At 43.0% G+C, this 70,881-nt stretch overlaps 2 protein-coding genes across 2 annotated transcripts; both read left to right on the forward strand.

Moving 5' to 3' along the window:
• Positions 1-2,254: 2,254 nt before the first annotated feature.
• Positions 2,255-20,353, forward strand: LOC138770426 (Fc receptor-like protein 6). The gene is made up of 7 exons (XM_069949530.1): positions 2,255-2,288; positions 14,855-15,133; positions 15,743-16,015; positions 17,715-17,993; positions 18,517-18,798; positions 19,835-20,113; positions 20,238-20,353. The coding sequence occupies exons 1-7, from the start codon at positions 2,255-2,257 to the stop codon at positions 20,351-20,353; spliced, it is 1,542 nt and encodes a 513-aa protein (XP_069805631.1).
• Positions 20,354-20,915: 562 nt separating this feature from the next.
• LOC138770427 (Fc receptor-like protein 2) lies at positions 20,916-45,019 on the forward strand. Its single transcript, XM_069949531.1, has 9 exons — positions 20,916-21,009; positions 21,550-21,831; positions 22,723-23,001; positions 24,683-24,961; positions 25,651-25,929; positions 32,778-33,056; positions 33,992-34,246; positions 35,477-35,755; positions 44,680-45,019. The coding sequence occupies exons 1-9, from the start codon at positions 20,916-20,918 to the stop codon at positions 44,694-44,696; spliced, it is 2,043 nt and encodes a 680-aa protein (XP_069805632.1). The 3' UTR covers positions 44,697-45,019.
• Positions 45,020-70,881: the final 25,862 nt, after the last annotated feature.

The raw sequence follows: 70,881 nt of genomic DNA on the forward strand, positions 1-70,881 counted from the left end.
TCTCTTGTGATACAGGATACTCTGGTAATAGACAACTTCTTTGGTACAGACTTGTGTTCACTGGATCTGTGCTGGGAGACACCCCAAGTGCTGAGGTACAAAAGTGCTGCCGATGCAGCTTACTTTTGAGCAGAGGAGAGGAGTTTGTCGTGAGAAGCCCAACTCAGGGTAGTAGTGTGCTCTGCCAGAACTTAAGAGAAAAATACTTGAGAGAAGAATACTTGTGCCTGTGTTTCACTTATCACCTTCTGCCCTGCCGTGTTGGGGTACCCGTCCTAACAGGGTGACACAAGCCCCAGTCTTGAGCTAGGTGTCTGAAATTATCTGGTCACCTGCGCTGCAAAATAGAGTACGTAGACCTTTGTATGGTTGCTTTGCTCTATCCAGGTCAGTTCCTCTGTCCAAGGACACTGCCGTGCACTGTTTTGAGAGATTCATGGCGTGGGCTGGGGTGATCTCTGACTTGTCCTCCCTTTTTGGGGTCTAACACTGCATGCTGTATCTGGGAATACTATCAGAAGTGAAAGTCTCTAGGTTTTTTTTTATACACGTGTGTCTCTGACCAACTCACTTACATAACTCAACTCGACCCAGGCCCTAGCTAAGTTCAGCAGGGATTCCTGTTCGGTGTGTGTGTCCTACTCACCAGAGAATCAGAGGGAAACTGATGCTACACTTCCTCTCCCCAAGTGACTACTTCCTACAAGGGTATGTAAGAGCCCCTGTGAGTGGTGGAGAAGAGAGTGCACAAAGAAAGAGGTACAGAGATAGATAGGTAAAAAGAAAAAGAAGTATCTTTATTGGACTACAGGATCACAGAATACAAAAAAGGTAACCCTTTAGTAGCTACAGCTGTGCAACACATACATACATATATATATATATATATATATATATATATATAGTGTATATATATATATATAGAAGCTCATACATAAAATACTGACATACTGTACTTGATAAATTCCTTCCATTCATCCTTATAGCTTCTCTTTGGCTTTTGAAACTTTTTATTTGAAACAGGTGATTTTTTTTTTTTATATATATATCTAATTTCCGCACAATAACAAACCTATTATATCTATATATGCAAATATCTGGAGGTTGATAGAACATTAATGTTACTGGTGGTGCCTTGATCTACATTGTTGATATGGTCAGTGTGGACAGTTAAGAACCATTTCATAGACATTACACCAGAAACAGCTGCTCAGTGAGTTCTAGGTTGCAGTGCAATGACAGGTTCTTTGCGGTCGCTTTTCAATGAATAGTGGCCGCACAAAACTGACATGTCAGTTTTTGCGGGGCCGCTAGCGATCCTGGGCGGAGTGCATTCTATGTGTATACACTCCGGCCAGGATTCCATACACGGGAGCACTACGTAAGTTCCGTAGTAATCACGGCCGTTGTTGCAAATCATCAACAATGGCCATGACTAGTACGAAACACACGTAGTGTGAACATAGCCTAACAATAGATACTAGGTCACCAGAACAATGGAGATCTCTTTATAAGTTTCATAGTGCCTGGGGCCATGGTATTTTAATATGTTATGATATATTACATACACTATTTGGTCATAATCTTCATTATTCATTACTTATTAGATCACAAAGAATGTTGTCACAAAACTAATGGAAACACCTTAACATTTTTGTCTGATAAGATAAGTTTCTTTTGCTCACTATAGTTTGTTTGAAATTACAGGAGAAGAAGCATTTTTCTGTGATAATATATATCACAAAGTTACTTATATTTACTTGTACTATTGACCTAGGCAATAGTACATTATCTATATTGTTGTGTAACTGAAGCATGTAGGGTGTAAAGTCCTGATCTACAGCGTGATTGGAGCAGCCAGACATAACACAGACTGGCAAGGAAAAGGATGAGTGGTGAAGGCATCTGTCCATCACCCCTCAGACTAACTATAAGCAGCCCAGGACAAGGCTAGCTGGAACCCAGATGGTTGTGGTGGAACACAGAAAGTGCTGAAATAAGACTAAGTTCAGACTTTTATTCCAGACTTTGTGATCCTGCAGGTCCCCCCATTTGTTTATGAAGGAGACTCAATTCATCTTAGATGTCCTACATATCCTGGAAATGCTTAAAACATCCGAGTTGTCACATTGTACAAGGACGACCAGGTCATACAATCATCCCTTAAAGATTCAGTGTTACATCTTGATAGAGTTTTTAACAATGACACTGGCCTATACAGGTGTGAAAAAAATTCTATAATAATCCTACAGAAATGTATTTGGATGATGCCGTGATCTCTGTGAAAGGTAAACCACATAGTGTTGTTATACGTTATCATATTAGATCAGGTTTAGAGAGCTGTTTCCAACCTTACATTTTTATTAGTTAAAGAAGAAGTCCGGGTAGGGAGATTTTTTCAAAAGGGCCAGGGAGGGGAGGATGAAAAAAAATAACATGCACTTACCTCCCTGGCTCCAGCACTGATGGCCACATACCGCCTTTCTGGTCCCTCTGTCCTAGGTTCTGATCCCCACTTCCTGGTTAGAGAGGGGACCTGAGACGTAACGTTTCATACCTGCTCATCCAGTCAGTGGCTGTAACAGGGTATTGCCTCTGACTAGCGGAGCGGGCCGGACACGTAACGTCCCAAGTCTCCTCTCTAACCAGGAAATGGTCAGAAACGGGAGCGGTAGTATGCAGCAGTAGTAAGTGCAGGAAGAAAAAGCACTTTATAAGCATTTCCCATAATAAGTGTATATTGGTGATTTGTATAACTTTTGGGGGGCAATACAATACTTCAATAAAAATTTTCGCCGGTCTTCTCCTTTAAGCACAGTAGTGATAGTGTACCTATAGGACATGGCCCCATGAGAGATACAACCCCTGGACAAATTGATGGAATCACCACAATTACAATATATTATTATTAATACCAAAAGCATAATTATTTTTTATTAATGTCATAGATTTTTCCCCACGTTCAATTACTTAGTAACATAGTTAATAAAGCTGGAAAAAAAAGACAAGAGTCCATCAAGTTTAACCTACAGTAGCCCTACTGTGTTGATCCAGAGGAAGGCAAATACCCTTATGAGGCAGATGCTTCATAAATAGATAAATACATTTTGTAAACAGCAAAAATTATTATTATTTTTTTTTGCTTGTGCAAATTTGTCCTTCGCTGTGCCCGTTGTGTAATATTGCCATTCGGTGTTTTTTTTTGCTGTGTTGCCACATTTGCTATCTACACATTTTTTACCCTCATACCCCTTTTTATTTTAAGGAGTCTTATGTAGAGAAGGCCGACGGCCCGACAGACTACTAGCCATTTTTTCATTTGTGCAGGCAAAGCAGTGGGCTTATCTTCTCCCTCCCATTACATGGGCACACTGATACATTTCTGAATTTGCATTGGGAAATCGGTAGTTTATTACAGTGCCAGTGACGTGAATGAGATTTCTAGAAATCTTCAACCACTAACCAGGGCAAAAGCATCCTATACTCCAATCCAATACTAATTCTCTTACTGGGGATTTTTTGTAGCTATGTACCCTTTCTAATACAAAAAATGCCTGGTTTTCTGCTTTCTTACATCCTTTTTTTTTGCTTTGTCAACATTTGTTACTTAAGAGGAATTTAAAGAGACCCTGTCAGCAGGTTTATGCTGTCGCTGCATAAACTAGTGACAGAGAAGCTGAACAGAATGATGTATCACTTACATTGTTCTGTGCAGCTGATCCAGAGATATCCACCTGAATAACATGGATAATAAATAGTCATCTCCATTATGTGCATGAGCTCTGTATTCCTGGATATTCATGAAAGCAGAAAACTCCGCCCATTGGCTGATTGGCAGTTACCTATCCATGCTGAATATAGACAGTCACCTGTCAATCTGCAGCTGGAGGGTGGGGGAAGAAGCATCCATAAAGAAACAGAACCAAGCCTTGAGCATTCATACAGAAACAGAACCAAACCTCAAGCATCTATACAGAAACAGAACCAGGCCTAGCGCATTCATACAGTAAAAAAAATTAAAATCGTACAGCATATAGACCATACTTAACTTGGTTTAGAGGATAAATACAGAACAAAACCAAATCTAGAGGATAAATATGGCAATAGAACCAAACTTTCACAACCAGAGGTGTCCAAGCAAAACCTAAACCAGATTCCCCTCCCTACAACGTGCGGTCGAGCTAACAGTAGATAAACTGGCTCAGTGCCTTCCTATTGGCATTTACACTACATTTCAGCTATCTAATAATTAGGACTTTTTGTTGAACCCACAAAAATATCTTCTTAACCAACTTTTTTCACATACCCATATGACTTTCTCTAGTTGATGCACATGGCCTCCCATTACACATGGCCTCCCATCATAACTTAGGACAATAACAGAATTTAAACATTCCTTGGATAAACATATATCTATCCTAATATAATAAGAAAGGAAATACTCAAAGGGCAGACTGGATGGACACAGTGGTCTTCTTCTGCAACAATCTTCTATGTTTCTATGACTTAGAGTGAACTTCCAAATTTGCTTTTAGGATATAATTGGCAGGTCTTTTGTTGGGGTTGTCAATTTGTTATTACTAATTATCGGCCATTTATGAAGGTGTCGGAGTCAGAGCCGAAGTTAAAGCTGGAGTTGAAGGCTGATAAAGTACAGAAGTCGGAGACAGAACTTTGGCTTACTGACTTCCAGCCCAGATCAGGGAATTGCCAGAATAGGACGATGTTCACACAGCGATTTTCAACTACCGTTATTTGATCCTCAAAATAACAGTCGTCACATAACACACTTTGGTGGCTGTAATTGCAATGATGGCGGTTGGTACATTATGTGAGTTCAGGGTGAATGATGGCCGTTTTCAACACCCTTTTGGGTGTGGCTATTATTGAAGGTCCCCTGAATATTGTTAAAAATATGCTTGCCGTATCCCCTGTGAGCAGGAGAGGGGGGGCAGCAAGGCGAGGAGGAGGTGTGGCCTCATCTCGCACCTGATTAATCATGATTTACACATGTGTCTCTTAGTAAATTGGGCTGGGAAAGAAGGGACATGGGGCTTTATTTAAAATCAGTATATGAGTACGCCGGTCTTTATAAATGTCCCCCTATGCATATTAGGGGGACTATCATTCCATTGAATTCAGGGCAGATATTTATAATCCAGTTATAGAGGACATTATTTTAGATTTATTTACCTCCGGCTTTTCTCTCTCTCTCTCTCTCTCTCTCTCTCTCTCCCTCTCTTTCTCTCTTTTTTATTTATTTTATTTTTTTACATAGTCTAGGACTAAGTCTAAGTCCAAGTCCATAAACTAGACTAAGTCTAGTCTAAGTCCATAAAATGTGTAAAATTGTCTTCCATTTTTTGCCTATCTCTGTATCAGCACTAGAAGCTGAATGCACATAGCCTATCACCGCCTACATCCTCCTAGAGGAAGTGAGAATCGCAGGGCAGTATATGTACAGTAGATGACTAAAAAAAATTCTCTTTACAACAAATTCTTAGAGATTTATAGCTTCTGCATTCAGACAAGGAAACCAATGCTGACTTACCCAAGTCCAAAGCCAACATGTCAGGCATCCCACTGCTGCTTATACTGTGTAAGTACCACATGTTCTTTAAAAAAAAAAAAATTTGTAGAATTGTTTTGTTCTTCCTAGGGGTGAACTGAGAGTCTTGTGTAGGTACTATATTGCACTTTTTTTTTTTACTATTAAGTACATAGTACTATTTTTTAGTACTTAACGGGGCATGTATCACCTAGATTTTATTTTACTGACTAAAGCCAGATCTTTTTTTCTAATCTGTTTCAATTTTTGACTGTAATTTTTTTTTATTTTAGTTCAGATTTGTATATTGTTATGGGGCCACCATCTCGCTATTTTTAACAGCATTTAGTGACACGCTTTATGGCAAGCCTTATGGACATGATCTGTCCCCTTGAGATGAATGTGAAAAACTACTGCTCATAGTCTGTGACCTTTACGCTATGTTCACTAAGGCTAAGTATAAACAACGGCCGTTGTTTGGCGTGTCAAACAATGGACGCTGTTTTACATGTATCTACCACAGATATTACCATATCTGTTGCAGGAACATAATTTTATTTTATTTGTGCGGGCACATTTGGATGAAGTCCATGCAGTCTACGGACGCCTGAACCGCCATACATTGTGTGGACAGAGCAGGAACAATGGCCGTTGTTATTGTCTGAAAAATAATTGACATGTCATATTTGTGCAGCCATAGGGAAAAAAACGGCCATTGTTCAATACAGTGCATGAACAATGGTCATTGTTCCCCATAGAATTCAATGCAGGAACCGCCGTTGTTTAATCTCGTACAACGGCCGTTCTTGTCTTTAAACAATACACTGTGTGAACATAGCCTAAGAGAGATCATTCCACAGGCTGCTGCTATTATCCTATATTGGTGCTATCTATGTACTGCTGTCACCTGTCGCTGTAATTCTGTACAGCTCACTTTACAGCAGCCTCCTCCTTATCATCACAGATAGAACAGGAAATCTAAGCTTGGTTTTAGACCTAGTTGTGAAAAGAAAAACTCCAAGATATCAGGATTATTTTATAATATAGATAGTTAAAAGAAATCACCAAAAAAAACGAAAATTCCTTTAAAAATATGTTTGACATAAAAACTTGATTTAAACAATAGGTCCTTCTCTGATGACACATTCCTATAATGCTAATATTCCTTAAAAATATGCACATGCTCATGTAGCAAAGAGAGAAAGTAGTCTTACAATTATCTTAAAGTGCTCATAGAAGTCTAAAGAAGTTAAAGGAAAAGTTCACAAAAAAAAAAATTCTTTTAAATCAAATGGTGCCAGAGATTTCTAATATACTTCTATTTAAAAAAAATCTCCAGTCTTTCAGTACTTATCAGCTTCTGTATGTCCTGCAGGAAGTTGTATTATTTCCAGTCTGGAGAGCAGGAGAAGTTTCTTTAATTTATCCTCCTATTTCCCTTTAAAACATCTGGTGTATATCTTCTGAGGAAGTCCAGTACATTTCTATTACTTTATGGGTGTCTTACTAGATAATTTTACATTTCTCCATTCTCCTTCATATAACTTCCTCTTTTTCCTATTACCAAAAGAGACCTAACTTTTTGGGTTGTGACTCATACGTAAATAATTCAAAGGAAGACTCCAATCCTACCCAGGGTGAACTCTGTATCATAAGTATTAACCTAGATGGCTACATAACCCCCTCTTTTTAATCAGTAAAATATCTTTATTGGATCTTCATACTAAAATTTATACACACGGTTTCAAATTTTTTGGTCACATGACATCCAGAAAAAAATTTGAATAAAAAGTAATCAAAAAGTGAGGTACCGATAAAAAGTACAGATCATGGTGCAAAAAATACAGCCCCCATAGAGCAAAAAAAACAAAACAGGGTTATAAGGATGGGAATAGAGCAATTTAAAAAAAGAAAAAAAAAGGTAATTTTTTTTAAAGCAGTGAAATGAAATAAAAGTTATATAAGTTGCCTATCGCTGTAATGTGTGGAACATAGATAACTTGTCGGTTTTACCACCGGTTGAACGATGTAAACATGAAACCCCCTGAAATGAAAAAAAAAAAAAAAGCATTTTTCAATTTCATCGCACAAATATACATACATATATATTTTTTTTGTAAGCGCTGTGGTCTTTCAAACACAAAGAGGAAAAAACAGAAGTGCAAAAATAAAAATTGGCCTGGTCATGAAAGGGTTAATTGACAGGCTGAATGTTGTTGGTTTTTTGTAGCCCAGGGCAGTGTCCCATGGACTGTATCTTCTAATTTGCTAATTCCTAAAGCTTATACATTATCTCAGCGCTGGATCAATGGACTGAAGTAAGAGTAGTATCCAGTGCTTCAGAGTTAGAAGCCAAAAAAATATACATTTCTTTAAAAAAATCAGGAGGATAAAATCCGGCACTAGTGCCCCCAGCAGCAACAAATATATGGAAGTTTAGCAATCTCCTTAATGGAGACAACGATTCAGCAAATGCCCACGATATAACCACACAGCTAGGGATACAGACTGATTAGAAAATAATGCAATATCTCAAAATATAGAAGAAAGAAGTAGGCACTCACCCAATTTGGATACGTTTCATGAAAACAATGGGGGAGGGAAAGGTGTGAAATATATATATTTTTTTCCATTTTCTGAACAATCTGTCTTTTTAATAATTAAAGGGTTTTATGGCATTTTCTGGGAGAGTAGAAAAATGAATGTCAATATCCCGCCAAGACCTGCCGTTTAGTCAATCACTGGCTGAGATGGAACAGAACTTTGGCCTGTGATTGGCTGAGCGGTTCAGCTCCAAGCTCTCGTCTCTGATCTAGGCAGAACACATGAGCAATGGAAGACTGGAAGCTGATGAAATAGGAGCTTTAGACCCAGCACTATATATGTTTTATATGCTGGTATACCCCTAATAACTTATCAGACCTAGATGTAAGCGCATTTTGTACAGGGAAAACCAATATCATATCTTATATTGAGCCTCATTATTATAGACTATTGTGTAATTGGGATTTGGTTTCTCTCTTTCACAGTACTGACTGCACACAAGGCTGGTGAGTTACTTACATTACTTTTTACTTTCTTTAGTCTCAGGTATTGTAGTGTTTGAAAAAACTATTATGTTCTCAGGACTGAATATTTGTGCTGCCAGTTTGCTGCTACCGATTAGGCGGGCATCCCGTAGCCACTTTTGGCTTGTCTGTGAACCTGTGTTTTCGGGCTTACAATCACAGAGGTGGGTCTGTGGCACGGTCTGACCCCAAACCATTCTTTAGCCCGCCCCCACCTTCTCTCAGAGTGATTGACAGCCGACTCTGCACTGGATTTCAATATGTTTCCTTTTAAATCTTGCTTCCGAGGGAAGGAGATAAGTTTCATGTACTCAAATCTTTAGGAACCACAAGACTTAGAACCATTTCAAGTCTAAACAAAATGTAGAACTGTTAGGCTGTAATGTTTTCAAATTAACAGGTGTCAGAAAATTACTCTCGTACAGCTGCTGTACGTCTATGTCAGGAATATTCCAGAGCAAGAAAGGTTTTCTATGGGGGTTTGCCACTGCTCTGGACACTTCCTGAGATGGACAGAGGTGGCAGCAGAGAGCAGTGTGTCACACTGGATAGAAACCACCACCTCCTGCAGGACATATGCCAGGGTAGCCTATGCAGTGTTGTGGCAGCTCTGTGGGTGTTGGGACACTTGGGCACTTGTCAAGGTAGCATGAAGTGGCATTGAAACCCATCCCCGGCCAGCCGGTTTGGCTAGCCCAAGTGTTAGTATCTGGTGTGTAGGTTCAGGTGCATAATGGCAGACCAGAGTCAAACACCTTAACTTCCGCTTACTTAGGATCTTCAGAGCAATACAAGATAACACACTTTGGGATGCAGGTGCAGGAAAGAGGTACTGGTAATAGACTTTGTAGTAAGAGTAGGGTAGAGGAGCGTCTTGAGGACCCTGTTCAATGTATCTGCAAGGATAGCGTAGTGGACGAAAGAAGAAGATACTTGTACTTACATATAAATCTCTATGTTCTAAATCCAGGTCCCTGTGCTAAGTTGAGCAGACTTTCCAAGTCTTCCCAGAATAGCTGTTAGTTGCAGTAGCATACGTAGACTTTAACTGCAGCTTTGTCCTACTGGGGTACGTACCTAGCCTCAGGTATACTGCCCTGTGTCATGTAGAAGGTATCCCTGGTGTGGAAAAGGTTCTCCTCAGAGGACATCTCTCCCTCCTGAGGGGTCAAGCACTGCATCCTAGCGGTAGTTACATAGAAGAAATACGTTTAAGTCTCTTGGTCCCTGAGCCAGACCCTGGCTTCACTTCAGCAGGAACTGCCCTCTGTGTGTCTGTCTCCAACTCTACTGACAAAAGTCCCTCCCACCAGGAACTAGCTCCTTTTTATAGGGTTTTATAGTATAGGATTGGTGGGGCTGTGTGTGCAGATGAGAGACTAGAGGCAAAAGGATGGAAAAAGAAGAACAACCTGTGACAGGATAAAAAAAACACAACATGTGACAAATACAGTTAACCCAATACCTCCCTCAGCTGTGCTCAATACAAGTCATACAAGAAATACAACAGTGACACATAGTGGGTAAAAACACATAATACACCTCTCCTTCATCTCACTGTCAGAACCTGAGTTACTTTACCCAGGTGCATAAGAAACTTTGTGGCACACCTGTAACTCTAACTGAGGCTCCACGGACTCTTGTTTTGCATATTTAAATTTTTGGGGGCATCAGTGGAGACTCTTGATTGAGTACTTCATTGGAATTTTTTTCGCTGTTCTCCTTGAGTTCAGTGATTACTGTGTTTTGTACACCTGTGCTGGGACACTACAATAAAGCAACTGATAAGTACTTGAGCTTAAAAAAAAAAAAAATTAGAATAGAAGTAATTTACAAATCTTCTGACACTAGTTTAATTTAAAAAAATGTATCCGGAGTTACCCTTTAACAATTGTTTAAAATCAGCTTTGCAACTGGATTTTCCACTTTATAGGACCTTATAGAAACCCTCTATATCTGTGCATATCATTTTCTACCCATCATGTTAATATGTAATGATTGCGGAGGTTAAGATCTCATTGATGACCATATACTAGTTATGAGCGAATAGTGAAATATTCGAATATTCGATATTCGTACGAATATTTCCCGAATATTCGATCGAATATTTGATCCCATTAAAGTTTATGGGAACAAGTATTCGATTATTGAAAAACATCTATTCAACCACTTGGAGGTAAAATCCGGAAGCTGGGGGATTGGAACGCTTATCAAATATTTATTGAATATTCGGCGAACTATTCGATAATATTTGATAAATCGAATACCTTACTATTTGATCGAATATCTATTAGATCGATCAGTATTCGCTCATCAAGTTCTACCCATATTTGCACATCAAGTTCTACCTATCATGTTGATACGGTGGTTGAGATCCATTTTTGAAACAATTGTAAAATTACCATTGTTACAAACTATGGAACTATACATCTATAATAGTATATCTGCACTAGGTTCTTCAATGTTATTAATCACATATTGTATGGGGCAGTGGAGTTTTTGGAGTCAAGGTCACCAGCGACCTATGCACGTTCTACAGATACATCCATATCTATTTATTAGCTTCTTGCCAACATACATATGTCTCTCTGTCTTCCCACTTTGAGTTCTAACAAACAATAACCTTGTACTGTGTATTTGTTCTTTGTGTTTTCCAGCACCCACTTCAAAGATTCGGCTGCTTAAAGGTGATTACTTACATCTGTTATGTGCCTATGTATCTTATGAAACCCCATTCATGCAGTTTGCTGTCTACAAATTTCCATTCAGTGTTTTAATTACATACACGATTCCCTCTGCCAGTCTGATGGTTGGTTGGCACAAACCGATTACATAGTGTGTGTGTGTGTGTGGGGGGGGGGATTCAAATGCGGTGATACCTATTGTTTCAAAACTTAAGATTACATTTTTTTATTGAGCCCTTTAACCAGCAGCTGAGAGTGTCTTCTTTTGCTGCTCTCCCTGTTTTACGTACTCCCACCTAGCCAGAATCCTGCTCCACACTGATGAGAGGCAACACCCCGAAACAGCTGTCTGTGGATGGATACCCGGCTTTGGTATTTCCCTGGTCATATCGCCAGACTCCTAATTGAGTTGGATACTGACTGAAAAAGCCACGTAATATGGTGGATTTGGTGTTCTCTGTACAGGAGCCATCCCTTTTCTAGGTCCTACCCTGGAGGGATATCTGGCTACTTCCATGTTTGGAGACACATAACTGAGGCGCAACAGACTTTTTTGCATATCAAGAAGTATGGACTACTTACCTGTCGGAGTTTTGAAAGCATGTCCAAGTGAAATGATAACTACCATTTAAGTTGGCTGGGATGATCCCCATTTGGTACAAGCATTCCTCATATACCCCACATTTTTATACGGCCTTTTATAATGTTTTTCAAATCCATTCTCTACCCTTGGTTGCATTGGACATGTGTTTTTTTTTTATTCCATACTAACCATGTACCTTGTTCGCCAATTCTATAAGAAAATTAGTTCTCTATGGTCATCAAAGCTCCTAATGGTCCTCTGGGCCGTGGATACAACTGCTAACTGGACCAGAAAGGGATTCATCTAACCTGCTGATTGTTCCCCTTTAAAAACATGTATTATAAAACGCAAGTAAAGGGAAGAGGGGTACCCTAGTGCAAGACCAACTGATAATGGGAGTATTGTGCCAAATCAAGTACTGTACACTAACCTTGGTTAGTTGTTGTGCTATTGGTATGCACAACTCTTCATAGCGTTTCATAGTAGAATGATCACTGTTCCTCTAGGGCAGGCATGTCCAAACTTTTTTCGAAGAGTGCCAAATTTGATAAAGTGAACATGTGCGAGGGCCGACCATTTTACATGCTACATGCTATATGCTTTATAACACAGGCAGATAATAGCAAGCTGGATACCGGGGGGGCCGTAAAAGTTCGGAACGCGGGCCGCAAATGGCCCTCCGGCCGGACTTTGGACATGCCTGCTCTAGGGGCTATCCATGATACTGTAACACCTGGACATATCATATAGTAGATGCTGCTCATCAGCCTCAACTTTCAGCTCAAATCACATTGGATCCATTGGTGATTCCAAATGTAGTAGACACCTAATTTAAGTTATATGCCAATCCGAACAATATGATTTCCAAAAACAGTTTTATTTGAAGAGGTATAACGGGTAAGGTTTTTTTTTTTTTACAATATGGCCAGGCATGGGCTGTTCTTACATAATAAAGTAATCTTACCTCCCCGACTCGAGTGTCGACGCCACAATCGCCACCATAATCCTGCCCCTCCATCCCCTGTTCATCTGCTTCCAGATGCTGGGGCCGTGATGTTACAGGCCTGTCCAGCCAATCAGCGACTGAGGCGGTACTTTGCTGCAGCCGATTATTGGCTGGGCGGGCCTGCAATGTGCCGTGATGTATAGGATGGAAAGGCAGGATTAAGGTGGTGATTGCGTCGGCAGCACTTGAGTCGGGGAGGTAAGATTACTTTATTATGTTAAAACGGCACATACATAAAATCATAAGAGCTGAGAGATAACAATATTGGTACTGTATGTTTAAACTGTTACTTTGCTTTTTATTTGACAGGTTGAGTAGACATGTCAAAAGTTACAGTTGCATTGGAATTCAGTCCTGAGACCTACTGAGCTATGGTCAAGTTAAGCACACTTAAGTACACCAAGCAGCGTACTTAAAGAAGTCCAACCTCTGTTTTTTTTTTGTTTGTTTTTTTTTTTAAAGGGCAGGGGCATGGGGGGAAAAAGGGTAATAACTAACATCACCTCGTACTTCTTCAGTGCCGGCTCGCCACTCCAGGACCCCTGCCAGATTGGCTTAGCGGGCTGTACATCAGCTGGGGCAGGCATTTTCCCCAAAGTCATGGCGTCACCACAACTCAGGGGAAAATGCCTTCCGGCAGGGGGTTCCAGGACTTATCACATGGCTCTTCGTGGGGAGAGGTAAGCAAGGCTTCAATTAGTTTCTCTCTCCTGCCTCTGCCACCTGTGAGAATATAGCTGAGGCCAGACTTCTTTAACTCCTTGGCTGGAACCTGACTAAAGTGATGTGTTTCCTAGATCATAATGCACTTCACCCAGCTAAGAATTATGATAAAACATATTCTCATGACTAAACTTTGGACATATCTGGGCAACTTTTCTTTTTTTTCTGCTCATGTAATGCGCACTTACCATCATTAGTTGATTATTGTCACCTGTTTTATTCTAGCACCATCCATGTGTGTCACTACTGTGACCAGGTAATGTGGTCATTAACGAATCTAACCTGGTGATATGTCCCTACTGCACAGGAGACGCAGAGGAGGAAGGTATGTCTTTTACTTTCCTCCTCTGCACCATTCTCTGCACTTAGTTGTTTGCTCCACAGTCTGTTGAGACTGTTAAGCACTGCCCGCCCCCATATTATGATTAGAAAGGGGCGGGTCGATCGGGGGCGGATCAGCGCTATGGAGAGGGGCATTGCTCTTAACGGGTGGCTCGGTGCCCTTAACGGTTTCACTAGACTATGGAGCAAACTATTAACTGCGCTGGAACAGTGCTGAGGAGGGAGATAAGACACATACCCTCCTTCTTGGCGCCTCCTGTGCAATAGGGACATATCACCAGGTCAGATTCGTCTCGCTGTCTCGCTGCAGCCACTGATTGTCTGAGCGGGGTGTCAGGATACTAGGAGCTACAGAAGCAGGCTGGAGCATGGGCCGGTAATGTATTCACCGGGCCGCAGGAGATCGAGGGGGGGGGGGGACGTTTACATACTCACAGTGGGATGAAATTCTGCTGTGACTATGCAAACCTACTAAAGCGCCGGGAATGACAGTCTACTTTACTATGTGTGAACCCACCTAAAAGGAAGTTTTCATTGTGCCAAACTAGTAAAAAAAAAATTGTTTGGAATTTTTTCGAGGAATTGCTGTAATCATACTAAAACAAAATTATTTTTTATTGTCTCCCTAAAAATTAATACATTTCAACCAGTAAGTTATATGAGCCCCATATAGTGCAATTAAAAAGTAGAACTTGGCCCGCTAAAAAACAAAATACTGATTAAAAAAAACAAAAAAACTATACATCTTAGAATGCAATTATGAAAAAGATTTTCTTTTAGGCAATGAGGGGTTAAACTTATTTTGAGATTTTTTTTTCTTACAACAGTAAATAATAGTAATAAGAAATGTTAATAAGAAAACAAAAGAGCGTCTTTAATGATTTTTTTTGTTTCCATTAGAGCTTTTCTCTACACCAGAATTGGTGGTGACTCCCCATCTGATAGAAGAAGGAGATTACATGACCCTGTCATGTGACACAAGTCTAAGCCGATACAGAAGGCATCTAGAATTGCAGTTCACCTTTTATAGAGATGGGAGAAGAATTCAAGGACCAGGATTTTTTGACACATATGAACTTGGAGTGGCTCGCCCGAGTGATTCTGGGACTTATATGTGTGAGGTTTCATTAAAAATTGGTGTGAGAAAGGCAAGTCAGGCGAAATACATCCAGATTGAGGGTAAGATCAAACACCAAATGAATAACATACTCTGTATTTCCTATCCAAGCTTTACTACAGTGTGGATGTATTCATTCACTTTCTCAAGAGTCCCTTGTTACTGCATCAGATTATTTCCATGTGCCATGTTAAAGGGGTATTCCTGCCAGGCATTACAGAGTGTAGAGACAGCCGGCCAGGGACAAGGTTTACATGAGCCATCATGGAAGAGAGGGGGAGATCAGAGCGGAGACAGAGAGAACAGCTTAAGCACAGATTTTTGTGTCTTCAGCAGAAAACAGCAGCTCAGAACTGGAGGAAGGAGACTGAATAGATAATAACATGTATGGAAGGAAATGCTAGGCTCCAGGAGAAGGGGTGGTTATGTTACCTAACCGGAATACCCCTTTAACTATCTGAAATCCTTAACTAATTCATGACTTCCTGGTGAGACCAGTGTTAACCTTACAATGCCCATAGCCACTGTCATGCTTCATGTCATCCTGCCTCTATTTGTCACCCCCTCTAATCTTCATTAACCTGCCTCTATTCCTATTGGTGTTATAAAAATAAAAATAAATTAAAAAAATGTAAAGAAGATTCTCTTATTTTTGTTTTTGTTTCCATTAGAGCTTATCTCTACATTGGAATTGAAGGTGACCCCATATCCGGTAGTAGAAGGAGATTATATGACCCTGTCATGTGACACAAGCCCATACAGAAGGGATACGGAATTACAGTTCACCTTCTATAGAAATGAGGGAAGGATTAAGGGACCAGGATTATCTGAGAAATATGAACGTGAAGTGGCTCATCTGAGTGATTCTGGGACTTATATGTGTGAGGTATCATTAATCAATGGTGTGAGGAAGTCCAGCCAGGAGAATTATATCCAGATTCAAGGTGAGAATAAACATAGAATGACCTACCTAATCTTCATACTTCCCACCCATGCCTAACTATAGTGCCCTGCACCTGTTCGCTTTGTACTTCTATAGTTTATCTCTATAGTACATGTGTGCCACAACATACCAAGCGCCTTGGGGGAGATTTATCAAACTGGTGTAAAGTAGAATTGTCTTGTTGCCTTTAGCAACCAATCAGATTCCACTTTTCATTCCTTACAGATTCTTTGAAAAATGAAAGTAGGAATCTGATCGGTTGCTAGGGGCAACTAAGACAATTCTACCTTACACCGGTTCGATATGTGCAAATTGGCATATTTTTCCCCCAATACTTTAATAGAAATCCTGGAATCACATGATGAAAAGTCACATGACTTGTAATGAAAAGGAAACGAGTAAGCCACGTAAAGGTTACCCCCCCAGCGTTGTCTCTATTTAATCTCATGAGGAAGGAATTAAAGCTTTATATGGCATACACTACACCACAATTTGGCCTTCTACAAACCAAGAACTTTCTGCTTCTACCGGGAGACTCCATAGCCATCGGCAGCTGGCAGCAAGGATAAAGTATCACTAGTTTACTACATGTGCACCATAAAGTACTTACCTTTATGAAAAATGCATAAAGCTGTATATTGTGCCATGTTAGGCATTACACGCATAACACAGGTGATGTTTGCTGACCTCCCAACTCTCTCTCTCTCTCTCTCTCTCTCTCTCTCTCTCTGTCTGACCCTTTTTTACCATAAAATTCTGATGTGTATGACCAGAATTGCTAACCCTGAATCTGAGATTCCACAACCCATGCCTGGACCATTATATCACCTATGCCTGATGCCTACATTATTTGCACTGGTGTCACCTGGTCCATTGGCTTGAACTGGTAGCAACTTGGTATTCTCTAGCAAATACATCAAGCTTCCCCATCCTGGAGTGGAATAAAGGGTTAAAAACTGGAAGATACTTAGGGGGGCATTTATTAAGTCCGGCGTTTTTTACGCCGGACTTAAAAATGCCCCCGCAGCTCCGGCGCTTATGAGATTTATGTAGAGGCCGACTGCCTCTACATAAATCCCGTGCGCGCCGGTGCGCATCGCCGAAAACCTACGCCAGCTGAGGACTGGAGTAGGTTTTCGGCGTATATTTGGGCGGAACGGATGGTAAATCGCGCGCCCTCTGTTCCGCCCACTACACGCCCCCTTTCCGCCCCCCTGGCGTACTCGTTGGAAAGTGCAGATTTGCGAATATTTTATTCGCAAATCGGCCATTTGCGTATAAAAAAAATACGCAAATCGGTACTTTCCGCCGAAAATCATCCGTTCGCAGGATGATACATGTGGCCCTTAGAGTCCACTTCCAAGCTTGGCCCACAGTCAATCTTGTTAGGTACAACAATGCATCCATACCTATTGCTGTTTTATACAGGATTTGTTTTTTTTCCAGATAATCCATACTCATGTCCCAACAGAGAAGACATTTTTGCTTTTATGTTGTTATATGCAATGTGGCCCTTTATACATCCCCACTGCTTAGACCATTAGGGTTGAATAGGTTCCATCATCATACATCATACTTGTCTCCATTAACCCATCAAGGTTTTCTAAATTCTAATATTCATTTCATATATCCACTATTTTATATTACTATTAATCTAATTTACCTCCCAAAGTTATTAAAAACTTTCTGGTTTCTTCCAGAGCGTTTTTCTACTCCAAAGATGGTGGTGACCCCATATCCAGTAGTGGACGGGGATCTTGTGACTTTGACATGTGACACGAGCCTTAGCCCGATCAGAGAGAGTATAGACCTGCAGTATACCTTCTACAGAGACGGAAGGAAGGTTAAGGGACCCAGTTCATCTAAGAAATATCAATTTTTTCTTAATCATTTGGGTGATTCAGAAAATTATAAGTGTGAGGTTTCCACAAGAAATGGTCTGAAGAAAATAAGTCAAGAAGAATATTTCCAGATTCAAGGTGAGTGTCTCCAACTTCCTGTTCTAGTGATTAAGATGTTGCCACAACTTGCAGTCACAGTATATAAATGATACTCTACTCACCAGTGCCGCTTTGACATCCATGGTGCCCCCTTATCAGTATTTTCTTGTCTCCAGCTCAACACAATCCAATCAATGGCTGAGAGGTGTCACTGCTCTAGATAGTAATTTTCCAAGCATGCTTTTCTTATGGGACGGGAACAGAAAATGCTGATCAGCAGGGGCCATCAAAAGAAAGAGAAGGGGGATCGGGCGAGTATCCCCCTTTTTTTCTATCATCTGATAAACCCTTTAAAGTCCACACATCCGGCTTCCTCTTCCTACCTACTTTTAGATAGGCACCGCCCATGTGATCGGCCCCGGGAAACTGGCAGCACAGATAATTTCCCTTTAAGAAAAATATCTCCTTCGCACCATCAAAGTTTTCCAATGTGTACTTACCCTGCCAAATTTTTTGTTGATTTAATTTTTTATGTTGTTAATAAATTTCTCGTTTCCTCCAGAGCTTTTCTCTACTCCAATAATGAGGGTGACCCCACATTCAGTACTGGAGGGGGACCGCATGATCTTGACATGTGACACAAGCCTTAGCCAGTCCAGAAGCACTACAGAACTGCAGTATACCTTCTATAAAGATGGGAAGAAGGTTCAGGGACCCAGTTCATCTAAGCAATATGAACTTCAGTTGGCTCATCTGAATGATTCTGCAACCTACAACTGTGAGGTTTCTGCAAGAGACAATACTAAGAAGAAATTAAGTCAAAAGGAGTATATACAAATCCAAGGTGAGTTTCCTTCATTTTTTTCTGATCCCCAATATCCTCCCCAATCCACTTAGGAGGAATCTAATCCAACTGCTTTACTGTTCTTGAGATTGACATACACCTTATAGATTGAGATACACCTTATAGTTTTGCCAGCCATACCTACTGCTTGCAGCCAGTTCGGGTGTTGGTATAAGGTCTATGGGGCTCTCCCGATTGTGGTGGAGATAGGGGTCAGGCATGATGGAAAATCAATGTTCAACCTCTTTGTTCTCGGAGGGATAGCTAACCACTTCCCATAGAGAACACAGGATTGCTTTGCTGTGCAAAACGTTCCTGTGTATGGGGAAGACCGAGGCCAGACGGAAGAGATAAGTGACGGACAAACAATCATTTGGCCGTTAGTAATTGAAAGTGTACAGAGACCTTTAGTCCCACATATCCTACTTTAATGTATATATGCCAATTTACCTCAATGAATATGCTTGTTTGTGTTTCTGTTGCCCCATATAATATATATCCTCATTTATTTTATGTGATAACTTCCCCACAATATCAAGTCAACTAGCTAAATGAGTTAAAGGAAAAGTCTAGCAATTTCTAAAATGTTGCAGCCAGCAGGGGAAAAAATTGATTTCAAGTAGAAACTTACCTCTTCCCGTGCCCATGGTGAGTGTTGGGACTTGCAGCATACTTTATGCAAAATTAAGTATGTCATTGCAAAGTACAATTAGTGGCACAAAAATAAGGGCTCATGTGGGTCTCAAGATGAAAAAGTACAACTACTATAACCTTTTCAGCACAAGGAGGAAAAAATAGAAAATTGGCCTGGTCCTTAAAGGGTTAAGTTAAGTGCATTTCAATCTGCCCTACCATGCCCTGGTAGGGAAGTAGTTAATTCTGTCATGTTCTGATGGACAATCGGGCCTATTGTACAGCCTGCAGTGCTTAGGTTAACATGATTGATGGTCTGAATCTTTCACTAATATGTACTCTATTACGCTTACACCTGGCCTCATTTTGCACACAGTGTTTTTAAAATTTTTATTTTCTCCAGAGATTTTCTCAACGCCACAAATACAAGTGGATCCTTACCCGGTAGTAGAAGGAGGTCCCATGACCCTGACATGTGACACAAGTCTAAGCTCATACAGAAGGACTAAAGATCTGCAGTATACCTTCTGCAGAGACGGGAGGAAGGTTCAGGAGCCTGGTTCATCTAGAGAATATAAAGTGCAGAGCACTGACCTGGAAGATTCTGGGAATTATAAGTGTGAGATTTCTACAACAAATGGCATAAAGAAGCAAAGTCAGGAGAAACACATCCCGGTCCAAGGTGAGTTCAGATGTCGGTACCTCCTCCTCACCCTCTATATATGGTGGTTCATTAACAGAGAAGGAGAGAGCAGGATTACCTAGCACTTGAAGGTTTCTGTTGCGTTTTTCTGTTTTTGTCTCAGTGCTCAGCCCATCTCCCGTGGGTGTTGTAAACAGAGTTTATTGGATCCTTTATGCCCAGTTTTGTAAGCTTAGTATTAGCCCAATGTTAGGAACCATCTCTCTGAGGTCACCTTAATATGGTGAGATGGTATACACTCTGTTTAATCAAATGGTTTGCTAAGAACCTAATTAACCCCTTAAGGACCAAGCCCAAAATGACCCAGTGGACCAGGCCAAATTTTATGAATTTGACCTGTTTCACTTAATTCATTAATAACTTCGGGATGCTTTTACATATCCTAATGATTTAGAGATTATTTTGTCGTGACATATTCTACTTTATATTACTGGTAAATTTGAGTGGATCTTTATAGCGAATCCTTATGAAAAATAAAAAAAATATTGTGAAAAATTTCATTTTATGAACTTTGAAAATAGAAAAAGGAAAATAGCTATATCACATAAATTAGATACTAAATAACATTAGCAATATGTTTACTTTATGTTGCCAGCATTTTTTAAACTTAATTTCAATTTATTAAGACGATAGAAAACTTAAAACATAGCAACAATTTTCCAAATTTTTTTAGACAAAAAAAGTTGGTCTAGCCTTGAATTTTTCATTTTCACAAGGGGTTAAAAAAGAAAAAATCTCTAAACATGTAGAGCAATTCCCCACAAGTACAGAAATAGCCCACATGTGGATGTTAAATACCAAGCGGACGCAAGGAAAGCCTTCAAAGGGAAGAAGCGCCATTTGGATTTTGAAAGCTCTGTTTGGCCAGATTGGAGGTCAGAGGGCATGTTGAGTTTACAAAGCCCCCGTGCTGCCAAAAAAGGAGAACCCCCCCACAACTGGCCCCATTATGGAAATTACACCCCTCAAGGAATGTAACAAGGGGTTTAGTGAGCATATGGACCCCACTGGTGGCAGCACCCAATGCATCTGTGATGAGCACCATCCAGTGAGTCTACTTCAACAATCTGTTCTCCTTTAAATCCTTTACCTCCAGCAATAAGGTATTTTTTTTCCCCTCAATCTGCCCCACTCTCATTCCAATGCTCCAATGCTGTAGTTTCAGGCATGGATGGAGAGTGGGGCAGGCTTAAGCTGTGCAGGGCGGGTCCACACATCCGGCTTCCTCTTCCTATCTACTATTAGATAGACACTGCCCATGTGATCAGCAACGGGAAACTGGCAGCACAGATATTTTCCCTTTAAGGAAATTACCTCCTTCTCGCCATCAAAGTTTTCCAATGTGTACTTACCCTGCCTAATTTTTTTGTTGATTTAATTTTTTATGTTGTTAACAAATTTGTCATTTCCTCCAGAGCTTTTCTCTACTCCAATAATGAGGGTGACCCCACATTCAGTACTGGAGGGGGGCCGCATGACCTTGACATGTGACACAAGCCTTAGCCGGTCCAGAAGCACTACAGAACTGCAGTATACCTTCTACAAAGATGGGAAGAAGGTTCAGGGACCCAGTTCATCTAAGCAATATGAACTTCAGTTGGCTCATCTGAATGATTCTGCAACCTACAACTGTGAGGTTTCTGCAAGAGACAATACTAAGAAGAAATTAAGTCAAGAGGAGTATATACAAATCCAAGGTGAGTTTCCTTAATTTTTTTCTGATCCCCAATATCCTCCCCAATCCACTTAGGAGGAATCTAATCCAATTACTTTACTGTTCTGTTCTGTACCATCAACATCTTCATATCTTAAGGTCCACATACACCATATATCCTCATTTATTCTATGTAATAACTTCCCCACAATATCAAGTCAACTGGCTAAATGAGTTAAAGGAAAAGTCCAGCAATTTCTAAAATGTGGCAGCCAGCAGCAGGGGGAATTTACTGTACCTTTCCCTGTGCCCCTGGTGAGGGGTGGGACTGGCCTCAGGACCCCCACTAGAAGGGGGTCTTAATGCTCAGCGTCTCGCCCCAGCCACTGAGTGGCAAGTCCATCGGCCGTGTACGCGCTGGAGATCCCAGAGCCCAGCAGGGGTCCCGAGGCCGATTCTGCAACTCACAACAGGCACGGCGGGGAGAGGCAAGTTCTTACTTTCAATTGCCCCCCCTGCCGGCTGCCGAATTTATAGATTGACTGACTTTTTTAAGTCAACAAGTGGGATGTTCTACTGCACAGTAGTAGGGTTATTAATTGTTTCTGGAAAAGTAATGATTCTTCTTTCTGTTCCACCTATGTGACTGCTATACCTCCATCCACAACACATAACAAAAGAATGACCCATCAGGACCTGTCACTACCCCCTATAAACTATGTGTAGCCCAATCTCTCAAAGATGCCACACCAGGCCCTGGTAGGGAAGTAGTTAGTTCTGTCGTGTTCTTATGGACAATCGGGCCTATTGTATAGCCTGCAGTACTTAGGCCAACATGCTTGATGGTCTAAATCTTTCACTAATATGTACTCTATTACGCCTACACCTGGCCTCGTTTTGCACACAGTGTTTTTAAAACCATTATTTTCTCCAGAGATTTTCTCAGTGCCACAAATACAGGTGGATCCTTACCCGGTAGTAGAAGGAGGTCCCATGACCCTGACATGTGACACGAGTCTACGCTCATACATAAGGACTAAAGATCTGCAGTATACCTTCTACAGAGACTGGAGGACGGTTCAGGGACCCAGTTCATCTAGAGAATATAAAGTGCAGAGCACTGACCTGGAAGATTCTGGGAATTATAAGTGTGAGATTTCTACAACAAATGGGGTAAGGAAGCAAAGTCAGGAGAAGCACATCACGGTCCAAGGTGAGTTCAGATATCAACCTTCTCCAACAATATGTCCAGGGGCGTAGCTAGGATTCATGGGGCCCCATAGCAAGAAAAAAAAACTGTATCCCCACCCTACGCACAATGCAGAGCACCTTGATGTGGACAAAAAATGTAATCTCTTGTGGCTGCCTGCAGCTATAAAAGTGACTGGTAGAGCAGAGAGCCAATGGCTGCTTGTTCTGTCAGTCCACTCTTTTTAACAATAAGGGGATATTAGGAGCCTTATGGCTAAATACATAGATGCAGTAGCAGATTACCGTCTACATAACCCCATATATACTGCAGTCTGTAAGTGACCCAATATTCTTTTACATGCTGTAATACACAAAAAAAAAAAAAGAGTTAAAAAGCACAAGACAAGGAGATCTTTGCTTTACTGTTCCTGCACTGATGACCCCTGACCTCTGCATAGAACTTACACATTTTCCTACTTAATTGCAGCAGCCGGAAAACAGAGGTTAGGGGTTATCAGAGCAGTGAAGCAGAGTTCTCCTTGTCTTGTGCTTTTTATCCTCCAGTGTTTTTGTACGTTTTGATTGAAAAATATGCTCAGCCTGGTGAAAAACATAGAACAACATATGCTTACCTTCCTCGCTCCCCCCACTGCTATACCTGAGTTCAGGGTAACTGCAAATACCCAAAAAATAGATAATAGAAAAAGAAATTATAATTATAGATGATACCATGATGTAATCTGAGCCCATGTCTCCAGTGCTATCACTTGTGTTTTATTAACTGGCACTTGTAGGTTGCTGTTGCATTTGTTTTTGTCTGTATATTAGCCACAGCAGCATGCAACCTGCATAGTGGGACTGGTGGTATTGGAGTGCTCAGACCATCTCCTGTGGGTGTTATAAACAGAGTTTAGTTGGATCCTTTATGTCCAGTTTTGTAGGCTTAGTATTAGCGTAGTGTTAGGAACCATCTCTCTGAGGTCACCTTAACATGGTGAGATGGTACACTCTTTTTGATTAAATGGGTTGCTAAGAACCTCATTTAAAAAAAAAATCTTTAGAACAGTTTTTAATACCATGAGGGGAAGGGGGGGGGGTACATATGATAATTCCTAGCACTTGCAGGTTGCTGCTGCATTTTTCTGTTTTTGTCATAAGTTATTGATCCCACCAGGTCTCACTGCTGATACTCGCTAGGGTCAAGAGATATAATTGGGGAGAGAGCATGGCATCCCACCTGCTTTTACCGTCAAAGTAGTCTCATAGATTTCCATTGAAAGACAGTATCAGAGGTACAACCAGGGAATATATGTGTCGGCTGCATTGGTCTCTCCCTTGCTTTATCTCCTGATCAGAGCAGGTATCAGCAGCGACTGATACCACACGGTTGGACTATCCCATGCTGTCCTCAGTCCTCCTACAAAACATAAGCATTTCAGTCTTTGCCAGATGAATCGCCATTGGCTGCACCACCATCAAATGAGGTTGGCCATTCACTGAGTGTAGCTAGTGGCTTAGGAATCACTTGCCTCCAGCAATAGAATCTAACGTTCTTATTGGCCCTCCGGGCCCCTCTATAGCCTCTGCTGCTTATGCTAACATGCTTGGTAGCCTGATATATTTACTCACATTCACACCATTACAATTTTACAATTAAGAAAAATCTACCTCAATGTTATCAAGAACTTTCTGATTTCTTCTAGAGCTTTTCCGTACACCAAGAATGAAGGTGGATCCACATCTGGTTGTAGAAGGAGATCCCATGACCCTGACATGTAATGCACATCTAAACCAATATGGAAAGACTACAGTACTGCGGTATACCTTCTACAAAGATGGGAGGCAGGCCCAGGGACCCAATTTATCTAAACGTTATACAGTTCAGCATGTAAAGCAGGGAGATTCTGGGTATTATAAGTGTGAGGTTTCCACAACAAATGGTGTGAAGAAGCTCAGCAGAGAACAATATATCCTAGTACAAGGTAAGGGGAAAACCATCACCCATCTCTTTCGACTATTTCTCATACAGTATCTTTGTTCATGGTAAAATTGGGTATGGTATAAATGCAAGTTTACATTTTTTTGCATTCATAGAGGCATGGAGCTAGTTTCATTGGAAAAAAGAGTGGACGCCATACATGTCTTCTCCTAGCTTAATCAGAACAGGTCTGTAGACTCAGACCGATCAAAATTTTGACACGTCTTTATGACATGTCAAAAGTTTTTGTAATGAGAGTGACACTTTAAACAAACTGCAGTAAAATAGCTAAACAATTGTAGGAGTTTAGCTGTTTTAGAGAGGTTCAGCTTGTTCGCTCATCAATACTTAACTGTCCGCGATCACTCTGTGTCCCCCACTGATCGCAGCCGCCTCAACTTCCTGACTGAGTCGAGAGTGATCAATCACTCAACCAATCACTGGCGGCGACGCTGTCCAGTCACAGTCAGTAAGGGATTGGCTGAGCGAGCACTTTTGTCTGGGGAGGGACAACCCACTAAGCCAATCACTGACGGACTAAGCCCTCTTGTCATCTATGTTCTTCTCCTATTACTCTCCTTTAACCTCTACTCTGTTGGCTCCTTATTGGCTCAATATTTTTGGTGAATTCTAATTTAACCTAAAATGACCAAATTCATTTTTTTCTTTACTTTTTTTAACTTTCCCTTTCAGAGCTCTTCTTTCACCCGAACATCATTATAAAGTCAAACCCAGTGGTAGAGGGTGATCACATGATCTTGACGTGTAACACAATCCTCAATTCACAAAGACCAACTACAGATCTGAAGTTTGTTTTCTACAGAGACGGAGAAAAAGTCCAGGAATATAATTCATCTAATACATATGAAATCCAGTCTGTTCAGGTTGTGAATTCTGGAGATTATTCCTGTGAAGTTTCGGCAGCCAATACTGTAAAGAAAGGCAGTCAGAAGAAATATATGAACATTCAAGGTAAATACAAACCCCAACATAGACTAGATAATGCAGAAGAAACTTCACGTAAACTCCACAGTTGCAGATGTTACCATGGTCAAATCGGAACCCATGTCCCCAGTGTCATCTGTTATAGTTTCTATGAAAAACAGTAACACCCCTGTCCCAAGGTTGTAAGTGGAATTACAGTCAGGTAAGCCTCAGCTTCGACTCCAACTCCTGAATTTTATCAGGGTCCAACTCCAACTCCAGCTCCTTCACAAATGACCAGTTAGACACCAGGGCATGGCCTAGAGTGTCTGTTCCCCAGGTCTGTGACACCTCTCCTTTTTTTTCCCCATCTTCTTCTTCATTAGGAATACCCCCTGGAAGAATTACTGTTCATCACTTGTCTAAACAGTGCACATGTGCCATAGTCATAAATAGAAATCCTGCCTGGGGGCTTTCCTAATGATGCGGGTGGGGATCAAAAAAGGAGAGGTGTTTCAGACCTGGGGCACAGACACTCTCGGCCACACCAGTATAAAACAGTGCTGTAGATTGAAAGATAATTTTTTTGTTCTAACCAAGGCACCGGACACATTTTAAAAGACACGACCGGTAAGGATTTACTCTCATGAAATGAATGGTACTAGTGGTTTGGTGGGGTGGGGTGGTGGATTCAAATTCGCTTTAACATTTTACGAATAAACATTACTAGATATAAGGCATTTATTTGGTTAACAGAATGTTCTTTAACTATACTTTTCTATGCCCACATGTGATCTAGCCACTTTATGGTTGGTTCTTCTATAACCTCAGGCTATGAGATTTGACACTGTAGTAGTCTACTGCGCATGCTTGATGGTAACCTGATCCTAAATATATCCATGTCCAGGTAACTGGTATATTGAAACTAAGTGAAACCATAATGTGACTATTAGAGATGAGCGAACCGGGTTCGGGCCGAACCCGAACGATCGGCATATGATTAGTGGCAGCTGCTGAAGTTAGATAAAGCTCTGAGGCTGTCTGGAAAACATGGATACAGCCAATGACTACTTCCATGATTTCCACATAGCCTTAGGGCTTTATCTAAGTTCAGCAGCCACCGCTAATCAAATGCCGAAAGTTCGGGTTCGGATGGACTCGGACATGCTCGAGGTTCGCTCATCTCTAGTGACTATACATTAAATTTCTTCATATAGAATACTTGCAGTATATTCACCTCTCAGAATCCTCCCACTTCACCAATTCTTCTAACTTGTATGTTCTTTCACATTGTATTTCATGTAAATGCAAAAAAGGGGACATTGATGGTTCAAAACCGTGTTGTGTGTTGAACCCAAAAGCTGTTCTACTGAATTCTCATGGATACCAGTTATAGGTCTCTGTGGGTTTTTTTTTCTCTATTTCTATTTACTGTGTTTGCAGCGAGCCGGGGTAATGGGAAGAGAGTGAGGGGAGTGAGGAGAGGATGATGGTGTTGGTAGTCTCTCCTGGTAGCGTGGCGCTGAGCTCCTCTGTGAGGGGATGCACTGAGGGCTGCAGGGGGAGAGTGTGCTATACCTGCAGGATGGCTGGAACTTTGTCACGGTCATAGGTGGGCACGAGGGCTTCTGCAGGTACAGGGGGACTCTCTGGCGCTTCCCTGGTATCACTCTCTCTCTACTGTGGCTGCTGCAGCGGTTTCTGTAGGGGGGCTGCACCCGTGTGTAAGGTGGTCGGTGGTGTGGACCTGTAGTTCCCCCGGGGCCAACCCCAAAACACTGCTGCCTGGTAATATGGCCCTTGATGGTGGTGTGGTGCAGGTGGACCAGACAACAGGGAGACAAGGAGGGAGGCAGTGTAACAACAACTCCTTTACTGTAAGACTTGCAGGTGTTATACAGTCCTTTAGCATACAGCGGTGACTACTGGCGGCTTTGACTGAGCTACTGTGCTTGTGAGAGCCTGGTGGTGTGAAGAGAGACGACCTGCCTTAGGTCCTGGTCTGCCAGTACGTGTGGGACGCTGGTGAGCACTGTGATCCTGTGGACTTCTCCCAATGGTGCTTGAGTCTGCTTCTCCCCTCCCTGTCTGCCAGGGAGCTTCCTGCAAAGTTACTGGGCCGGGCCTTAGGCCACAACTTTCGGGTCCCAGAGGATCCAGGGGTCCTAGTCAATCCTACCCCCCGAATGTCAGGAAGATGGGTGCCGAGGCTAAGTTAACTCGGCTCCCCTTACAGCCAAGTCTCTCCACTGGGTGTCTGTCTTTAGGATTCCCACTGACTGTATATGTGCTGGCCCTTTCCTGAGGGGGCACCTGACAAACTGTCTCTCAGGGTCTCTCTTTCTCTCACCTCCAGCTCTTTGTTCTCTTGCTGCTCTGTGTAAGATCTTTCTCCTTGTTCCCCTCAGCAGCTTCTCTCTCTGTGGTGATCTCCTGAGGTGATGTTATCCCCTCTACAGCTGGTCACTTGTCTCCTGTCTCTTGTCTCAGCTTGTCTCTCTTGTCTCACTTGTCTCAGCTAAGCTCTGCAACAGCCAGCCTTATATAGGGGGCCTATCTGCATAACCACACCCCCTTCTAGCAACTTCCAAGCTTACCACACTACCTAGAGCAGTTCCCACTAAGGTCAGTAGATGGCGCTGTTGTGTAGTGTGCAGTGTAAGCATGTAACCCATCTCTGCCTGCCAGTTACTGGTATAGAGAAATACACAGAATAGTTGCACATAAAACATGTTAAATATATAATAACACTTGTTGACAGATGCCATCCTCAGCCCAGCCACAGGAACCATGTTCTGGTATACTACATAATTCCCCCTCTAAAAATAAGCCGGCCTCGGCGACGGGCTGGGGCGAGGATGAAAGCTGGAAACACAAATAATAGGCACCATACCTGTATAAAAGTGTAAAAGTTTGGTTAGGCACATAGGCAAATATAGTGCAAACAATTTTGTAAACATAGTGGGCTCCTGCCCAACAGGGAACTCTTAAAGTCTCTCTATTGGCACTTAGCACAGCGTCCATATTAGAGTGGTTCTTTAGACAAGCAATACACATGGCTGCAATAACAGTGTAATAGTGCAAACAAACTCTTTGGCACATGACCTGGGTAGCGTCCATTAGAGTCTCTGAGTTAAAGTGGAACACTGGAGTGGGCAGTCCATGGCATATGTGTGTCTTTTTAACACACTAAACCCCAACAAAAACATAACCCCCCCAAAACAAGAGCACTTTAATGCAAAACTTTGGAATGACCACATTACATGGTTTAAGAACCAGGCACTTCACGTGAATGTTGCAGCACACAAAAAACTTTATAAAAGCATACTTCAGATCATGGCAGATGCCAGGCACATAGCACTTAAACGTTGCAATAAACAGTTAACTCCTTGTAGTAGTCCCTGAGGTGAACTTGGGCATTCCTGCCAACAATAGGTCAAACAGTACCTCAGACGAACTCAGCGCTGCTGCAACTTGTAGAGAGCCAAGATGGCGGCTCTGCCCTTAGCGCTGGATAAGGGTGGTCGCTCTTCACCTGGTGGGAGTGGCGGAAACGCTGGTAGCTGTGCTGCTGCTACTCCTGATGGTGTGGGGATGGAGGACTCGGCCGAGACCCCTGCAGGCACTGCTTTCTCCTCTCCGGTGGATGTGCTGGGACCACTGAGCACCTTCACTCCTGGCGCTAAGTGCATATGCCAGGTGGCGTTCGCCTCCACAATGGTGGTGGTGGCGACGTCCCGGACACCCGGAGGGCTTGTGGACCAGGTTGCGGTGGTCACAGGCTGTGCAACCACCAGGGTGGCCTCTGTGGGTGCAGTTGGTACCTCTAGGGTGACGGTGGGTACCGCTGGAGCTGTGACAGTGGGGACCGGATCAGGCGGAGCCGCTTCTGCAGCTATTGCTGGGGCTGAAGGGGGAGAAGGCGCTGGTTCAGCCATTTTGGAGCTGGGAGCACTCTCAGCAGAGCCCGGGGGCGGTAACGGCAACAGACAAAGGCCCTCTGGGGTCTCACGGAGGGCTACGGAGGGTCTGTGCGGGTCTTCTGACCAGTCCTCATCCAAACCGCTATAAGGTGGGGGCGGTACCCTGGTGACACCCGCTGCCCACCACCCTCGGGGTCCCAGCATGGGGGTAAACTCCACCTGTTCTCCTGGGAACAGGGAGTGCAAGTATTCCGGCAGGTCAGGGCGTTTCACCGAAGCCCGGTTTACAAAATACCACTTGGGCCCGTGGTTGTCCTCAATAAACCCATACCCCCGGTCCCGGCTGAACTCACGGACAGTCCCTTGCAGCCGTAAGGGGCGTGCGTCCTTCTCAGTGGGCTCCTTCAGCCTCTGGCGGATCTCCCGCTCTCGGTCCACTCTCTCTTGGTAGAACTGCCGATACTTTTGGTCGGTGTCGGTGCTTGGCCGCTGTCGGGGCTGGGTCCCCTGGACTGTGTTGGCTTCCCGGATCTCAGTGAGGATCTGCTGCAGGCAGCCTTCGTCCCCAAGGCACCATTTGGGGATCACGGATTCCTCCGGGCTCGGTGGCCGACCGTCCATCAACCGGGGTTGTATCGCGGCCCCTTCTTCCCAGGGGATGACGGGAACTTGGCACTGTGGAGCCTCTAGCGCCCCTGCCTCATTTGAGTCTGTTGTCTCGAGCGTTGCATCCGGAGGCATACTAATGCAGACCTGCTCCGAGGAGTGTGGGGCAGGCTGCGGCTCAGGCATGCCGTCCGGGTTGGCGGACATGGCGGATGCGGGAACTCCGGTCTCGGGTTGCTGCTTGCTCGCCATGCTGCTCGCTACTGAACCCCCTCCTCTTCCGGGCGGTCCAGGCTCCGCCCACTTCCTGTGTGGGACAAAGGCGCTCTTTTTCCTATGGGGCTCGGACTCACCCAAGATGGCGGCACACAGTGGACTCCGGAAGCGCTGTCTGTGCAGACCTCTAGGAGACTTGGCGGGCGACCGTTGCTGTTGTGGTGCTGCGTAGCTGCTCTGAGGTGAGGCAGGACTTACTCTTTCCCGCGCTTCAGCGGAGCTGTAGTTAACCCCTTGAGGGGCGGTGCACTGCGGCTGTGACGCACCAAACAAATCCTTCTTCTTTAGGACAGTGGCAAAGTCTCTGAGAGCACAGTAAAAGTGGCACAGTGAAACAAACATGGTGGCTTGTAAAGTCTCTTTCAATAAAGCAAAGTCCATGCTGTACATCTGTAAATCCACACACAGGGATATGGGTTCCATCTTCCCCCTCTTTTAAGCAAAGTTTCTCTCAGGCGAAACAGTTCAGTAAAACAGTAGCAGACACACTTTAGCAGTCTTTTCTCACAAGCAGCATACAGTTAAAGTCTCTGTGGATACAGGGTTCCCCCTCTTTTGCGGTTAGCACACACTTGAGGGCAGTTTTCTCACAGCTGAGGTGTTGGTACTTTGTGACAGGCACACAGCCTATCCTGTTCGTGACGCCAAAAGAGAACTTGCAGCGAGCCGGGGTAATGGGAAGAGAGTGAGGGGAGTGAGGAGAGGATGATGGTGTTGGTAGTCTCTCCTGGTAGCGTGGCGCTGAGCTCCTCTGTGAGGGGATGCACTGAGGGCTGCAGGGGGAGAGTGTGCTATACCTGCAGGATGGCTGGAACTTTGTCACGGTCATAGGTGGGCACGAGGGCTTCTGCAGGTACAGGGGGACTCTCTGGCGCTTCCCTGGTATCACTCTCTCTCTACTGTGGCTGCTGCAGCGGTTTCTGTAGGGGGGCTGCACCCGTGTGTAAGGTGGTCGGTGGTGTGGACCTGTAGTTCCCCCGGGGCCAACCCCAAAACACTGCTGCCTGGTAATATGGCCCTTGATGGTGGTGTGGTGCAGGTGGACCAGACAACAGGGAGACAAGGAGGGAGGCAGTGTAACAACAACTCCTTTACTGTAAGACTTGCAGGTGTTATACAGTCCTTTAGCATACAGCGGTGACTACTGGCGGCTTTGACTGAGCTACTGTGCTTGTGAGAGCCTGGTGGTGTGAAGAGAGACGACCTGCCTTAGGTCCTGGTCTGCCAGTACGTGTGGGACGCTGGTGAGCACTGTGATCCTGTGGACTTCTCCCAATGGTGCTTGAGTCTGCTTCTCCCCTCCCTGTCTGCCAGGGAGCTTCCTGCAAAGTTACTGGGCCGGGCCTTAGGCCACAACTTTCGGGTCCCAGAGGATCCAGGGGTCCTAGTCAATCCTACCCCCCGAATGTCAGGAAGATGGGTGCCGAGGCTAAGTTAACTCGGCTCCCTCCTACAGCCAAGTCTCTCCACTGGGTGTCTGTCTTTAGGATTCCCACTGACTGTATATGTGCTGGCCCTTTCCTGAGGGGGCACCTGACAAACTGTCTCTCAGGGTCTCTCTTTCTCTCACCTCCAGCTCTTTGTTCTCTTGCTGCTCTGTGTAAGATCTTTCTCCTTGTTCCCCTCAGCAGCTTCTCTCTCTGTGGTGATCTCCTGAGGTGATGTTATCCCCTCTACAGCTGGTCACTTGTCTCCTGTCTCTTGTCTCAGCTTGTCTCTCTTGTCTCACTTGTCTCAGCTAAGCTCTGCAACAGCCAGCCTTATATAGGGGGCCTATCTGCATAACCACACCCCCTTCTAGCAACTTCCAAGCTTACCACACTACCTAGAGCAGTTCCCACTAAGGTCAGTAGATGGCGCTGTTGTGTAGTGTGCAGTGTAAGCATGTAACCCATCTCTGCCTGCCAGTTACTGGTATAGAGAAATACACAGAATAGTTGCACATAAAACATGTTAAATATATAATAACACTTGTTGACAGATGCCATCCTCAGCCCAGCCACAGGAACCATGTTCTGGTATACTACATGTTATTTTACTGGACCTAAAGATTCTACCTAACGTTATTACTAATGTTCTGCTTTCCTCTAGAGCTTTTCGCTATTCCACAAATGAAGGTGGAGCCAGATCCGGTAGTAGAAGGAGATAATATGACCCTGACCTGTAACGTAACTCTAAGCCCATACAGAGCGACTACAGAACTGCAGTATACCTTCTACAGAGACGGGAGGACGGATCAGGAACCCGGCTCATCTACAGAATATAAAGTGCAGCCTGTAAAGCCGAGAGATTCCGGGAATTATAAGTGTGAGGTTTCTACAACAAATGGTGTGAAGAAGCTCAGTCAGGAGCAACACATCGCGGTCCAAGGTGAGATCAGATGCCAAGCATCTCCCTCAATATCTTCCCTCTAGTAAAACAAATATGGCTTTGGTTTGGTTGGTTTTTCTTTGGTTTCCACATTGCATAGTTGTGTGGTCCTGCCTTAGGGACTACGCCAGTGAAAAAAAGGCTTTCAAATCAACTGGTGGTTATACAGATTTGTAATTTACTTCTATTACAAAATCTCAAATTTTCCAGTAATTCTCAGCTGCTGTATATCCTGCAGGAAGTGGTGTATATTCTTTCCAGTCTGACACAGTGCTCTCTGCTGCCACCTCTGTGCATGTTAGGAACTGTCCAGAGCAGCAGCAAATCCTCATAGAGAACCTCTCCTGACTGGAAATAATACACCACTTCCTGCAGGACATACAGCAGCTGATAAATTCTGTATGACTTGAGATTTGTTAATAGAAGTAAAGCTTTCTAGCACCAACTGATTATTATTATTATTTTTTTTTTTTTTTTTTTTTTACTATAGTTCTCCCAGCAATCGAACAGGATCTTATTTCCTACCAAAGATGTTTCATTATAATAGGGTCAATCAGGCTTCTGTTGTTTTTAAAGCAAGAACAGCATGGAGCCCAGACAGAAAGAGCACAACATATATGGATAGACATCATGGGGGAGATCTATCAAACATGGTGTAAAGTAGAATAGTCTCAGTTGCTCCTAGCAACCAATCAGATTCCACCTTTCATTCCTCACAGATTATTTTATAAATGATAGGTGGAATCTGATTGGTTGCTAGGGGCAACAAAGATAAATCTACTTTACACCAATTTGATAAATCTCTCCTATTGTCTTCCATGTTCTTCTCCGACTTCTTCACCTTCATTGGCTCCTTACTATTGGCTTTAGTTTCCCTATGAATTCTGGTTTACCCTAAAAAGTCTACATTGATTTTTGACACATTTCCCTTTCAGAGCTCTTCACTGATCCAAAGATTAACATAAACCAAAACCTTATGGCCTTGACGTGTAACACAAGTGTCAATTCACACAGACCGGCTACAGATCTACAGTTTGCTTTCTACAGAGACGGAGAGAAGGAATCCGATTCCTCTGATACATACGAGATTCCGGCTGCTCAGTCTCAGAATTCTGGAAATTATTCCTGTAAAGTTTCAGGAGCCGACACTGTGAGGAAAGTCAGTCAGATGAAATTTATCAACGTTCAAGGTAAAGTTTCAAATCGTTAAAATATTTTGTTTTATAGTACCGTACAATGAGTCACTAAAAAAATCTGAATCACTTGGATAAGTTAAAGCATCACAAAGTTTTAACCACTTAAAGTGATACAGGTCAGATTTCTAACACTGTCTTTGTCCTTAAAGGGCAACTATCAGCAGGTAAAACAAATTAAACCTGCTAATAGTCCCTTATAGAGCCGGGGATGCTGAGGATGAAGGTATGTCTCTTTGCTCCATGGTCTGGTGAGATTGTTAGGAGCACTGCCCATCCCCATAGCGCCGATCAGCCGATCTCCTTTCTAATGGGCCGGCTGGATCGACGCTATTTGGGTAGCTGTGCTCCTAACGGTCTTACTAGACCATAGACTACTAACTGCACAGGAACTGCGCCAAGGAGGAAGGCAAGAGACATAGCTTCTTCCTCGGCTTCTCCGTAGGGACATATCAGCAGGTTACATTCATCTAACCTTCTGATAGTTCCCCTTTTAAAGGGCCATTCCTTTCTGGGCATACTTTCTCCTATCCACTGACCAATAGGGATCTGACGGCACCAATGAAGAGAATAGTGGCACAAATCTCTCAAGAATGAATGGTGCGGCCACATGTGTGCATCCAGTTCTCCTTCCGTTGTTTTATGGGGCTGACGAATATTCCAAAGCGATGAACTTAAAAATATTCAGTGAAGCCAAAAAGAAAAAATAGCGCCTGGTCTCTACAGAAGCTTCCTTTAAAGAGGTTGTCCAGGCTTAGAAAAACATGTCCGTTTTCTTCTAGAAACAGCACCTCTCCTGTCCTCAGTTTTGGTGTAGGTTCTGCAGCTCATTTCCATTGAAGTGAATGGAGCTAAACTGTGATACTACACACAACCTGAGGACATGGGGTGATGCTGGTTCAGTAAGAGAGTAGCTGTTTTTTTTTTTTTATAATCCTGGATAACCCCTTTAAAAGGTTAAATGGAAAGTTGTCCACTAACAACAAGTTCAATTTTAGATGTCTTTGTATAAAGTTTGATGAAGATCATCTGGCTCATTGTTCGGCCTCCACCACTTAGGTCACCATGCTTGTAGCCTGAGACATTCACTGATATGCACTCTGTTACAATCTAACTACAGTAAGTTACAGTACTTTACCTAGAAAACATACCCAAATCAAAGATTTATATGATATAATGTAAGATAATTGAATAGATTGGCCATTTTCCTTCCTTGTTCCTTTCCAGAGATGGTGCCTCATCCACTATTAACCATAAAGCCAGAGCCGGTGCGAGAGGGGGATCATATGGTCTTGACGTGTGACACAAGTCTCAGTTCCTATAGATCCAATACAGATCTGAAGTTTGCTTTCTACAGAGATGGAGAGAAGGTCCAGGACTTTGGGTCATTGAATACATATGAAATCCAGTCTGTTCAGCCTAAGGATTCTGGAGATTATTTTTGTGAAGTTTTATTGACCAATACTATGAAGATAGAAAGTCTGATACAATTGATTCAAGTTCTTGGTGAGTTCTAATGCTATGTTACTATGTTAATGTAGATTTAGCTAAGGTAAACTTACCAAATTTCGATAGTTGCAGATGTTGCCATGGCCAAGTTTTAAATAGTCTCCCGAGTACCATCAATGACCATCATATCAATGGTGATGTGTAAGCTCCGAGCTCCACCAATGTCCGAAGAGAGTGGTTGACTCAACTCATTGCCTTAGGCCTATATTACATGTACTGATGCCTAGCCCGATAGTCCGGCTAAACAAGCACCGATCTGCTTACAGAGCCTATTACATTGCTCGACTATTGGTCAGTAATTGGCCGAGAGGTCCGTCACTTCAGAGACTGGCTCAGAAGTTCCAGCAGGTTGAAAGACAACGAACAGCTGATGATTGTTTTTTCGGCTGATCGTTTTCTTTATTAGATGGAGTGATAATCTGCTGAATGTGGACCAACCCATTCAGTTTGTCTTCGCATCATGTTTGATCATTTGTACCAGCAAAGATATAAAGTATAGTAAAGAGAGAGCACTTTTTACCTTACGTAGAAGTTTAAATGGAACTATCAGCAGGTTAGACTAATCTTGGGCAGGAGACACCAAGGATGAAGGTTTGTGTCTTACCTTCATCCTTTGTGCTGTTCTGGTACAATTAGTTTGCTCATTAGTCCAGTAAGACCGTTAGGAACACTGGGGCACCTGTTAGGAGCACTGCCTGCCCCCATAGCGCGGATCCGTCCCCCGGCCAGCCTACCCCTTTCTAACGATAATCAAGGGAGTAGGCCGCCCAGGGTGGCCCAGATTGTCTATATGGGGGCAGGCAGTGCTCCTAAGGGTCTTGCTGGACCATTGAGCAAACGACTTACTGCACTGGAACGGCGCCGAGGTGGAAGGTAAAACAAAGTCGGTCTGACTTTTAAGTGTCATCATGTCCAGAAAACCTCCTAAATAAAGCTATACAAAACCCTACAAATAAAGATCATTGCACGTTAGGCGGGGTTTACACTGCGTTTTTGCAGTCCGTTTAATGTATCCTTTTTTAAATTGTTACTTTTAATGCACACAGAACCCCATTTTTGTGTACGCTAAAAAAACTGGGGGGGGGGGGGAAGCATCCGTTTTGATCCCTCTTTTCTTTATAATGGAAGTGAATGGGAAAAGAGATTGAAATGGATAGCACTCAATTGCACCCTTTTTTTATTTTTTTACGTTAAATAGACTGCAAAAACTCAGTGTGAATGCAGCCTCACTGACTAGAGCGAATACACATAAGAAAGGGTCAAATTAAGGGGGGGGGGGTCTGATTTTTCCTTCAAACTCTTCCGCATGGCTACTGAAATTCCTATGGCCATTTCCGAATATTGGTATTTATTGGAGGATGATATTGCATGTAAGTAAACTTTTTGTTACTTTCAGACGTAGTACTGGTCTAAGAGATTTATTCCTCAATAGTAGGTTCAAATGTAAACCCCAAGGGAACCAGACATGGTTACACAATGATTTAAAAGGAAACCACAAATGTGGTAATTGGTGTAACCATAAGTGTACTTCTCTAATGCTGAATGGTGTCACAATACAAATAAAACCTCTGCATTAGAATCGGAGAACTATTACTCTATTAGATCAGGTATAGGAGCCACCAGGTTCAGTCCTACACCAGCCCTACACCAGTCCTACAGCAGGGCATTGTAACAAACAGATGGATCCTATGGAAAGGAGCCCAGGGCCCTGATGGTCTCAGGGACAATGTAGATATCGGCCTCTTTGTATTATTTTACTGTTTTGTACAGTTTTTTTTTTTTTTTATAAATTGTTTATTTTCAAGATTTTTTTTATGAAAAGAAAAAACAGATACAGTATACGGCTAGGTTCACACTATGTAACTGTGCGGCTGTATTTGCGGTTGTAATTGTGCGGCGGTATTTTTGGTGGTTCATGCGTACGCTGGAAAGTATAGGATATGCGGCTGCACAGTGCACACTATGTATGAATCTACGGCCCTATCGTAAACGGACCCGTAAAAAATGAACAAGACCATTGTTTGCGGCTGGAAATGCGGCCGTGGATTGACAGGCGCTCCGTACGGAGTACTTTAAAAATAGCTGGCAATGATGCCGAATGCCGATGCCTCTAATAGTTAATATATTAAATTAATAAAACACATTTTCTTTGTAATAAAGTCCCTTTCGTTGGTCAATAATTTAATTCTAACGAATCCATCATTGTGCAATTAAATATACTGTTAAAATAAATAGATATATAAATAAATGTATATTTATATATATATTTATTTTTTGACAGTATATTTAATTGCACAATGATGGATTTGTTAGAATTAAATTATTGAACAACGAAACTGAATTTATTTCCTCGAAAATGTGTTTTATTAATTAAATATTAATTAGTACAGGAAGCTCCATAAGCCGTTAATTCATGTTGCCGGTAATAGAGCTTTCTGTACTAATCAACACTTTATTTTAATGAAAACATCAAATGTTTCTTCTAATTATGTTATCACAATAGCATTATTAGAAGAAACATTTAGAATTATATGTGCGCTCAGCTGATTGGCTGATCGGCTGAGCGCACATATAAAGAGCCAGTCCGCAACACAGTGACTTCATTGTGCTGCGGACCAGCGAAGAAACAACATCGGGGTGAGTATAGAGCTCTCCCCACCCCCTCCCCAGCACTGCACCCCTCCCAGCAAGGAAGGGGGGGTCAGTTAACCCCTTCCTTGCTGGGATGGGTGCAGTCTGACATCAGTCTGGCCCCCAAGGGGTTAAGGGGGATGCAAGACATCCTCCCTTAACCCCTTGGGGGCCAGACTGTAAGCAGCGATCTGTAAAGATGCTGCATACTGTAAGGAGCACAACACCGCTCACAATGATGGGTGTTGTGCTCCTGTTTGTGTGTTTTTTGTGTGTTTCTCCCTTTTTGTTTTTCAGATATCGGTATCCTGTGGATTACGTCGGATTCCGTGGACTACGTCGATAACCAGCGTTTTTTTAATGTTTTTTTTTAATAAAATGGTCAATGAGGGGTGTGGGGGTGTTTTTATTTGAATAAAAAAAAAATTTAACTTGTGTCTTGTCTTTATTTCTTTACTTTATAGACTTAGTAGTGGAAGCCGTCTAATAGACGGAATCCATTACTAAGTTGGGGCCTAGTGTTAGCCGGTATAAAATGGCTAACACTAACCCCCCATTATTACCCCAGTACCCAATGCCACCAGGGGTACTGGGAAGAGCCGGGTGCCGGCTGGTTATAAAAATAGGGGGGACCCTACGCGTTTTTTTTAAATAAATAAATAATTTAAAAAAAACGCATAGGGTCCCCCCTATTTTTATAACCAGCCGGGTTAAAAACCAAACGACAGCAGCCTGGTAACACCAGGGTGGGAAGAGCCATTGGTTTAGGCCCTCCCCAGCCTAAATCTTACCAGCCTGCTGCCGCCCGGTCCAGCGCTCCGGGACCACTGGCACCCGGCTCTTCCCAGTACCCCTGGTGGCATTGGGTACTGGGGTAATAATAGGGGGTTAGTGTTAGCCATTTTATACCGGCTAACACTAGGCCCCAACTTAGTAATGGATTCCGTCTATTAGACGGCTTCCACTACTAAGTATATAAAGTAAAGAAATAAAGACAAGACACAAGTTAAAAAAAATTTTTATTCAAATAAAAACACCCCCACACCCCTCATTGACCATTTTATAAAAAAAATAAATAAAAAAACGCTGCTCATCGACGTAGTCCACGGAATCCGTTGGAATCCCCAGGATACCGATATCTGAAAAACAAAAAGGGAGAAACACACAAAAAACACACAAACAGGAGCACAACACCCATCATTGTGAGCGGTGTTGTGCACCTTACAGTATGCAGCATCTTTACAGATCGCTGCTTACAGTCTGGCCCCCAAGGGGTTAAGGGAGGATGTATTGCATCCGCATGTCTATTTTTTCCCACGGCCGTAGTTTCATCCGCACATTTACAGCCGCATAAAAAATACAGCTGCACAGTTACATAGTGTGAACCTAGCCCAAAACATGGAAGAAGTACATTAAACTTAGCATTTGAGTCCTGAGCGTAAGTCTCTGCTTGCGGCATAATAGGACTCCAGCATTCTCAATGGACGATTATGCCGGGACAAAGTAGATGACATTCCACTTCCTATGACGCATAAAAGAATGGCAAGAATACGGAAGTATCAGATCGATCATCATCCAGTAAAAAGACCATAACTCAAGGCAGGGCCTACCCAAACCAAGTCAGGACCAAACATTAGGTCCATCTACTAATAAAGCTTTAACCCAGAACTAATACACACATATTAGAAATCAAACAAAAGGGGGGAAAGACCAAGACAAGACCAGAAAGACCTATCAGGGGGTAGAGCTAGGACAGGTTGGAGAGGTGTTTAGTCATGTTCGGAACATCTCGTAGTAGGTGTCCCACTGGGCCATAGTTTCGTAAATTTTTCCACTCTATTCTCATTAGAGGCTGACAGATATTCAAGTCTGCATATATCCTGTATCCTGTTTATAAGTTCCATTGCTGAGGGAATGAGGGTTTGTTTCCAGTATTTTGCTAACAATATTTTTAGGGGGCACATTCATAAGATATACCATCGGGTCTAGATGTAGTTCACGATGGAATATCATCGATATCGATTCTTGTATACCTCTCCAATAAGGTCTCAAAAAGGTACAATCCCAAAAAATATGCGGTAGGGTGCCCTCTCGTGAGAGACATCGCCAGCATAGAGGCGAAACAGTTGGGTACATCCGGTGAAGAACATCCGGGGTATGGTACCAATGAAGGAGTATTTTATATTGGTTTTCCTTATAAGAAATACAGGAGAAAGATTTAGCGGCTTGGGCCCATATCACCCGCCATAGGCCCATAGGAATAGGCCTCAGGAAGTAGTCCTCCCATTTTCTCATATAGGAATGGTAAGACGAAGAGTCTAGCACCGGGGTATTAATAAGTATATAGAGTATATAGCGGTAATAAGACCGTTGGTGGAGGGAGATCCCTTACACAGGAGTTCAAATGCAGTAGGTTTAGGAAAAGGCCTGTTGTGGGTAGTTTCAGAGGCAAAATATGAGACCTGTTCATGGTAGGCCGCTGCCCGAAGGGGCAGATCAAAACGCTCTCTAAGGGTCGAAAGGGCAGGACTTGCCTCTTTAGGGGGCATACTATGTCTGCAAATTGGAACAACTTACAGGTTCGCCATGGTGAAATTGTGGTGCGGTCACAACTGTTCTGCAGCAAATTAATGATGTTTTTAATTTTTATTTCCTACATAAATTTGCTTGTATATATCAGTGATTAGACTGTTACCTATCTCCCTGCTGGCATCTGCTGAAGGTGTCCCACACCATTACCTGTGTGTGTTTGCACATTAAATTGAGGAATCGGCTTAATCTTTAAAGGGTGAGAGCAGCCGCTGTCTCTTTATCCACTGTTGTCCTTTACTGAACACCTGTTACATGCCACAGCAATGCCAACCATATTCTTTGTTCTCCTGGTGCATTGTATTTTTGGAGATATGTTGGAAGTAATTAGTTTATATGGCCACTAGGTGTCAGCAGTACTCTTTGTAGTAGAAGATATTGTGAATAAACTCCTACAAATGGAAACAGTCTGGATTATATCAGGTGTAATCAGGTATTTGCAGAGGGAGGAGTCTCTACAGGGCATACAGAACTGCCCTCACTTTATGACTGGTACAGCTGCAGTGTCCCAGAGCCTAATGTATTCCTATGCTCAGGGATAGAAGGTTGTAGTTTACACTCCCACCACTTGGTGTCACTGTCCCCTATGACACTACTTAACACAGCTGAAGGAGGTTTACAAAAGGGTTAACTGTAGATGTGTATTTTCTCATGTATTCTAATGTCTATGCCACTGATCTTAAGCTGCCTGAGGACCAATCCCTGAGCTGGATGTCCCACAGTGTAACTCCTTCTATATTCCTGTTTCCTATCACAGCGCAGCTGCTTAGTCTCCAGATATCTTCCTGCCCAATCAGATAGCTCCATGAGGGTATATAATATGAAGTAGAGCTAGTTGAGGCATGTTATTCTAGTACAGTATTGTCAGAGAGTGTATATAAGAGAGTTCCTGCTGAGCAGTATTTTCCAGGGCCTGGCCTGGGGGCCAGAACCTATTTGTGGGACTATTTCTATGAAGGACTTTCTTTATTTCCTAAAGTGATATCCCACTCAAAGATAACTTTTGATATGCTGTGATGAGGTGTAGTGACCTGCACCACACCAATACTATGTAGCACTAAGCAGGAAAAGTCTCTGGTTAGTCTTAGTAAAGATCTGTCAGTGGAGTGAAGACTGCTGTGCGGGGGTGCAGACTACAGAGCTGGAAGCTTACATATGTGTGGAGAAGAAACACGTAGTAGCACTCACCCGTAGTAATCCGCTGGCGTCTTTATTTATGTCCATGAGAGCGGGGAGGTAGTAGGTGCAGACGTGTCCTGGGCTCTCCTGCTCTCATGGACATAAATAAAGATGCCAGCTGATTACTACGGGTGAGTGCTACTACGTGTTTCTTCTCCACACGTAACTTTTGATATGTTACTGCCCATAATATCTACTCAGTCTCCTTCCCCCAGTTCTGAGCTGCTGCTTTCTGCTGAAAACACAAAAATCTGTGTGTGAGCTTTTCTCTCTACCCCCCTCCTCCCCCCTCTCTTCTGAGACGGCTGATGTAAACAAGTCCCTGGCTGGCCGTACCTGCAACTTTGAAGCTTCTTTGTAATGCTGAGAGGGTTACTGACAGTGAGTTCATCAGCAACTTGACCTCAAAATAACCCTCCCAGCATAAGAAAAAAGCTACAATGTGCAGATAAAGCCTGCCAGAGACTTGTTTACATCAGACACCTCAAAAGGGAGGGGGGAGGTGAGCGGGACAGAGAGAAAAGCTCAAACAGAGATTTTTGTATCTTCAGCAGAAAGCAGCAGAACTGGGGTAAGGAGACTGAATAGATAATAACAAGTATAGAGAGAATTGTTAGTCTCACCATGGGCAGCAACATATCAAAACTAATGTTTGAGAAGAATACCCCTCTACCCTAGAGTTGTAAGTGGCTGTCAGGCTAGAGTTGTAAGCGGTCAGGCAGATGTAGGCTGGGAAAATGGGGAACCCTGTCCACATTGGCTGGTTATTGTCTTCTATACCCTGATAACTGAGACATGTGAAAACATCAGCAGTTATGTAAAAGGAAATAAAGCAAAGAAATCTGCAACAATGTGCTAGTTCACCTTAGGGGTCTACCCAACAACTAGCTTTATCCACTAGGTGGACCCTACATTCCTAAAAAACTGTGTCAATTAGTGCCCACGGACAGCAATAGGCGGGTGATCATGCCCATAAATGTAGGCACCGTTCAAGCCCCCACATTTGAGTACCTAAGGGTCTGGATAGGGCTCACTACACTCTCCACCCTGCAGGCAGTCTACTGTCACCACTGCTACTCACTAAAGTCAGTAAACTATTCAGAGACTATATCAAAGTATTATCTGCCAAGGTGAAGGTGAAGTAACTAAAATTATAATTTAAGTATATTCACAAGTACTTCAAGCATCCAGCTCATCACAAGGGATGCCAGTCAGCAAAGTATTATCTATATTACTGCACCTTATTGAAGAGGGACTGTTATTCTGTACTGTGCCTTTAAGGAGATTTCTACAGTAAAGTTCACACCTGGTTAAGTCTATTTGCTGGACTCTGTGGCTCCTCACACTACCCTTACACTACACCTGTACAACCTTTAATGGGCACGTGTCAGTACGTCCAGGAGTGGGTACATACCCCATATATCTTGCCCACCTAAACACCACCTGGCTAAATAACACAATCTAACACTTCCCATTATCCATACAACTATGCAAACAAGGTTCTTGGCTCTTTGTAACCCTGGCATCACTCACACTTAACCTCTATTCCCCAGCCTCTTATGCCCCTATTCCACCGGTCGTTAAGAGGAGCAAACGAGCGCTCTCAGCGCTCGTTTGCTCCTCGTTCCTCGTTCCCCGCTATTCAACGCGGCTGCAGCGAGCGGGTGAGTGCGGGAGGGGCGGCGGGGAGCTGCGGGGGGGGCTGCTCAGAGGATCGCTGATTGTCCGGGCAGCCCATAGGATACAGCAGCATCTGCTGCCGATGCTCCTATTCAACGGAGTGATGGCAGCAGATCGTTGCTGTATCAGTCGCTTGTTTTTCAACATGTTGAAAAACAAGCGACTGCAACGATCAGCTGACATGAACGATGTCGGCACTCTATTCCACAGGACGATTATCGTTCGTAGCGGCCGATATAGGCCGAATAAGAACGACATTCATTCCGTGGAATAGGGCCTTTAGTACAGGTCACAGTGTACAATACAGTCTAGACAAAAAGGTGTCAAGTCCCCCTCTAAATGTCTTAGCATGTAATGGGATTGTCTACCACTGGGTGGCAGTATTTCCATGACAAATTGACACAGGACGCACTAAGGCATATATTGTACATATCTTTTACCAGGCTTCTTCTGATATGCACTTTGGGTTAGTGGTTGCCATAGACTTTTTCTTTTTTTACCTTACAACATTTATGACTTATAATTAGAGATGAGCGAACCGGGTTCGCGTTCGAGTCCATCCAAACCCGAACTATCGTCATTTGACTAGCGGGGGCTGCTGAACTTGGATAAAGCTCTATGGTTGTCTGGAAAACATGGATACAGCCAATGACTATATCCATGATTTCCACATAGCCTTAGGGCTTTATCCAAGTTCAGCAGCCACCGCTAATCAAATGCCGATAGTTCGGGTTCGGATGGACTCGAACCCGAACTCGGTTCGCTCATCTCTACTTATAATCTCTTGAAGTTTTATATACTTTTCTACAATACCCTGTGGTGATCTCCTGTTGTTTTTTCAGGATATCAAGCTGGATAAACCTTCTAATGAAGACTAGAACTTACTCCTCTAAACAGGTCAACATACTGGACTTTCCTCCTAAATACCAGAGTTCTACATTGCTTTCACTTACATCAATATCTGATAAGAGGAAAAAGAGGCATTTTTCTCTGATAAGGATTATTATAAAGCTTTATATATTCATTTGTGCAACTGATTTATGCAAAGTTTATAGAAAATATAATGCTAAATTAATAATAATTCTGCTTACAATAAAGATTTCATCCTATATGTTCAGTATACTAATAAATGACCAAGTTCTGGCATATCTTGTTTTACATCAATATCTGATGAGAGGAAAAAGAGGCATTTTTCTCTTATAAGGATTATTAAAAAGCTTTATATATTTATTTGTGCAACTAATTTATGCAAAGTTTATAGAAAGTATAATCATAAATTAAGTACCAGTGTAACCGAATAAAGTAAGTTTAGCCCTGGATTATTCTGCTTACAATTAAGATTTTATCCTTCATATTAGGCATACTAATAAATGACCAAGTTCTGGCATATCTTGTTTTCTTATTTAAAAACATTGTCCTTTAAACCTTGCCATTGAGCCTGCTATTCCTTCACCACCTAATCCTTCAATGGAGAACTGGGGAGAAGCCCAGCCCATGCCCCTGATGATGATATACATACAGTAGCGGTTTTTGGCACCAAGCACCCCAAGCGATCGCTTGGGGCCCCCAACATCCAGGGGGCCCCCGACGTCCTGCTCTTGTGCTCAAGACCACTGGACAGGGCCGCTGCTCCGCTCGCTGCTGCGATCTGAACTGTAACTATGAGCACTCGTAATGAGCACTCACAGTTACATGCAGCAGCACTTACATGGCGGAAGCCATTGGCTCCTTTCCTGTCAGTCACTCTTGTGGCCACAGAAAGTGTTTTCCCTGCAGTCACAAGTGGCCACTTTGTCCTTGTGGTGGCGGCGCTCCAGTGACATCACTGGAGCATCAGCGCCAGAACAAGGGGAGTGCAGCCTCTTGTTATCGCAGGGGAAACCCTTCCTGCGGCCACAAGAGTGAAGAGAAGAGGAGACGCCCGAACCCAGGTGATTATAAGTGTTTGTTTTATTGTGTTATATACTATATGGAAGGGGGAGCACACAGGGATCTGTTTAACTGGGGGAGAGCACAGCGGGGGAATATATAAATGCGGGGAGCACACAGGGGGGGTCTATATAAATTGGGGGAGTACACAGAGGGGCTATATAACATGAAGAGCACACAGGGGGGCTATATATAACTGGGGGAGCACACAGGGGGGCTATAGACTACTGGGGCTTCACAGAGAGGTCTATATACTACTGGGGGCAGCATACAGGGGGTCTATATACAGTACTACTTGGGTTAGCAGAATGGGGTCTATATACAACTGGGGGAGCACACAGGAGATCTATATTCAAGTGGGGGAGCACACAGGGGGGCTATATACTATTGGGGGAGCACACAGGGGGGCTATATACTACTGGGGGAGCACACAGGGGTCTATATACTACTGGTGGGGCACACAGGGGGTCTATATACAGCTGGGGGAATATACAGGGGGTCTATATACTACTGGTGAGGCACACAGGGTCTATATACTGCTGGGGGCAGCACACAGGGGGTCTATATATAACTGGAGGAGCACACAGGGGTCTGTATACTACTGGGGGCAGCACACAAGGGGTCTATATACTGCTGGAGGAGCACACAGGAGTCTATATACTACTGGGAGAGCACATAGGAGTCTATATAAAACTGGTGGGGCACACAGGGCGGCTATATACTACTGGGGGCAGCATACAGGGGGTCTATATACAGTACTACTTGGGTTAGCAGAATGGGGTCTATATACAACTGGAAGAGCACACAGGAGATCTATATTCAAGTGGGGGAGCACACAGGGGGGCTATATATTACTGGGAAAGCACACAGGGGGTCTATATGCTACTGGGGGAACCACACAGGGGGTTTATATACTACTGGAGTAGCACACAAGGGTCTATATCCAAGTGGGGGAGCACACAGGAGGTCTATATACAAGTGGGGAAGCACACAGGGGGGCTAAATACCACTGAGGGAGAACACAAGGGGGCTATATACTAGTGGGGGAGCACACAGGGGGTATATACAACTGGGGGCAGTACACAGTGGGTATGTACGACTGAGGGCAGCACACAGGGGGTCTATATACAACTGGGGCAGCACACAGGAGGTCTATATACTTCTGGGGGAGCACATGGGGGGCTATATATAACTGGGGGAACACACAGAGGTCTATATACTACTGGGGGCAGCACACAAGGGGTATATACTACTGGCGGTAGCGCACAAGGGGTATATACTACTGGGGTCAGCACACAGCGGTCTATTGTTGTGGAGCACATGTCGAGGGGGGGGGGGCCCAGACATAACTTCGCTTGGGGCCCCAGAAATGCCAAGACCGCCCCTGTATACATACAGGTAGGAGAAGATGATGTGTACAAAAAACTGTACAGCCAGAACTGAGGATAACACTGTGACAACACAGACACTAGACAAAGTGAGACCCTGGTGCTGCACACACAAGTCTGTCCCTTCCTTTTGGGGAACCCAACCTCTTAATAGGCCTGCCCCAACCTGAAGACTGCAGCTCCTCTGGCCAATGTGCCCATACAGTCAGGACAAACAAAACACAATACTTGAAGGGTCAGCAAGCCGGGTCAGTAATAGTCGCTAATCGAGGTACATAGTCAGAAGGTAGAGGGAAACTAAGCCAAGGTCAGGTATACCAGAATAAAGTCAGAGCAGAAGAGAGTGCTAGCATAGGCACTTCAAGAAGGCTTTATAGCAGGCAAAGAGAGATGGTGGGAGTAGTAGTTTTATGGCAGCTGAACTCCCAGCCCCTGCCCTCCTGGATAACCAAAGCTGACTGTCAGTGGTGTCTGCCAGTCAGCATGATGAAGATAGCAGACAGCTGAGCATTGTGGCCAGGGAGTGATGCCTCCCCCGGCCATGGTGCTAGTAACCAGGGACGCCATCAGCGCGGTTATTAGGGGCGCCGTTGACACGTCTTTGCAGCCAGCGGCATGCTCTGCTGCTGCATAATAGTGTCAGAAGCCGAGAGTGCAGATAGGTGCTGGCTCCTGACAAACACGTTTTCAGATTGTGTAGATCTCTTTAGTGCTACTTCATACACAGTTATATACATGTGTTATATACATATCCAGGTAAGAGGTTAGCACACAGGTAAAAAAAAAAAAAAAAGACAATAAATAACAGACATCTCAATAAAATTCATAAGAAATGACAATAGTTTGCATCTATATTATGTGTAAGGAGTATAGTATGTACCATTCAACCAGAACACAATAGTAAATAGCACATAAATATCATGAGTTTCATGTACAAAAAAAAATCAATATGTAATATCAAACATAAATATAAAATATAGAAAAATCTGTGCCAGATAATGAGAGTAAAAGAAATATAAGAATGTAAAAGTATAAAGAGAATACAGAGGTCAACATAATAAACTGCAGTAGTAAAGGGGAACAAATATAGTGAATGGGCATAGTAAGGGAACAAACAGCTGAAACATGTCGGCCAGTGCAGAGCAAAGCTAAGCAAAAAGTATTATGGTCTGGGAGTGGATGGGAGACCAAGAGCATAGAGAGGCCCATGACCTAGGCTGTTTTCCAGGTGGGACTCGGGCTATCTCCACCTTCCCCACAGAACGGGAAGACAGCAGGATTCAAATGCCTATGGTTCAGCTTCATAAGAAACCAAACATTGGCCCGGTTCACTCCTCTCTAATTAAACTGTACAGCATCTGATTCCCATGAGCACCAAAGAGTAAAAATGGAATATAATATCAGCCTACAATTTGATATAATCTCTGCATCCACCACCTCATACTCCAAGGCTTAATTCACCACGTACTTCCTCCAGGAGGAAGTGGGAAACATGAGAGAGTACCAGGTCTGGTTGGCAGTATACGTGACTCACTGTATTTTAATGTGGTTTGGGCTATAAACAGAACATTTCTTATCTCATGTTAGATGAGGCACATAGAGATTTATAGCTTCTGCTCTTAGATAAGGAAACCAGTACTGGTTGCCCAAATCCAGAGCCAACATGTATGTGGAGTATGTGGTAGTATTGTGCAGACACTGCAGAGTAGTCTTATATACTTAATGTTGCCTATATTATATGTTGACTGAATAGCTTCATTCTGTAGTCACACTTTTTGGCTATGTTCACACAGCGTAAAAGTACGGCCTTTGTTGCAATCGGCAACAACGGCCGTACTTTGTGTGACTAGACACCCTGTATATTCTTTTATGGGATCCGGGCCGGAGCGTATACACATAGTATATGCTCCGGCTGGGATCCCAAGTGGTGCTGCAAAGCCCTGTCAGTTCACACAATCAAGCGAGCGGCTCCGACCGCTTGCTTCATTGTGTGCTATGAGAAGTTTTGATGCGGGTGCGCGCTGATGCGCCTGCATCAGAACACTGTGGCCCAAAAAGATCATCCGGCCGGTTCTGCAACACCGACCAGGATGATCTTCACAGAGAACGGCCGGTCTTATACGCCATGTGAACATGGCCTTATTGTGTATAGTACAGAGTACTCAGGGCCAATTCTAGCTTTTATGCTGTGTGAGGTAACCTCCCCTTTCCCCTCCCCCACACACCTTTTGCCCTCATTGTAAATTATATATAAGAAAAGTTTGCATGCAGAATATCTGTAGCACATAACAGTACCAGCAAAGTGTACTGTATACCTCTATATAATAGTCAGAAATAATCACTGCATTCCCAATCCTGACTGCCTTGCATTTCACATCTGTGTCCAATTGCTGGACATAGAGTCAATGGATGACATGATATAAGGCCACTCCATGGACTATGCCTTCCTTCTCAGGGTATCTGCAGGCTGCTGCCTGTGGTGAGATAGTCATTTTGCCACATGCCAAATACAACCCTTATTGTACTCATTGTATTGGGCAGTATAATATTTCACTCCAATTTCATCCTCCACAAATTGGGAGAGATGTTTTAATAGACCTTGATTTTTCTGTGAACATGCTCACATATCAATGTTTTCTTTATGTGAAATGCTGTACTGGTTGGCCAGCTATAATATTCTCCTCTGCTGACAGATTTTAGCATGAGTCTAACAATTTCCCCCATTAGGTCTCTTCAAAACACCCTGTGATAACACCCTTTGGGGTGGAACATGTCAGCAAGGCAGTAAATTAAGCTTTCAAATAGCCAGGCTGTAGTAATAAAGCGTTGATCTAAAGAATCAATGCAACGCTATAGATTTATATTGATTCCTATGAACAATCAAGCAGTTACTCATAGAAGTCCCCCAGTTAAAAATATGTTGTTGTTTGTTTAACCCTTTAAGGACAGAGCAAATTTCGATTTTTACGTTTTCGGTTTTTCCTCCTTGTGCATAAAAGGCCATAGCACTTGCATTTTTCCACCTAGAGACCCACATGACCCCTTATTTTTTGCGTCACTAATTGTACTTTGCAATAACAGGCTGAATTTTTGCATAAAGTACACTGCGAAACCAGAAAAAAATTCAAAGTGTGGTGAAACTGAAAAAAAAAACGCATTTTGTTTATTTGGGGGAAATGTGTTTTTACTCCATTCGCCCTGGGGTAAAATTGACTTGTTATACACGTTCCTCAAGTCGTTACAATTAAAACGATATGTAACATGTATAACTTATATTGTATCTGATGGCCTGTAAAAAATTTAAACCATTGTCAACAAATATACGACACTTAAAACCGCTCCATTCCCAGGCTTATAGCGCTTTTATCCTTTGGTCTATGGGGCTGTGTCAGGTGTCATTTTTTGCGCCATGATGTGTTCTTTCTATCGGTACCTTGATTGCGCATATACGACTTTTTGATCGCTTTTTATTACAATTTTTCTGGATTTGATGCGACCAAAAATGCGCAATTTTGCACTTTGGGATTTTTTTGCGCTGACGCCATTTACCGTGCGAGATCAGGAATGTGATTAATTAATAGTTCGGGCGATTACGCACGCGGCGATACCAAACATGTTTATTTATTTATTTACTTTTATTTATAACCTGGGAAAATGGGGGTGATTCTGACTTTTATTAGGGGAGGGGGCTTTTTACTAATAATGACATTTTTTTTTTAACTTTTACACTTATACTAGAAGCCCCCCTGGGGTTAGTGTTATTCCCCCTGGGGTTAGGGTTATTACCCCTGGGGTTAGGGTTATTCCCCCTGGGGTTAGGGTTATTCCCCCTGGGGTTAGGGTTATTCCCCCTAGGGGACTTCTAGTATAAGTGCTTTGATCTCTCATTGAGATCTCTGCAGCATAGATATGCTGCAGAGATCCATGAGATAGGCACTCGTTTACTTCCGGCTGCTGCAGCCGGAAGTAAACGAGTGCCGAGCCGGGGACGGCGCCATCTTGGAGCGGTCCCCGGACGGCTTCATTTACGGAGATCGCTCCTCCGGGATAACATCCCGGAGGAGCGATCTCCCCACTAGACACCAGGGATGACGCTGCGTCCGGTAATCGGATGCAGCTGTCATGTTTGACAGCTGCATCTGATTACTGTATTAGCGGGCACGGCGATCGGACCGTGCCCGCTAATACCTACGGTCCCGGGCTACACGCGGCACCTGGGACCGGCGCGGTTCAGAGCGGGGACACCGCGCGGCCCCGCTCTGAACTCCCTTACCGGCATCAGGGCGTAAATTTACGCCCGATGTCGTTAAGGGGTTAAAAAAAATAATAATAATAATAAACATATTTGACATCGCCACATGCACAATTATTAAAATTATCAAATTGTAATGTTTGTGATCCTATAAATGGCATATACAGAAAATTCCAGAATTGCATTTTTTAAAACATCACATAGCATAAAAAAGTGATAAAACGTAGAGATGCCCATTCGCTCATCTCTAGAAAAAAACAAAAGGTCTGATCTACATTAAAATGGTTCCATAAAAATGATATTCAGCTCCCTAGGTGGAAAAGGAAAAATGTTTTTAGAGTTAGAAGGCCTGTCAGGAATGTGACTTTGCGCTCCTCGGTCCGTACTGGGCGACCGAGGAAGCGCTGAGCCTCTGGTTGTTTTTTGTTTGCAGTCCTGTCTGAATGCTGTCTTAGTTTCCCAGCCACACCCGCATTGCCTGTTACACTCTGGCAGTGCAGGGGTTACTCCTTATAGACCTGTCCAGCTGAGCTGGGTGCTGGGTTCAGGGCTGATCCAATCAAGTGCTGGACCCAGTCCCTGATTCCAGATAAAAAAGCAGCAGGCTCTTCATTTCCCTGCTGGCTATTGAGTGTTACTCAGCTAAGCGCTTCAGCTCTCCTGGTTCTGTTACTTCTGTTGCCTGACCTATTGCTTGATCTTCCAACCTGCTTTGTCTGCTGCCTGCCCTGACCTCCTTGTCTGTCTCTGACTCTTCTTCTGCCTTACGTTTTTGTACCTCGCTGACCGCCGTTGCTGACCCGGACCGTAGACTTTGCATTATTGTGTTTGTTTCGTCTGTCTTGTTTTGTGTATCACCTGGTGTAGGACAGGGACTGACACCGTGGTGTTCCACGGCCATTTAGGGCCGTTGAGGCAAGTAGGTAGGGTCAGAAGGTGGGTTCTAGTGGTTAGGGCTCACTGTCTTGTTCTGTTCCCCACCTACGTCCGGCGAGTTTGTGACAGAATAGCCAGCCAGAAAGAAGATTTTTGGGTCACCTGCATCATGGACCCTATGAACACCCTGGTGACCCAGATGCAGGGTCTGAATACGTTGGTTCAGACCCTTGCTGAGCGTGTGCAGGAACAAGAGTCCTTGCCCAGGCAGATGTGTCTGACCCCCCCGCAGGCTCCTGAACCCCCAGTGCAGCTCCCTGAGAAATTTAAGGGACCTTTCGGGAGGGGTGCAGATTATTTTTTCGGCTACGTCCCCGCTCCTCCGGAGATGAGACCCAGAGGGTGGGCATTATTATGTCCCTCCTGCAGGGCCCACCCCAAGAATGGGCATTCTCACTACCTTCTGACTCCCCTGATTTAATGACCGTTGACAGATTTTTTTCAGCCTTGGGCCTTCTGTATGATGACCCAGACCGAGCAGCAGAGGCAGAGCGCCAATTGACGACACTCAGACAGGGTAAGAGACCAGTGGAAGAATACTGTGCTGACTTTAGGCAGTGGTGTGTACCCTCTACTTGGAATGACCCAGCTCTGCGTTTCCAGTTTCGTGCGGGCTTGTCTGACCAACTGAAGGACTTGTTAGTAGCCTATCCTAATCCTGAGACTCTGGAGGAAACTATGACCTTAGCCATACGGGTAGATAGGCGTATGCGGGACAGACGCAAAGAGAGAGAAACGTCTAAATTCCCTTCTGGTTCATGTCCTTTGACCTTACCTCCTAAACCTTCTTCTTCCTCTCCTGTGTCCCCTCCGCAAGACGAACCTATGCAGATCGGGTCAACTGACGCCAAGGCCAGACGTGCATATCGCCTCCAGAACCATCTGTGTCTCTACTGTGGCAAAGCGGGGCATCAAGTACGACAATGTACCGCTAGACCTGGTTCACCGCCGGAAAACTTCAGCGCCTGAATGATTATCGAGGGGGTCATTCAGGTGCACAGGTAACCTTCGACAAGAAAAAGAAGTTGTTGTTGCCTATTTCTTTGACTTTGGGAGATAAATTTATCTCGGGATATGCCCAGGTTGACTCTGGGGCTTCTGCTAACTTTATTAATACTGTTTTCTGGTCTGGTCTGGGGGCATGTCCACTTCAGCTTAAATGTCCGTTGAATGTGACTGGAGCGGACTCTGCCCCTTTTGCTCAGGGTAATATACGCTACATTACCCCCCATCTTGAGGTAAAGGTGGGATCAGTTCATTTTGAAAAGCTTGACTTTTTGCTTATGGAAAATTTGTCTGCTGATATCATTCTGGGGTTACCCTGGTTGGACCAGCATAACCCCGTGTTTGACTGGCCCAACAGGGAACTGGTTCGATGGGGACCAGAGTGTGCTCCTCATTGTATTTCTTTGTCGCTTGCTGAATGTTCTTCTGATGATGGGGAGATTCCGGAGTTTCTGCTTGATTATGCTGATGTGTTTGATGAGAGATCGGTGGATGGATTACCTCCCCATCGTCCCTATGATTGCACTATTGACTTGATACCAGGGTCTAAGTACCCTAAGGGTAGAATATTTAATTTGTCCTGTCCAGAAAGAGAGGCTACGCGAGATTATATCAAGGATAGCTTGCGTAAAGGTCACATCCGTCCCTCCTCTTCTCCCATGGGGGCGGGATTCTTTTTTGTGGGTAAAAAAGATGGTGGTCTACGCCCCTGTATTGATTATCGAGAATTGAATAAGATCACTGTGAAAAATCAACACCCTCTGCCTCTCATTCCAGACTTGTTTAACCAAATTGTGGGAGCCAAATGGTTCTCTAAGATTGATTTGCGGGGAGCATACAACCTAATAAGAGTAAAGGAGGGAGACGAGTGGAAGACTGCCTTTAATACTCCTGAGGGACATTTCGAATACCTCGTTATGCCCTTTGGATTATGTAATGCTCCGGCAGTCTTCCAACATTTTGTTAATGACGTGTTCCGTGAACATCTGGGTCGTTTTTTGGTGGTATATCTAGATGATATTTTGATATTTTCTCCTGATTGGTGCTCTCATGTTCAGCATGTTCGTACTGTGTTAGAATTGCTAAGGCAAAATCACCTCTGCGCCAAGCTGTCAAAATGCCAGTTTGGGATACAGGAGGTCTCATTCTTAGGGTATAAGATCACCTCCAACTCATTTTGTATGGACCCCCTTAAAGTGACAGCCATTGAAAATTGGGAGCGACCCAGTAGCCTTAAGGCCCTACAAAGGTTCCTGGGATTCGCCAATTACTATAGAAAGTTCATCATCAAAGGTTTTTCTGTTATTGCTAAACCATTAACTGATCTAACCAAAAAGGGGGCAGACCTGGTTAATTGGAGTCCTGAGGCTATCCTGGCATTTGACAAGCTTAAGAGGTGTTTTGCTGAAGCTCCTGTGTTAACTCAGCCTGACTTTGAACAACCCTTTGTCATTGAAGTTGACGCATCTGAGGTTGGGGTAGGAGCAGTTCTCTCACAAGGTTCAGAGACCCTCACCAACCTCAGACCCATAGCCTACTTTTCTAGGAAGTTCTCCAAAGCCGAAAGCAACTATGACATAGGTAACAGAGAACTTCTGGCCATTAAATTAGCCTTTGATGAATGGAGACATTTTCTGGAAGGGGCTAAACATAGAATTAAGGTGTTAACAGATCATAAGAATCTGATATATTTGGATAAAGCCAAACGTCTCACTCCTCGTCAGGCCAGATGGGCTTTGTTCTTTACACGATTTAATTTTGAAATTTCTTTTCGACCTGGGTCTAAAAATGTTAAAGCTGACGCCTTATCGCGCAGCTTTGACATCGACACGGTTCCCAGGGAGCAACCAGAGACCATCCTGTCACCCGGGGTGGTGGTGGCCACTTTGCAACCCGATCTGGCAGCTCGGATTGCGGAATCTCAGTCTCTGGCTCCCCGGAACACTCCTGAGTCTAAACTGTTTGTTCCTCCAAACCTTCGCCTTAAGGTTTTGGAGGAGATTCATAATTCTGTGTTGGCTGGTCACCCGGGAATTGCAGGTACTAAGTACTTACTCTCACGGCATTATTGGTGGCCTTCATGGGCAAGAGATGTCAAATCATTTGTCGACGCCTGTGAAACTTGCGCCAGATCCAAGGTTCTGCGTAGACTACCTGAAGGTCTCCTCCATCCCCTTCCGGTGCCTACCAGACCTTGGACTCATATTTCTATGGATTTTATTACCGATTTGCCACCCTCTAAGGGAAAAACAGTCATTTGGGTGGTTGTTGACAGATTTTCTAAGATGTGTCACCTTATTCCCCTGCGTAAGCTCCCTAATGCTCGTACCTTGGCTACATTGTTCATAAACCATATCTTACGTTTGCATGGTGTTCCAGAAAATGTAGTTTCTGACAGGGGGGTACAATTTGTCTCCAGATTTTGGAGAGAATTTTGTGGTCGGCTGGGCATCTCATTATCCTTTTCGTCGGCTTTTCACCCACAATCTAATGGCCAGACAGAAAGGGTGAACCAATCTCTGGAACAATTTTTGAGGTGTTTTGTTGCAGGGAGCCAAGATAAATGGAGAGAGTTTCTATCCTTAGCGGAATTTGCTCTAAATAATCGTGAAAATCAGTCACTCAAGATGTCGCCATTTTATTGTAATTATGGCTTTAATCCCAGATATTCTTCTGTACATGCGTCAGAGTCCGTAAACCCTTCGGCTGAAGGTATCTATTCTAAACTGTGCACAGTTTGGGCCCAAGCTCTTCAGAACTTGGTCAAAGCCCAAGAGACAGCTAAGAAACAGGCGAACAAAAGACGCATATCTGGCCCAGATTACGGTATAGGAGAAAAGGTATGGCTCTCAACTAAAAACTTGAAATTGAAGGTTCCCTCTGGTAAACTAGCACCCAAGTACATTGGTCCGTACGTTATCACAGAGATCATTAATCCTGTTTCATTCAGATTACGATTACCTGGGTCTATGAGAATTCACAATGTATTTCATAAGTCTCTTCTCAAAAAATATGTTAATCCTGTGCTTCCTTCAGTCCTCCCTGCTCCTCTGGTCATCCAGGGGGAGCTGGAGTTTGAAGTGGACAGGATATTGGACTCTCGTCAAATTCAAAATTCCATCCAATATCTTGTCCAGTGGAAGGGATATGGTCCTGAAGAAAATACGTGGGTTGCCAGTAAGGATATACATGCCCCACGTCTCATCCGGAAGTTTCATGACCATAACCCCTCTAAACCGGGTCCTTTAAATAAGGGTCCTGAGGCCCCTCATAAGAGGAGGGGTACTGTCAGGAATGTGACTTTGCACTCCTCGGTCCGTACTGGGCGACCGAGGAAGCGCTGAGCCTCTGGTTGTTTTTTGTTTGCAGTCCTGTCTGAATGCTGTCTTAGTTTCCCAGCCACACCCGCATTGCCTGTTACACTCTGGCAGTGCAGGGGTTACTCCTTATAGACCTGTCCAGCTGAGCTGGGTGCTGGGTTCAGGGCTGATCCAATCAAGTGCTGGACCCAGTCCCTGATTCCAGATAAAAAAGCAGCAGGCTCTTCATTTCCCTGCTGGCTATTGAGTGTTACTCAGCTAAGCGCTTCAGCTCTCCTGGTTCTGTTACTTCTGTTGCCTGACCTATTGCTTGATCTTCCAACCTGCTTTGTCTGCTGCCTGCCCTGACCTCCTTGTCTGTCTCTGACTCTTCTTCTGCCTTACGTTTTTGTACCTCGCTGACCGCCGTTGCTGACCCGGACCGTAGACTTTGCATTATTGTGTTTGTTTCGTCTGTCTTGTTTTGTGTATCACCTGGTGTAGGACAGGGACTGACACCGTGGTTGTCCACGGCCATTTAGGGCCGTTGAGGCAAGTAGGTAGGGTCAGAAGGTGGGTTCTAGTGGTTAGGGCTCACTGTCTTGTTCTGTTCCCCACCTACGTCCGGCGAGTTTGTGACAAGGCCATTTTAAAATTGTTAGTAAGAAAAAATTGTGAGTTTTTTTTTATTAAAGGAGTTTTTCATAGAAAGCGACACAAATTGGGTATTGTTGTAATCATACTGATCTAAAAAATCAAGACAACATTATAAGTGAATGATGGAAAAATGTAATCAATGTAGTCAAAGCTACAGTATATCTAAAAATCACCTAATGGTCGGTCATTTCCAGTGTAAAATGTCTGCCGAATCCGCCTAGCAGGTCTATTCTAACAGGCACTTCTTTTCCTCTCCATCATTTGGCTTCTTTCTATTAATAAGAGGGGATTACCACTTTGGATGGTGACTCCTAAATGAACAAGTACTACTAATCATAAGGCTGATCTGCAGTACTCAGAAACACCAGTCATAGCTGTGTCCTCAGTATCATCATCACCGCATCCGACCTGGTCACTTCCTCACACAAAACCAACACATTCCTCTTCAGAGCTACTCTCTGAGCTCTCTGCTGCTTCTGTCAGTATGACACCTTAGCTCTGCTATACTACCAGTCAGTATGACACCTGAGCTACTGCTCTACTACCAGTCAGTATGACACCTTAGCTCTGCTATACTACCAGTCAGTATGACACCTTAGCTCTGCTATACTACCAGTCAGTATGACACCTGAGCTACTGCTCTACTACCAGTCGGGTATGACACCTGGGCTCTGCTATACTACCAGTCAGTATGACACCTTAGCTCTGCTATACTACCAGTCAGTATGACACCTTGGCTCTGCTATACTACCAGTCAGTATGCCACCTTGGCTCTGCTATACTACCAGTCAGTATGACACCTGGGCTCTGCTATACTATCAGTCAGTATGACACCTGGGCTCTTCTATACTACCAGTCAGTATGACACCCGGGCTCTGCTATACTACCAGTCAGTATGACACCCGGGCTCTGCTATACTACCAGTCAGTATGATACCTGGGCTCTGCTATACTACCAGTCAGTATGACACCTGAGCTCCTGCTATACTACCAGTCAGTATGACACCTGGGCTCTGCTATACTACCAGTCAGTATGACACCTGAGCTCCTGCCATACTACCAGTCAGTATGACACCTGGGCTCTGCTATACTACCAGTCAGTATGACATCTTGGCTCTGGTATAGTACCGGTCAAGTCAATGCATAAATTAAAATTTAATGTAAAAAAAAAAAATCTCTCCCCCCCCCCCCCCCACAAAAAAAAAAATACCTTTACATTCCTTTTCTGCATAAAACACTCTAAATAAATATATACTTAGTATTGTCACATCCATAATGATCTAAAAAATAAAACTTTTTATTATTATTATTTTTTATCCTGTATGGCAAATGCTGTACAAAAAAAGACATAAAAAGATTATCTGGTCTGGTCTAGTACATGATTGTACCAGAGACCCAGAACCCAGGCTGACAAAGTGAAGGATAAGTGAAAAAGGCAGAGTGTCAATTAAAAGCAAAACAAAGGTTAACTGTTTACAGACCAGAGGGAGCTATGCAGGGAAGAGATGGGTGTGGTAGATAATCAATTACTAAGATAGAAGGAATTGATCTGTATTCAGACTGGTGCAGATGAAACATATAATTATCAATTTATGACAAAAAGCACAGTCTCAGCCATATACCACAAGCTGAGGACCACGACGAGGTACAGTCATGACATTAACTGTGTTTTTTTCTAATCCTGGATAACCCCTTTAACATTAACCTCAGTAAGAGGAATCAGGTTACTTTCTGGCAAAGCTCAAATCTTAATAAACGTGTTGTGAAACCGGTCATTTTTCCAGTATCTATTGAAGGGAGTTTCAAAGCATTTCTGAAAAATACATAAAAATTCAATAATGGGAATTAAAAAAAAAATGTTTCAATTTGATTCAGGGCCCCTATTAAAGACTCACAGACAAATGTATTAGATGGTTTCAATGACGTCTCATCCATATTGACATCATACTAATTAGTTATACGAAATAGTCATGTGACCGCAGTGCCCAATGTATGGAAGCTATGTACTATATGTGATGGAACAAGAGAAGGCCCCTTTTTTCCATAAAGGGGCGTGATGGATAGGCTCAGGGGGTGTGATCCTTATTCAATAATTCCCTTTAAGACTTGATAACACCCCTAATTTTCACATCCCATTACCCCACAGTAGTGTTCCTGTGGACATTTTTCAAATGGCCAGACTTGTCCTTTGCATTTTTATTTCAAAATTTGTATTAACACCAACTAATAGTTAATACATTGACTAAATATTATGTTATTATGTTTTTGGACACCAACACCTTACTATGATTGGATAACACCATCATATAGTGACTGGATAACACCACCATACAGTGACTGGATAACACCACTATACTGGGACTGAATAACACCCCTATACAGTGACTGGATAACACCACCATACTGTGACTGGATAACACCATCATATAGTGACTGGATAACACCACCATACAGTGACTGGATAACACAACCATACAGTGACTGGATAACACCATCATACAGTGACTGGATAACACCACCATACAGTAACTGGATAACACCCCTATACAGTGACTGGGTAACACCCCCATACAGTGACTGGATAACACCCCCATACAGTGACTGGATAACACCACCATACAGTGACTGGATAACACCATCATACATTGACTGGATAATACCACCATACAATGACCAGATAACACTAACATACAGTGACTGGATAACACCACCATACAGTGACTGGATAATACCATCATACAGTGACTGGATAACACCCCATACAGTGACTGGATAACACCCCCATACTGTGACTGGATAAAACCACCATAAAGTGACTGGATAACACCATCATACAGTGACTGGATAACACCCCCATACAGTGACTGGATAACACCCCGATACAGTGACTGGATAACACCCCCATACAGTGACTGGATAACACCCCCATACAGTGACTGAATAACACCACCATACAGTGACTGGATAACACCACCATACAGTGACTGGATAACACCATCATACAGTGACTGGATAACACCACCATACAGTGACTGGATAATACCATCATACAGTGACTTGATAATACCACCAAACTGTGCCTGGATAACACCAATATACTGTGACTGGATAAACCCTCATACAGTGACCAGATAACACTAACATACAGTGACTGGATAACACCATCATACAGTGACTGGATAACACCCCGATACAGTGACTGGATAACACCCCCATACAGTGACTGGATAACACCCCCATACAGTGACTGAATAACACTAACATACAGTGACTGGATAACACCCCCATACTGTGACTGGATAAAACCACCATACAGTGACTGGATAACACCCCCATACAGTGACTGGATAACACCCCCATACAGTGACTGAATAACACCCCCATACTGTGACTGGATAACACCCCCATACAGTGACTGGATAACACCCCCATACAGTGACTGGATAACACCCCCATACAGTGACTGGATAACACCACCATACAGTGACTGGATAAAACCACCATACTGTGACTGGATAACACTGTCATATAGTGACGGTTTACACCCTTACTATAATACTGCATCATGACTAGATAATAACACCACCTTACTGTGATTGGATAATGCTTGACCATACGTTAACTACATAAAATGGGACATTTTTAAGAGCATCCTAGGTAGATCTTGTAAACAACACATACCCTATCGGAATAAGAACACATACCCTATGGAACTAAGGACACATACCCTATGGAACTAAGGACACATAACCTATGGAACTAAGGACACATAACCTATGGAATTAAGGACACATACCCTATCGGAATAAGAACACATACCTGGTAATAACACGTTACTGGTTTTGTGATAGAAAACAGCGGGTGGTCATTGATGGAACATATTCAGATTGGGTCACAGTCAAGAGTAGGGTACAGCAGGGTGCAGTGTTGGGTCCACTTTTTAATATATTTATATATTAAACAATAAAATAATTATATATTAAACATACCCATCCCTGGTACTTAGTTGCGGGATGCTCCCCCCCCCCCCCCATTTTTAAAAGCAGTCAGATTTTATAAAAAAATTATATAAGTTGCATATCATCATAATCGTACTGACTTGAGGAATATAAATAACATGTCAGTTTTACCATAGGGTGAACAGCGTGAAAATGAAAAAAAAAAAAACATTATTTTTTCGGGTTTATTTATATAATTTATGGAAAAATTAAGTCTGTCATTGCAAGGTGCAATGGGTGTCACAAAAAATAAGGGCTCATCTGGGTCTGTAGGTAAAAAGAATGCAAGTGCTATGGCTTTTTAAACAAAAGGAGGACAAAACAAAAGTGCAAAAATGAAAAGTGGCCAAGAAGGGAAGGGGTATTGACCTTGTAGATGACACCAAACTGGGTAAAGTAATCACCACAGAGGAGGATAGTATAATATTAAAGAAGGATATGGAGAAGCTTGAGGCTGGGGCAAAAAAATAGCAAATAAAGTTTAATGTGGATATCTGAAAGCTTGGGCGCAATAAAATTGAGTACAGTTATGGCTAAATAATAACACACTGCTGACAAAAAGGACCTGTAGGCTCTGTACCTGATACTGTAGACAATATGGTTGTTTTCCAACATGAACTGCTTTAACCAGAAGAGTTTCAGGTCCTTTCCTAATAAAAAGGATTAAAAGGTAGAGAAGTGTGCTATAGGTTCTAAAGTTAATGTACAGTTAATTTTTCAGTGTATGGGTCAGATGTTTCCTATCTCGCCTATTTTGTTGTTTTTATTGATACATTAAATAAAAAATAAAAAAAAAGCTTTCAATGCAGTAAAAAAAAGCTTAATCTGTAATTGAAAATATTTTGGTGTTTATATAATGGATATATAAAACCACTAAAAATATAAATAAACCCGGATCTGGACCAGGCGTGACCCCTGCAAGTGTGGCTGTTGGGTATATTGTTGGTCCCAGCTACCCATACCAATCACAATAAATGGTTGGTCGATTGGATGGGTTGAATTGGTATGTGGGGTACTTCTGCAGTGTTCACTGTGGAGTACTAGCACTGGAATGTTTAAGAGAAGTAAACCTTTCGCGGGTGTCGGGCGCCCCCTCACCTTTGATAGAGGGAGGGCGGTGGCAGGTGTAAGCGGAGGGGAAAGATAAGTGAAAGAACTCTGTGTGCAGGGTAGACATGGCCGTCAGGTTAACCACGGGGATCCAAATTTTTTTTTTTTATGTGGTTATTAAAGAAGGTGATAAGTCTGGTATGAGATTGTGAAGGTTTGGTCTGGCTGGGCTGGCTTGAGGGGCAGGTCTGGGCCTGCAGGCAGTTAGACCTGGGTAACTACTACTTATGGTAGGGGGTGGCTTATTGGAGGGTCAGATAGGCTCCCCAGGATTATGGGTTAATGTTAAGTTGGGCCCTGGGGGGACTCCACAGCATGTATAACTATATCAGGGGGCAGTACGGGGATCTCTCCTGTGATCTATTTGTACCCATGACTAAGGCATCCTCTATGTCTAGAGCAGACATGACATCCCTGGTCTAGAGGGGGGAAAAAAATCTACACCAGCAGAGAAGAGTATTTTTTACTGTACGTGCAGTGAGACTAATGGACTCTCTGCCAGAGGAAGTGGTCATGATGAAGTCATTACAGGTTATGGTCACTAGATTCATACATCTAGGCAGGGCTGTGGCATTGGAGTCAGTTTTGACCAGAATTAGAATTAGGAATTTTAAGCCTCCAGCTTAACCCTTTCAAGGCTGGGTTCAATTTCCCTGTTGCGTTTTTATTCTTTTCTCCTCGCCCTCTAAAACCCTTAACTCTTTTATTTTATTTTTTTCTATCTACAGAGCCATATGCGAGCTTTTTCTTTTAAACACCAATTGTACTTTATTATGTCCCCATTCATTTTACCATAAAATGTTCAAAACTGTACAAAAAATGTTCAAAACAAAACTAAAAAAAAAAAAGGACAAAAAAACAAAAAACAAACAAACACTAACTACAATTCAACAAATATTTAAGAGGTTTTCAATTAAAGGAGAAGTCCGGCAGGAAGGGGGGTCAAAAATTCATTCTGGGCATAGGGTGGGGCGAGAAAGAAAATCCAATTTGCTTGCCGCTCCCAGTGCCCATGCTGCACCACATCAGGGAGCTCCCGAACCCCATCGCCAGCTGTCATCTTCTCCCGATGTCCGGGTACATCACGAGCCGGGCTCGACGTCAGGTGGCATTTAGCCTGCTTAGCCAATCAGTGACTGAAGTGGTGTCCTGCCCCAGTCACTGATTGGCTGAGAAAGGCATCTGTCAGCTGGGTCGTGACATAGCTGAAGGGGAGTATGACTGACTGGATTATGGAACCTTATTTTGTTTCAGGATAGGTATCTCCCCAGTCCTATAGTGAGAGTATTTAAAAGAAGTGAAGGGACTGTGCACTTTGGGAAAGCCAGTTTCAGATGGGGCAATTTGGTCAAGAGATGTTGCCGCTGTGGTTACTGCTTTACCACTAACCAAAGTGTAGAGAGATTGTCCTTTGGTCTCTGAATAGGTCACATCTTACAAGGGAGATTGCTGAGTATTAGGGAAATATCATAAGTTTTCCAGTTATTATATACTGTATTTACTATGTAAGATTTTTTGATCATTTTATTATTTTTCCAGTAATATTCCAATAAATATACTTTATGTTTTAAATATTTTACTTCTATAATGGTTAGAAAAAGCCTGACGTTACTGGTCAATTAATTATTACCAATTATTTATGAAGAGCCAAAGTTAAAGCAGGAGTAAGAGTCTGATAAAGTAGAGAAGTTGGAGTCAGGAAGAAATTTTTCTCCTAAAATGGACAAAATTGGCTTCTATTTCATGTTTTTCCCCATTTTAGCTCTAGAGGATGAATATACGTGGCCTTCCAACGCATACCGCCACCTCACACACCAATGTTCCTTTCACCGCCTGAATCCTCCTTGAGGAAGTGATTAACATAGGGCAGTATATGTAGATGACTCACTGCATGTATAACTAAAAAAAAAATCCTTATAAATTCACATAAATTTACAGCTTCTACTTTCAAACAAGGAAACCCAGGTCCAGAGCCAACATGTCAAGCATCCAACTGCTGCTCATACTATGTAAGTACTACAATTTCAATCTCCAATTTCTACCCCATGATTTTGGGGTTCTTCTGTGTTCTGTGTTTGTGTAGGAAACACATTGCACTGTTTTTTATTACTACATAGTATTGTTGTTTAGTGCATAATGGAAATATATCACCTTGATTTTCTTCTACAAATTAGAGCTTAGTTGTAGACCTAGTGGTGACAATAAAAAACAAAAACACAATATTTTAGGATTTTCTTATACTATAGACGGTAAAATGTAAAATAAAAAATAAAAAAAAATACCCCCAAATTTTTAAAAAAAATGTTTCACATAAAAAACTTGATTTAAACAACTCTAATAATATATACTCTTTGAGCAATATAATGCTAATATTACACTAAAATAAACTGTGATTTTTGAGTGAGTAGCCACCTCCACTCCCCTGCAGTTATCTTAAAGGGCCCGTGGAAGTCTGTATGCAGTCACGGCCCCCTACTTTAATCACTAATAGGCTCTTACAGTTTGGGCAGAAGCTTCTCCAATTCTTGCTTCTATTTTCACTGTAAAACATCTATATCAGTAATTCCCCTACATTTCTATTTCTATATGCGTGTCTTACTAGTTAATTTTATATTTCTTTATTCTCTTCAGCTTCCTCTTTCTCCTATTAATAAGAGAGGCGTAACCTTTTAGTAAATCTTACCTTGTAATTATAAAACACTCTATAAAACTGCACGGGAGGATTGCAATCTATATATTATATATATAAAAAAAAGCGCTGCGGAATCTGTTGGCGCTATACAAATAAATATTATTATTATTATTATTATTATTATTATTATCTTTGCTCTAGTGACCTCTCTTTTCACTAACACCGAATTAAAATATCTCGTTGTTGGATCCTCATACTAAAATATATATACAGGGTTGGATTATAAACTCAGGTGGTTTAGAACCAACCATCCAGTGTCCTGCAGATGCCTTTTTACTGTATTTATGATCATTTGAAAATAAATTCCCATAGAGGAATGGATCTATGATTATCAGATATGATATGACCCTCTCCCCTGAATACACCGTGAAACATGTTGGGAAACAATAATAGGGAAGTAGTCTTTTATTTGAAAATATAGGTCTAGAAAATAATAAAAATAATGCTGCTTAGTCCTTTCCAAACTAAAGGCCAGTTCAGGATCCTGCCAGCCTCTGTGTCATACTGGCTGTCTATGGGAGGGCTTGCGCCTCCTTTCTCTGACATGTCAATTGTTCCGTGCAAAGAGAGGAGGCACAAGCCCTCCCATAGACTGCCAGTATGACACGGAGGCTGGCGGGATTCTCCACCTTGGAATCCTGCCAGTTATACTCCTTGTGAACTGGCCCTAACTCCCTTATGGCTGCATGGAAACACCCACCAAGATTAACAGGCTGAACACTGTTGGTCTTTTGCAGTTTGGGGGAACACCCCATGGCTTTAGCTCCAAATTTGCATAGAATGTCTAAAGCTTCAATACAACAATTAAAAGGAGAATTTTAAAATAATAAAGTATCACTGGGGCTGTAAAAAAAAAAAGAAAAATATGTACCACCAGGATATGCCAGATATTGCATAACATTGCTGCTGTTACGCTGGCCGAACACATTCAATATCAAAAGATCATTCATCCACCAGTTATTTTCCTTGTCTGACCCTCCTTCTCCTTATACACAGGCATGTTCGGCATGGCTGAGTAATCCTGTGCTCTCTATAGGAAGGGGTTAGCCGAAGCCAAAGAGTTCTCTCTGTGACCTTTCCCAGCATGAACAAGGGTTCGGAAGTGATTTTCCATCATGCCCGACCCTTATTCGTGGTCAGTCAAGAGAGCCCATACACCTTATACCGATGGCTGAACTTGCAGTGAGCTGACAAATATATAGGGAGTAGGGATGGTCCGAACCGAGTTCGGTTCGGGTTCGTAGGAACCCGAACTCTCTGAAATGATTCCCGCTGTCTGGCGGCTCCGTGGAGAGGGTGGATACAGCGGGAGGACCGCCTGAAAAACTGGGATACAGCCATAGCCATAGGCTGTATCCCAGTTTTCCAGCCGGTCCTCCCACTGTATCCACCCGCTGCATGGAGCGGGCAGACAGTGGGAATCTGATGCCAAGAGTTTGGGTTCATACGAACCCAAACCTCGCCAGTTTCGGACCATCCCTAATAGGTAGTATGGGGACATTTGGTGATTGGCTGAACAGGCAGGTTGTGCTCCAAACTTTCATCTTGGAACCAGGCAGAAGACAGGAGCATAGGAGGGCGGAAAGCAGATAAAAATGAAGCTGCAGGGAATTTCATACAGGGAAAACCTAAATAATTTCTTCTATTGAGCCTCATTATTAAAGACTATTATGCTCAATTGTGATTTGGTTTCTCTCTTTCACAGCTCTGATCGCACACAAGGCTGGTGAGTAATTTACTTTTACTTTCTAACATTTGCAAGCTCTGACTGTGCTGTGGACTCTCTGTAAAACAGGTATTCTGGATGTTTAGAAAAACTCATTAACTCAATTAAACTCATTAAGTAAAAATAATAGAAAAAAAAAACTATAAAAAACCTACAACAGGTCCCTGACGCTTCCGTTTGGCTCCTTATGGTGCATTGGTCTTCTTTCTTTTTCTGAGACAAAAGCTCAGTGCAGACCTGCCCACTTAGCCAATGGCTGGCCATAGTAGTCTCCTGTATCTGCCAGTGATTGGCCGAGCAAGTAAATCCTGCACAAAGTTCCTGTGTAGAAATCAGAAAGATGACAGGAGATCGGAGGTTCTAGAAGGAGGTAAACAGGACCTGCGGTCTATTTGTTTCTATTTTTTCACAGCCCCAAAACCATATACATTTTTCCAAAATGCAGATTCTAGGCACTGAGATTTATGCTACTTTATAATACAACCCTGGCTTACTGTGGTGCTGGACATACATTTATTACAGTAAGCTAGGGATGCATAAAGCATGCTGCAATCTCAACCAAAACTTGTGTATTGCCCACAACTTCCTCTCTGTGTGTATTTGTGCTATATTTATACAGTACAGTCCTATTTTTTATTATTACACACATATTGCACACAATGTATATTAAGTCTTGCTTCAGAGGGGCGTAGACAAATTTCATGCACCCACATTTCTAGGGACCACGAAACCTACACGACCCAGTGCAATTCTAATTAATTTGATTCAGTAGAACTGTTTTGGCCATATTATGGACACATTTAAAAGGTACCTGTCATTTCAAAACCTAATTCAACGGAGCATGTGAAATCAAGCATGGTCGCAATCTACATCATTTATTTATTTATTTTAGTTATCATTAGAGATGAGTGAAGGCCACAGTCAATTTGCTTCGCTCTATGAAACTAATTCAGCGAGATTTGCGCCAAAGTTTGCAAAACATGTCGGCTGCACATTTTAGCTTACAGTACTGTGCATGGTACACTCTGTCGAGGCATTGAGCTGCTGTGGAAAATATATGCCCGTTTTGGTTTAATTGGTCTACGCTGTTGGCACTGAATCGAAAGATAAGGTTCTTGTATGTAAATTTACTATGTGTACTTCCTAGGGGGTTATTATATTTTTGGGGGTGTAAAGGGGGTTGGTGAAATCCGCTTCTATCTAGGCTTTATTAAATTTGTTAACTGGGGCAAGATAGCCTCGTCCTCCTGGGACCCCTGCCACACTAAACACCCTCCCAGATGCCATACTGCTGGCTGGGCAGGACAGCAGGGTCAGAGCGGACTCTGCCAGCTGCGACCAGATGTCGACCTTCTTTGACACTACACTGTGTCAAAAATGTAAAAAATATTTAGGGGCAAGGGTGACTCCAAGTTTGTCTGAACTGGAATTTCAGCTGCTGCTGGAGGGAGACTTGAGTGTAGGGCTGACTGGTTTCTTCCTTAATGTTTTGGCTCTTCTGACCCTGGCTTTTGTACCCCGACTATGCTGTGGCCCGGGGTACTGGTCTTAGGGGTTGTGTGCAACTGGTGGGCTCTGGTGTTTTTTTGGGGCTACTTTGGGAGTAGTAGTACCCACCCCCGGACACACGGCACTGGACCTTGGTAGAACTGGTGTGAGGTGCAGGTAATGACAGAGTCCCAACTTAAACAGGGGTTGATCGCAGTCAGTAGAAAGGTTTAGGGGTCGGCACTATCTAACGTTCATTAGCCTTCCATGCCATATCATTCAATGCTCTAGTAACAACTTTCTGCTGCCGGTGGTGCAAATATTCAGATGGAGAAAAAAAGCAATTCGTATAAACAGCCGTGAAGAAAGAGAATCTGAATGCACTCACCAATTATACAGAAAAAAAATTCTCTTTATTCGTGTCTTGTACTACACGGCATGTTGCAAGCGGGTGGAGGACGCCAACACCCTCCACTGATGATATTAAACAGGGTTAAACTTTATTCAAAAAGGCTTCAGTGAAATAGACAGTATAGCAACAACACTGCTCACAGATGTTAGTGCAAAAATACAATACACTGTAGATAGACCTTTGAGATAGGCTTAAAGCGACTCTGTACCCACAATCTGACCCCCCCAAACCGCTGGTATCTTCAAATAGCTGCTTTTAATCCAAATCTGTCCTGCAGTCCACTCGGCAGGTGATGCAGTTATTGTCCTAAAAAACAACTTTTAAACTTTCAGCCCTGTGCCAAACTGCCGTGGCCTAGATTGTGTACGCATTAGGCTGGCACCACCTCTCTGTCCCTCCTCCACACCCTCCTCATCATTAGGAATGCTCCAGGCAGATTGTCTCCTATTCATCAGCTGTGTGAATACTGAACATAGGCTGGATCGTTAAGGCACCTGTGCAATGTTCCAGTGGCATTCCTAATGATGAAGAGGGTGGGGAGGAAGGAAGGAGGGGTGGTGCAAAGTTAGGGCACAGATACTCCCGTTGGGCACGGGGCTGCAAGTTTAAAAGTTGTTTTTTAGGAAAATAACTGCATCACCTGCTGAACGGACCCCAGGACAGATCTTGGATTAAAAGCAACCGAACCGAACTCTTCAAAAGTTTGCTCATTCCTACATACATACCTAATAACTGTCGCCCATGTCCTCTTCTCCATTTTGTGTCGGTGTCATCAGAACAGGAGGAGGGTGGGGTGCCTGGTCTTCTTCCTCTTCTGTGTCTTCCTGTAGAACTAAATTTGGTGTTGCTGTCGCTTCGCCTCTATCGGATCAGTGTTTGGATAATCATAACAGCATTCTTTTTAACTGAAACAAAAAATAATTAATTAAATTATTTCATTAATTAAATTAAATTAATTTAAATTGAAATTTTATTGACACTTATATTGTTGCCACTTTAACTAACAAAGAGTGCCACACAATGGGAGGGGAAAGGGTACTTGATGGGGATTGGAACGTGTTAAATGTTTTATTAGAAAGTTTATAGATTTTACCCAGCTAATCCATTGATGTCAAATAAACCAACAAAACACGGTAATCACTGAACTCAAGGAGAACAGCAAAAAAAATTCCAATGAAGTACTCAATCAAGAGTCTCCACTGATGCCCCCAAAAATTTAAATATGCAAAACAAGAGTCCGTGGAGCCTCGGTTACGAGTCTCAAAACACGGGATAGCCAGATATCTCTAGCCTGTTGCCAACGGGGTGCCTCCAAGATGGGGAGAGCACCACACCACCCTGATAAATAACCCCTTAAGTCCCACTCGGTTGCGAGTATTGGAACATAGACAGGGAAACAACAGGGTGGCCCCTTTTGTCAATGTCTAACTCAAGGTGCGAGTATTGCATCATGACAAGGGCTTACAAAGGCAGGCCTCCACCCACAGACAGCCGTTTCGGGGTATTTGCCCCTCGTCAGTGTGGGGTAGGATTCTGGCTAGTTGGGGCAATGAAAAATAAACCAACAAAACACAGTAATCACTGAACTCAAGGAGAACAGCAAAAAAAAATTCCAATGAAGTACTCAATCAAGAGTACAATCAAGTCCACTGCTGTCCAGGGCAAAAATTTACTTTTTTTTTAATTTATTTATGTGACATTTCCCAATTTTTGACACTCTCACTACAATAGCTTTTGAACAAAACATTACTCTGTAATAGTCCCATTATTGTAGCTACAATGGTTTGGCTATTTTAATGAGAATAATTAGCAAATATTTGCAAATCCAGCTGAATATTTGCGAATTTCATTAGAAGATTTTTGACTGATTTGCTCATGTCTAGTCACAGTCTATGACATATTGCATTATCCATGTTTTCCAGGTGGTTGACAACTTATGCACTTTCTATATGTACAGTATATACTGTACATTGGTGCCTTGGATTACGAGCATAATTTGTTCCGGGACAGCACTTGTAATCCAAATCCACTCTTAAACTAAAGCAAATTTTCCTATAAGAAATCATAGAAATGCAGACAATCGATTCCACACCCCAAAAATAATGATTTATTATTCTTAATAACATGAAACAAACATTCAGAAACAGCTGAAT

This window comes from Dendropsophus ebraccatus, chromosome 13 (genome assembly GCF_027789765.1).
Source record: "Dendropsophus ebraccatus isolate aDenEbr1 chromosome 13, aDenEbr1.pat, whole genome shotgun sequence".
Taxonomy (NCBI): domain Eukaryota; kingdom Metazoa; phylum Chordata; class Amphibia; order Anura; family Hylidae; genus Dendropsophus; species Dendropsophus ebraccatus.

Bases quoted from the DNA above. Each gene is read 5' to 3' on its own strand.
- LOC138770426 (XM_069949530.1), top strand. From the start codon at position 2,255: ATGTATTTGGATGATGCCGTGATCTCTGTGAAAG. The intron at 17,994-18,516 runs GTGAGTGTCTCC...CGTTTCCTCCAG, and splicing joins AGAATATTTCCAGATTCAAG to AGCTTTTCTCTACTCCAATA. The intron at 18,799-19,834 runs GTGAGTTTCCTT...TATTTTCTCCAG, and splicing joins GGAGTATATACAAATCCAAG to AGATTTTCTCAACGCCACAA.
- LOC138770427 (XM_069949531.1), top strand. From the start codon at position 20,916: ATGTGGATGTTAAATACCAAGCGGACGCAAGGAAAGCCTTCAAAGGGA. The intron at 24,962-25,650 runs GTAAGGGGAAAA...TTTCCCTTTCAG, and splicing joins ACAATATATCCTAGTACAAG to AGCTCTTCTTTCACCCGAAC. The intron at 25,930-32,777 runs GTAAATACAAAC...GCTTTCCTCTAG, and splicing joins GAAATATATGAACATTCAAG to AGCTTTTCGCTATTCCACAA.